Below are 72089 nucleotides of genomic sequence, written 5' to 3'. Positions count from 1 at the left end.
CTTTAACTACATGTCCTCATTTGACAGGCCCACTTGATCTATGTTGAGTGCTTATATTTTCATTTTCTAGAGCGATATCATTATTTTTCTGTAGGCACAGCTAGAGATGTACTATATTTCCTCTCCACACTCCCTCAAGGGTTCATGACAAGATTGTGCAATATGGTTTTTTTCCACTTCAATGTCTATCTCTAGATTTAAAATGAAGTGGAGATATCACATCTGCATTTGAAATGTGAGAAGAAAACTGCAGCCCATGAAATGTAGATATTTTGACTGGGATTGGGTTTCTGAGTAGCGGAATCCCCTGGGTTCACCTTAGGAGCAGTTAGAACCTCGAATTGAGTGGTACTGCCTGAGGGAGGCCGTCTCTCAACACAGGCAGCACACACTGGTATTCTGGGTATTTGGCTGCGACTGAGAGGAGAGGCAGATATATAGGAGTAGTGCGGATAGACAGAGAGAATGGAAGAGGGAAGGAATGAGGGGTATCTTTAGGTCTTGTTAGGGGGTGGAAACAGCAGAGTAGACAGTCTGCGTTGGTCATTATAGGGCTTTAGAGCAGGGTTTCCCTAACTCTATCCTGGGGCCTGTCATGCCAAATAGTGTTCCCCTGCAAAAATTGCCCTCCCAATGGGATTCTATTCCGTTGGTATATCAATGGCGTGATGACCTAATGCGTCAAATTTTGGAGATCATTACAGCAAAAATGACCTTAATATCAAACAATTTCGCTGTTTAAACAAGTTTTTTTTTTTGGCTAATAAGATGAAAACATTATTTCGAACTACTTTTGGGTACCTTGTTAATATTTTAACAACATGAAATCCATGTCTTAAACGTTGCTACGTTTCGGAAATAGCAAAGAACGTGTGTAATCTGCTTGACACATTAATGTTACTTACCTTACAGATCACAAAGTCAGCTAATTTCCACTCCATTCATATGCAAATCCATTTGATTCATACACTGGCTTGTCTGGCAATCCACTGCCTCATCAGCCCAGCCAAGCAATTTATAAACCTAATCTCCACTATAAAAAGCATCTAGATATTATCTCACATTTCTTTAAGACTAACATTTAGTTTTCAATCGCAGAGATTTGTATAAACCTTGCTGTCTGTCTCTCCGACATTTGCAACATTGTTTCATTATTCAAATTCGATCTCCAGCTGTCCAATAGTAACGAACGTGTCAGGATGAGACGGACAGACAGGCAGCGAAATGAAGTGCAGCTACTTTGTAGTCTTTCCAGCTTCAGTTTGAAGTGATTGTGTTAGCTGTGTTGTTGGCTAGCTCCTCTGACAACACACGGGTAAACCGTGCCAAAATATCCTCCAAACGCCGGCTTATCGGGCATTATCACTTAAATATATTTGTACCTGTTGTAGGTCCTAGGCTCCAACAATTAATAATGTTGAACTAACAAATAACATCAAGGGATACAGTTACAGTTTAAAGCAATTAACTCCTTGTGAAACAGCTGTGAAAACCAACCTGCCAATATTTAAGATTTAAATATATAAACTTTGATATTTTTGTGGTACAGGTGTGTCATTCATTTATTTTCACTGATTTTTTTATACACTCACATGGCAATTATAGACTGAAATACTGAATTCTGGTGTGTGGAATAGAGGAGGTGGTTACTGTGTAGGTCGGAGGTTCTGCCTGTCGCTTGTTCTCAACAGGCAGCCAGTCTCGGAACGGGGACTTGAAGAGGGAGACTGCGATATCCAGGTACTGCAGCTCTCTTTGTTCTGAGTGTTTGCAGTGCTAGTGTTTTTAGTTAATCTATGTATCTCACATATCCTGGAGAACAGGAGAAGAGTTAAAGGGAACAGGGGAGGAGACATAGACGTAAACAAGCAAACACACTGTCACGTTCGTTGAATGACGGGTCAGACCAAGGCGCAGCGTGATATGCGTACATGTTTATTGAACTTAACAAACAAACGACAAAACAACAAAGGAAACGAAACGTGAAGTCCTAAGGTAGAATACACAACTAACCTTACCAGGAACAAGATCCCACAACCCACTAGTGCCAATAGGATGCCTAAGTATGGTCCCCAATCAGAGACAACGAACGACAGCTGCCTCTGATTGGGAACCACACCGGCCAACATAGAACCATACATACTAGATCGACAAACAATGACCAAACACAACAAGGAATATACACACCCTGACTCAACATATAAGCGTCCCCTGAGTCAGGGCGTGACAGTACCTCCCCCGAAAGGTGCGGACTCCGACCGCACAACATAAACATAACAGGGTAGTGGCCGGGTGGGCAATCCGCCTCGGAGGCGGATCCGGCTCGGGGCGTGACGACCTCTCACTCTCCGCCTCCCTGTTGCGCCCCTGGTCTGGTCTGGAGCCGCTGCTTCCCCTCTCCTTCCTCCCACCATACGCCAGGCCCTGTCTGGACCCTGGTGTGGGAGCCCCCGAACCTGGAGAGGGGCTGACGTCATGGTCTGGACTGGAGCCGCTGACCGGAGCTGGATCAGGCACCGGTGGAGCGGACTGCTCTGGCTCCGGAGTGGAGCCGCTGACCGGAGCTGGATCAGGCACCGGTGGAGCGGACTGCTCTGGCTCCGGAGTGGAATGGCTGACCGGAACTGGATCAGGCACCGGTGGAGCGGACTGTTCTGGCTCCGGAGTGGAGCAGCTGACCGGAGCTGGATCAGGCACCGGTGGAGCGGACTGCTCTGGCTCCGGAGTGGAACGGCTGAACGGAACTGGATCAGGCACCGGTGGAGCGGACTGCTCTGGCTCCGGAGTGGAGCAGCTGACCGGTGCCGGACCAGGCACCGGTGGAACGGGCACGGGCCGTGCCGGACTGGACAAACGCACCACTGGTCTGGTGCGAGGAGCAGGCACGGGCCGGACCGGACTGGCGACGCGCACCACTGACTTGGTGCGAGGAGCAGGGACAGGCCGGGCTGGCGACGCACACCACTGGCTTGGTGCGAGGAGCAGGAACAGGCCGGGCCGTGCTGGCGACGTGCACCACTGGCTTGGTGCGAGGAGCAGGAACAGGCCGGGCCGGACTGGCGACGCGCACCACTGGCTTGGTGCGAGGAGCAGGAGCAGGAACAGGCCGGGCTGGCGACGCGCACCACTGGCTTGGTGCGAGGAGCAGGAACAGGCCGGGCCGGGCTGGCGACGCGCACCACTGGCTTGGTGCGAGGAGCAGGAACGGGTCGGGCCGTACTGGGAACACGCACCACTGGCTTAGTGCGGGGAGCAGGAACGGGCCGGACCGGACTGGCGACACGCACCACTTGCTTGGTGCGAGGAGCAGGACTGGGTTCCTTTATTAACCCCCGCTCTTTCTGCTGCCTAACCAGCTCCTCTCGCCGTGCCTCTACACTTTCCTTCTCCCTTTTAGCCTCCTGTAGCGCCTCCCTCTGACCGAATAACTCCTGCTCCCTCTGAACCAATAGCCCCCGTAACATGGTGGCCTCCTCTCCTAACCTGCAGACCCGCCCTTTAACGGCCTCCTGCTGCCTCGTCGTCCACACTGTGTGCCCCCCCAAAAATGTATCTTGGGGTTGCCTCTCGGGTCTCCGTCGTCGGCACTGTTGGCGCCGTTTCTCCTCTCTATACCGGGCCTCCACTGTCTCCTCCCAAGGACGGCGATCCATCCCAGCCTGAATCTCCTCCCAAGTCCAGGATCCCTTACCGTCCAGGATCTCCTCCCAGGTCCAGGCTGTCTGCTCCTGAACACGCTGCTTGGTCCTCGTTTGGTGGGATCTTCTGTCACGTTCGTTGAATGACGGGTCAGACCAAGGCGCAGCGTGATATGCGTACATGTTTATTGAATTTAACAAACACACGACAAAACAACAAAGGAAACGAAACGTGAAGTCCTAAGGTAGAATACACAACTAACCTTACCAGGAACAAGATCCCACAACCCACTAGTGCCAATAGGCTGCCTAAGTATGGTCCCCAATCAGAGACAACGAACGACAGCTGCCTCTGATTGTGAACCACACCGGCCAACATAGAACCATACATACTAGATCGACAAACAATGACCAAACACAACAAGGAATATACACACCCTGACTCAACATATAAGCGTCCCCTGAGTCAGGGTGTGACACACACAGGTTACAGGTAGATCAGGTATGTAGAAATACAGTTATTTATTGATTTAATTTAAATTAATTGTTTGATTAGACATGCAATAATGTTAATGGAAGACATAGAAAAGAAAAGAAAGGATAACTGTCTGTAATGTTTTACATCAGAGGGGTTGATGAGGGCGGTAAGGAATGGGAGGTGGTCTCCAGAGATGGAGATGAGATGAGTGGGCAGATTGTTGGGCAATCAGACGTCACCAGATGCAGAATTTCGTCTGGAGGGAGAGGAGAGAAAGAGTTAAAGGATGAAGAGAGAGAGAAGAGGCAGAAGCAAGAGACAGGCGGTGCTGCTGCTAGTTCTTCCTGTCACTTGTCCTCGACAGGCAGCCAGTTACGGAAGGGGGGCTTAAATTTAGCGCAAGCTGAAACACAAAGGTTACTTCCTTTTTAATGGCTAAGGAGGTTAGGGACCAGTAAGGAACTGGGCAACTGAACAGTCAAATTCAGTCAATTGAAAATGTAACTTGCAATGAATACGTTTAGTATGCAAATTTACAAATGTACAGCCAATTCGAGCAAGTTTCAAATATTTACCAGCAAGCAGACTCGTTCAACTCACAGACAAAATATACAAATGGAAAAATATAGAAATATTTACATGCTTGTAGACGTTATTTGCAATACAAGACAATTACATGTGCTATATACTTACCAACTTCACGGCCAATGTCTGCAAGAAAACACATCTTTATACAAATTAAAATCATTATTATTACAACATGATTAAGGTTATTTACAATAACATACAATTTACAACAAGATGCAATGTAATAAGATACCTACCGTCTTGAGATGGGGAGCCGGCCAAGCAGTGACAACAAGGGTGGAGAAAACAACATCAGACACAACAGATGACGGACGATGGACACGATGGACAGACAAATTCACGCATATTGATGACATGAGACAAAGAAAACACGTGAAAATGCTTGCCGCATCTCCTGCACCGGGCCACCTCCCTACCTTCTCTCACGTACTTCCAGCAGAAGCAATGGATGCCAACCTCTGTTGTATAGGGTGTGGACACCTTGGGAGGCCTGAACTTGGGACGCCTGAACCCAGGACTGAGTCCAGGTTATTTGAAGCAGCGTTGTAGTGCTAGGGCAAAAACCAAAATGTGTACCCTGGGGCCCAGGACCGAGTTTGGAAAACCCTACTTTAGAGGATGGAGAAAACAGACTGCGGATTTCAGCTGAAGATTCCCAGAGCTATGGGAGGGGGGGCTACAATACGGGGCTAGGGAGAACACTGTGTGTCTCACCCCCTCCCCATGCCCAAACAATCTCTCATCCCACATATGGGCTCCACTATTTGATTAAGGATGTTATCATCAATAATAACACTGTAATATACAATACATTGCTTACTGTGTGTAGTACTAGTGTGTCTGCTCTCCGGAGTTAACCACTCTCATCAGTCAAAATTTGTTTTCTAATGCTTACTCACTGAGGGGTTCTCCTTGATTACCATTGTTCTAGTTTTCATCTTCTTACCATATTTTGGAAGTGAATTGAATTATATAAACAGCTTCCCCATACTCTGTGTAATGACCTCTATATTTCACTATCACACCTGCTGTTTGCTGACCTGCCTCTGACTGCAGCGAGCAGGTAACTTGGTAACTTGGGACCATTTGGAATCAAATAGAGAGGGAAGTGCTAAAGAGCAGGTAAGGTTTTTAGTTTTACATTGACAGTGTTTATCCCGTTCTCTGAGATGGTTTATGTTTGGTTTCTCTTTTGGACGCCATGACAAACAGACAGGCCAATGTGCTCGAGCGCTGTTCTGGCTTAAGACGACACAGAATACTGTCTAAATCTTCTCGTTGTTACAGAAGGCCCTCCAACGTGAGAAGATGGCGAATCCATCAGCGAGAGCGGATGTCGAGGCGGGGCCTTGGTGTTCTCAGCAGTGTTTTCTGTACCCGCTGTAAATCCTGTTGATCAGGGCCTTGGCGGCTGTCTGGTCCAGAGTTCTCCTGCTAATTGGCCGTCGGTCCGTCCCCATCGCAGGGACACGCTGGTCTTAACGTAAGCACCCTGGTCCCCTGTACTCCATATTTCAGCAAGAAAATGGCGTCTATTCCTTCACACTGAGGACAGTGATTTAAGAAGGGTCTCAGTGAAAGGTGCATAGACTGGATGGTTTAGGGGCCACGGAGCTCAGAGTAAACTAGCTGTGGAAGGCCAGACAGACAGTCTTATGGTAGCAGTTCCTTTCTTGGTACTGGTGGATGTATATATATTTTTTATAACTACAAAGGTGTGCAGCGCTTGTTCCATTCCAACATAAATGCCACATTGTTGAAGTCATTTCCTCACATAAACTGTTACTCCGTACAGGCTGAGTGTTACTAATAGTATATACTCCAAATTCGACTCAGCAATCTTTGAAGCGAGGGTAGTGTTTTGAAGTGAGGAAATGGGACTGAGGTCAGGTGCTGTTTGTGGAAGTGGTGAGATCAGATGAGGTAATGTTGTGGCTAGCTTCTGGTGTCTGTCACCAGTCTGTCACTGTGTATAAGTGCCCTCGGATTCAATTTCAATGATATTCTTATTGAAGACTTTGTTGCTTCCAGTGAACCCCAAACCCATGACCAAAATAATAACTGCTGTTGACATGGCAGGACAGTGTAGAAACCATTAAGTTATATGGGCCATGAGAGAAATACAGCCTGATCCTCAGGACAGTAAAAGTCTTCACATAAGCCCAGGAAGAGAGGACTGTGAGCTCTGGAGAGGAAATGTATAATTCCTATTGGCGTTATTGTTTTATTTTCATGGACTTTTTTGGGAACAATACTCTGTTGTGCCTGAATGATTCATGCTTCTGACTGCTGGCGTTTAGCAACAACACAAATATGATATTCCTATGGAGGATGGACAAGGAGTTTTTGATATTACAGGTCGCTGGTAATGTGGGAAACATTCGTGAAATACCTGGGGCTGAGACTTTGATTGGATGGACAGATGGAGGGATGGACGAGAGAGAGTGAGTGCCGGTGGTGTAACTGCATGAACATGTGACCTGTACGTGGAAAAGCACTCTCTAACGGCAAAGCTGTCAGGAGTTGAGGAATGGGATCCGGCGAGAGTGTGCTCGGCTAGGGATATGGCAGGCTTCTGCTCCGTAATGTCACACTGCTGATGCTGACGACCACAGCTCCCAGACAGAATTATGGAATGTTTTTTGTGAGTAACAGGAGGGCGGCGAGGCAGGCCTGTGATATATCTCTGGGAGGAAAGGCATAGAAATCAACAGCTGTCTCTATGACAATAATAAGAATGTAATATTTAGTGAGAGGATTAGGGGAAGCACCATAGCGGTCTATGGGTGCCTCTTTGCTAATTTCCTGCCTAGTGAGTGAGATTATGATTAACTAATTAATCACAGTAATAATCAAGCCCCTCAGCAGTCAAGTGATTTATCAACTAATGGAAAAACAGCCCACTAAATACATACAACTGCTGTGCTACTGACTATAAAGATGTTTTTCTAAACTCCCTGCTGTCTTCTGAGTACATGCTACTAGTGATGCAACCATATTAGATTTATACTGGCTTCATCTGAAGGGGGATGGAAGGAGGTCCTTTTGATATATTTGCTTTTGATTTTATAGGGATTTTTTTGTGTAATGGATATAGAAGGCCTTATATATCTTTAAAACAATTACTGTTAAAGTACTCACCAAACACAAATCAAAGTCCCTTAACTTCATCTCCAGGTGCAGAATCTCTCAAGACAAATATGGTTATAATTGGAGAGGGTAAAATAAAACAGAAAAATAGATTTTTGTCAATTTCCAATCATCCAGCAGAAAGAAGAATGAGAGGGAAAGTAAGAGGTAATCTTAAAGTGCCAGAGCAGCTGCAACAATTATCTATGATTTGACCAGAGCCATCAGAAACAGAAAGATGAAAAGCTGAGGAGGTCATGAGAACCTTGAGACGGGGAGGTGGAGGTGTCCCTTCCCTGTGCCTGCAGACTGCAGTATGCTGGCAGGGCCAGGCCTCTCAGTGGAGCTAGCAGAGCTGCTGGACTCTGAAGGTCTCTGGCTGGAAAGACATTCAGCACCTCATCAATTGACTCCACAGAGACGTTCCAGCTTCGGCTCTCTCAGAAGAATGTCAGATCAAGGTAAAGATTCTCTGGGACAATGCGCACACTTCTCAACCACCCTAGCCCCGTGAGTTGACCTACACTGCTCAAAAAAATAAAGGGAACACTTAAACAACACAATGTAACTCCAAGTCAATCACACTTCTGTGAAATCAAACTGTCCACTTAGGAAGCAACACTGATTGACAATAAATGTCACATGCTGTTGTGCAAATGGAATAGACAACAGGTGGAAATTATAGGCAATTAGCAAGACACCCCCAATAAAGGACTGGTTTTGCAGGTGGTGACCACAGACCACTTCTCAGTTCCTATGCTTCCTGGCTGATGTTTTGGTCACTTTTGAATGCTGGCGGTGCTTTCACTCTAGTGGTAGCATGAGACGGAGTCTACAACCCACACAAGTGGCTCAAGTAGTGCAGCTCATCCAGGATGGCACATCAATGCGAGCTGTGGCAAGAAGGTTTGCTGTGTCTGTCAGCGTAGTGTCCAGAGCATGGAGGCGCTACCAGCAGACAGGCCAGTACATCAGGAGACGTGGAGGAGGCCGTAGAAGGGCAACAACCCAGCAGCAGGACTGCTACCTCCACCTTTGTGCAAGGAGGAGCAGGAGGAGCACTGCCAGAGCCCTGCAAAATGACCTCCAGCAGGCCACAAATGTGCATGTGTCTGCTCAAGCGGTCAGAAACAGACTCCATGAGGGTGGTATGAGGGACGACGTCCACATGTGGGGGTTGTGCTTACAGCCCAACACCGTGCAGGACGTTTGGCATTTGCCAGAGAACACCAAGATTGGCAAATTCGCCACTGGCGCCCTGTGCTCTTCACAGATGAAAGCAGGTTCACACTGAGCATGTGACAGACGTGACAGAGTCTGGAGACGCCATGGAGAACGTTCTGCTGCCTGCAACATCCTCCAGCATGACCGGTTTGGCGGTGGGTCAGTCATGGTGTGGGGTGGCATTTCTTTGGGGGGCCGCACAGCCCTCCATGTGCTCGCCAGAGGTAGCCTTACTGCCATTAGGTACCGAGATGAGATCCTCAGACCCCTTGTGAGACCATATGCTGGTGCGGTTGGCCCTGGGTTCCTCCTAATGCAAGACAATGCTAGACCTCATGTGGCTGGAGTGTGTCAGCAGTTCCTGCAAGAGGAAGGCATTGATGCTATGGACTGGCCCGCCCGTTCCCCAGACCTGAATCCAATTGAGCAGATCTGGGACATCATGTCTCGCTCCATCCACCAACGCCACGTTGCACCACAGACTGTCCAGGAGTTGGCGGATGCTTTAGTCCAGGTCTGGGAGGAGATCCCTCAGGAGACCATCCGCCACCTCATCAGGAGCATGCCCAGGCGTTGTAGGGAGGTCATACAGGCACGTGGAGGCCACACACACTACTGAGCCTCATTTTTACTTGTTTTAAGGACATTACATCAAAGTTGGATCAGCCTGTAGTGTGGTTTTCCACTTTAATTTTGAGGGTGACTCCAAATCCAGACCTCCATGGGTTGATAAATGTGATTTCCATTGATAATTTTTGTGTGATTTTGTTGTCAGCACATTCAACTATGTAAAGAAAAAAGTATTTAATAAGATTATTTCATTCATTCAGATCTAGGATGTGTTGTTTTAGTGTTCCCTTTACTTTTTTGAGCAGTGTATTTTCAACAGGTGCTAGCACTCTGTAATGGAGGTTTTGAAGTGCACATGCACCATAAATACCTGTGGCTGGCTGTGTTGTCAAGGCTTGGATAAGTGAAAGTACATGATTTTTTGGCAGTGACTTTGCTTCAAGAGGCAAAAATGTTGTTTTTTAACGAGGTGAGTTTATGTTTGCTGTGTGGTCCTGATGCACAGAAGCACTGTTATCATTCATATCCATAAGTCTTCTATATCTAACCAGGATACTGCTGACTTGTCGTTTGACACACTGATGGCCCTGTAGATCGTAATCTAGACATGCTCAAAACATTTCATCAGAATTTCATAGGGAGAGAGCAAAAATATTTTCAAATAATCTCGGCTCAAAAGCACAGACCGACTGGTCCATTAACATAAATTGACCATATTTCCAAAAGCGAAAAATATAGAGAACTGGCATCAGAGAGAAATATTATTGCTCTGATTAATGGTTGCACTCCCCCATGCCCTTTCTGGAGATGGCAGGCCACATGCTGCATTTCATTTTCTATTTAATTTCTCTGCTTCATTCTCTGTTGCCGTTTGGTCATAAGTAATGCTCACTTACCCAGATGGAGGGATCCCCTGCAACCATAACCCCCATTACGTGTCTACCACACATACACATTCATTCCCATACGCCTATCTGAGACAGCGCCATGATACGGTTGTATGAGGGGAAATGTATGAATAGAGAAATAAGGCTGCTCCCACCAAGGATCTTTATGGGTGATATGTATAGTCTCCTGGACCTTGACGGAGCTCTGTTCCTCACCATGTTTCCCCCTGGTGAGAACTGGAGAGTATGTGAGACTAGTGAGACTAGTCGATGTTGTAATGTAATTCAGTCTGAGCGTATTGTTCTTGCTAGTCTCCTGGGCTGGCCATGATGAGGTATGATGGCACGCAGCCTTAAAATTAACGGGGGGAAAAAACCTTCTCATGTAAGCTTGCCTCTGAAAATTTATGGAGTCTTCACATGTGTCCATATTCCCGAAGACAGACTTGTTTTGACTTGTGGCTCAAGTGGGTAAGAAATGGACCTAGTGGAGCCCGTCCGATTCAAATGAAGACATAAGTAAACATTGGGGGTTTTAATGCACTCCAATTGAAATTGAATGGAAACCACATCATGTCATCTTAGTTTAATGCATTATCCCCACAGACAGACAGCCTGCTGTTCATTTGGGTTGACTTTGTGCTTGAGCCAGACTGGGTCCTCGGCAGCTGCAGCTGACCCTAAGCGCAGGCAGCAGACTGGAACAGTCTTAACACTCCTCCACGGGCCACTTTGCTATCCACTGCTTCCCATTTTATACAGGGCTTTGTGCAATGGCCACCTTACTGCCAAGTCTCTCCAACCGCTGCCTTCGAATTCCTCAAAAGAAGATGGATGACACGGTACTATTCTGTCTCGTTTTAAGGACTACCAGACACATTTAGCTTTGCAAGGAAAGTTTCACAAATGTCATGTTTTTGTGAGTAAAAAAGAACAAACAAATGTAGACATGTCTACCAAATCTGTTTTGAGGAATGAGAACATGTGCTTGCTTGAACACACTTTAAACATGAAACGAGGGACACTTTTAACATTTTGTTGTGAAAAATGATACATGTATTCAGTGGCCTCATCCTGGTGTGAGTGATCACCCAGGCGAGTGCTACACTTTGGTAGGGGATGTGAATTTATCCCATACAATGTAGGCGCTTTAAGCACCTGGAAAACTGCTAGACAGTATATATACTGTAAAATCAACCCATTATAATGATCAAATCATCAGGAACACAGGCATTAACACTATACTTTTTCCTCATAGAGATCCTATATGCAAGGCCAGAATGGCATTAACAGGCCAATGATCAATCAATCATTCTAAGAACTCATACAACGCATACTTTATGTAGCCTATTACTCTCCATCACTAATAATGGACCAACCTAACCTATATGCCACACCATGAAAGCATCAACACAGACCAACATGGGGATTTCTCCCCTCCTCTTCCTTCACTCCTCACTTCCCTCCCTTCTGTTTTACTGGGCCCTGCCAACAGCAGCTTGGAGAACAAGGCGCATTGTGTCTGGATATGATCATGAGTGAGGAGATGTAGAGACAGGAATGCAGTGGAGTCTGATCGCTCCTGCAGACCTTCAGCAGAGACGGAGAGAGGTGAAGACAGGGCTCAGACATAACCTTAGGAATGATGCAGTCTTTACACCCACAACAATACCTTCACTCTGATCTGTTCTGATCCCCCATGAGTTGGAGTTTTTCCTGACCATAATACTTGACTGGAAAACAGCACAATCATCTGGAACACTCTGATTTATAGCCCACCTCCAAAATGTGATGTCGGCATTCAACTTGTCCTTTTTTTTTTTTATCCCAGAACCTAATGGATATGTGTACATGCCACTACACATTCTTTCACACTCCATCTCAGCTGTTGGCAGGCGAGCAATGACAGCTGTGTAACATCAAGTTCACTTGTTTTCTGTGTCAAATTATATCTCCACCTTTCAGCACTATCATTTGTACATAGAGAGCCATAGTCAATATAGAACATGTAGATTGCAACGAAAAGTAAATGTGAGTTTGGAGAGAGCAATGTTGACAGGTCATGTAGTTAGATGGAGGAGATGGAAGAATGTGTTCAGTGTTGTATTTCAGCACCTTCTATAGCAGTGATATGGCCTATTGCTATGCACTCACATAGCTCTGTCATCCAGCGTATATATGAGGAGCAAGGCCAAACAAAAGTCGTTTTTAAGCTCTTAAAATATTTTTTTCTAATTTATGAATGCCGATGAACCTGCGATTACCTTGTGGAGGAGTGTATCCTTTTGATTATAGTTTTGGATATTGAATACAGAAGGTACGGTGTCAGGTTGACACTCTATTTTCTGATATACAGTTCGACCTGTCCTGAACCCAAACAAGCACAAGTGGACCGTAAGTGAACCCTAATCAATGTGCTCTCTCAGGACACACTATTGTTTCCAGAGGAGCGGTGACCAACTAGCCACAGGAGAGTTCACCGCAGGGTTTAGTTTCGTGTTGAATTCCCACTATGTCAGGGTCATGTCTGGCGGAACATAGGAGCGACAAAGGAGGATGGATATATACCTCCAGAACTCTGGTGATCAGGCCATAAGGAAAGTGGACATACCTTACCCAAACAAGTTTATTACTTGTACCTCATGAGTGACTGCCTCAAATTCACCTCACCTGTTGAAAACTGAAAAATAGCTAGCTAATTGTAAATGATGAGAATGAGGCATACTGGTAGAGCAAGTACTGTTGCTAGCCTTTAGCTGGTGCTCTGAAGTAATGAAAATCATATTAGCTGGAAAACCGTCCAAGGTTGGCCAATGAGTTAGGAGACTTTTGAGGGCGGTTGCTGGGATGAGGACAGTGTTTTGGGGAACAGTAGGAGGCTAATGATTTATGAGTTTGGGCCTCGCTAGCTGCCAAATATCTTGTCTGAGCAGGGCTCTATTTGGGCCAAATTTAGCCCTGTGAAAACAAAGTTACACTGACCAGTGGCAGTGACAGTTGTTTGCATGTAGAAACTAAGTTAATTTATAGACAACTTGTTATGCTCTTGTGATCAATTTGGACCTCGATGGCTGTTCCTTACTTGCACCTATATTTACTTTTATTGTTGCGTTCTGGACTGCTTTCTCCATTATCCAAAAAGCATTTTTTTTTTACTTCATCTTTTTTTCTGAATAGAACATTTGGAGCCTGAGTAGTTCTTACGCAGCTACAGTTTGGACCATTTTTCCACGTTATACACGGCGGACACTTTGCCAAGTCAGTGCTTTGGACCGGAGCCTGTCATGATGTCAAAGACACCTCACCCACTTCACAACATTGTATTGTGGGTGAATGGGAACCAGAGGAATGTATTTGAAGAATGCTCTGTGACTGATGAATTCAGAACCCCACCTTGTTACGCAGAGTGCTTAGCTAGAACAGTGGGTAAGGTTGATAAAAACAAATGAGACATCTTTGGTGCAAAGTTGTAAGATTCCAGTGTGCAGCCCAAGAGTCTGGCTGCATTGCGTCACAGCTAATATAAATCCCTTTGGCACATGCACTTATACAAGTAGACCAAATTTGATCGTTGTGTCTTCCAAATTAGTCTCCAAGACAATCATTTATTCTCCATAACAGATATTTCATTATAAACCTAATCCTCGACAATGGGATTTTTATGACTGTTTTATGAGTATTATGAGTTATTATGAGTGTATTCTGACACCATTTACTTTAATAGTAATTTGTCTTAACAAGGAGAAAAGTGGACATTTACTTTCCTTCTATGGATTGAGTCAATATCCAGTGCTGGCATAAAGTTTCTACTGACATCCCCAGATTCAGCCTTCTCAGACAGCTAGGGCCTGAATGCTGTATGATGGGCAAATAAAAATCCCTACTGTCTAATGCTCTTCCGTACTTTGTTTATACTCCATAAATCTGACCAGCACGTTTTAGCATCGTGAACACCTGAAGTGGGGAAATGACTGTCATTATGGGCGCCAGCGGTACAGGTTATTACTGCACAGCATGTTCTGGGATATGGTGACTGATTTATTATTTCCATGCATATTTTTCTCCACACAGCATATAGAATTACTACTAAAAGCATGTGCTTTCACTGAGGTCAAACCGGCCTGCCTGTGGAAGTAGTTAAGAGGTCAGAACAAGGGGCCTCTGTTTTGGGTTGTGCTACTAGACAGTTACCTACTAATATCACTTAGCTACTGCCAGCATACAGTAGGGCTATTACCATTATAGAGATGGAAACAGAGTGAATAAAAGCTGAAGAAACACAGATCATAAGAAGTAGCCAATATGTAAATTTTAGACAACACACATAAAATTGTGATTAGCATAAGAAGATGTTAAAATGTCTCTTGGTACCAAAGGAAAACCATAACATCTGTTTTATGTATTCATGATTCATTGGTTTTGGGTCTTTGGATTTTTTGATGATGAATGACTTTCTCCATACTGGACACTTTATATAAACTTTAATCCGGAGTAGACCTATTTAGGCTATAATAGAACATATAATAACTGTGGCCTTTATGAAGTGACATCCTCCGAACGTTTCAATCACATCATAATCATATTTCCGTCCAGTACATAAAGCTACATCAAAGTTAACCATCTAGCAGACTCGTTTTTTTTTTAATACCATAATTCAATTACATGGATGATATCTTACATTGGGCCATGCAGGAAATTATACATTATCTAATGACATCATAGTTATAGTCTCTTCATAACTAATATGTCATAGGGTAGAAACAAAGCATTTGGAATATTAAGACATTTCAGTAATGGCACATTAATAAATGTTAACAGTCCACAGTGTGGGAAAGTCAACCTGAGGATGTCCCCTTGCCAAATACCGGACAGAGCCAGTCTGGCTTCTACCAAATTATGGAAAGTCTGAAATCCAAAGGGAATAATAAGCACTATAATTGATAATTGAGAAAATTGTTTTGAACTATTTGCTCACTATATAAAATTTGCCACACAGTACAAAAGGACTTCCAATGTGCTGTTTCTACCCCTGAAATAGTGTTGTCCTCAGCTGTATTGTATTCAGTGGGCAGATATATTACTGTATGACAACTATATGGGGTGTTCTAATCTGAGACATAAAATGAGCAAATATGTTACATATTACATGTAGGCCTAAACTATTTTTAACTGAGCTATAAACAGGAAAGGCAGTAGTGGGTTCTGTCACTGATCCCAGGCATAATGAATGAGATTATAATCAGGGCCAGACTACTGCATTTGGGGCCCCGGGGCACTGATCTCTGTTTTATAATGCTATTCTAAATTAAATCAAATGTTATTGGTCACATACACATATTTAGCAGATGTTATCGTGGGTGTAGCGAAATGCTTGTGTTCCTAGCTCCAACAGTGCAGTAGTATCTAACAATTCACAGCAATACACACAAATCTCAAAGTAAAATAATGGAATTAAGAAATATATAAACATTAGGACGAGCAATGTCGGAGTGGCATTGACTAGAATACAGTAGAATACAGTATATAAATATTAAATGAGTAAAACAGTATGCAAACATTATTAAAGTGACCAGTGTTCCATTATTAAAGTAACTAGTGATTCCATCTCTATGTACAGTGCATTCAGAAAGTATTCAGACCCCTTGACTTTTTCCACATTTTGTTACGTTACAGCCTTGTTCTAAAATGGATTAAATTACAATTTTTCCTCATCAATCTACACACAATACCCCATAATGACAAGGCGAAAACAGGTTTTTAGAAATGTTTGCAAATTTCTTAAAAAAAAAAAACAGAAATACCTTATTTACATAAATATTCAGACCCTTTGCTATGAGTCTTGAATTTGAGCTCAGGCGCATCCTGTTTCCATTGATCATCATTGAGATGTTTCTACAACTTGATTTGGAGTCCACCTGTGGTAAATTAAATTGATTGGATATGATTTTGAAAGGCACACACCTGTCTATATGAGGTCCCACAGTTGACAGTGCATGTCAGAGCAAAAACCAAGCCATGAGGTCGAAGGAATTGCCCATAGAACTCCGAGACAGGATTGTGTCGAGGCACAGATATGGGGAATGGTACAGAAAAATATCTGCAGCATTGAAGGTCCCCAAGATACAGTGGCCTCCATCATTCTTAAATGGAAGAAGTTTGGAACCACCAAGACTCTTCCTAGAGCTGGCTTCCCGGCCAAACTGAGCAATCGGGGGAGAAGGGCCTTGGTCAGGAAGGTGACCAAGAACCAGATGGTCATTCTGACAGAGCTCCAGAGTTCCTCTGTGGAGATGGGAGAACCTTCCAGAAGTACAACCATCTCTGAAGCACTCCACCAATCAGGCCTTTATGGTAGAGTGGCCAGATGGAAGCCACTTCTCAGTAAAACCACATGACATCCCACTTGGAGTTTGCCAAAAGGCACCTAAAGGACTCTCAGACCATGAGAAACAAGATTCTCTGGTCTGATGAAACCAAGATGAAACTCTTTGGCCTGAATGCCAAGCGTCTCATCTGGAGGAAACCTGGTACCATCCCTACGGTGAAGCATCATGCTGTGGGGATTTCTTCAGCGGCAAGGACTGGGAGACTAGTCAGGATCAAGGGAAAGATGAACGGAGCAAAGTACAGAGAGATCCTTGATGAAAACCTGCTCCAGAGCGCTCAGGACCTCAGACTGGGGCGAAGGTTCACCTTCCAACAGGACAACGACCCTAACCACACAGCCAAGACAACACAGGAGTGGCCTCGGGACAAGTCTCTGAATGTCCTTGAGTGGCCCAGCCAGAGCCCCGACTTGAACACGATCGAACATCTCTGGAGAGACCTGAAAATAGCTGTGCAGTGACGCTCCCCATCCAACCTGACAGAGCTTGAGAGGATCTGCAGAGAAGAATGGGAGAAACTCCCCAAATACAGGTGTGCCAAGCTTGTAGCATCATACCCAAGAAGACTCGAGGCTGTAATCGCTGCAAAGGTGCTTCAACAAATTACTGAGCAAAGGGTCTGAATATTTATGTAAATGTGATATTTCTGTTTAAAAAATCTGTTTTTGCTTTGTCATAATGGGGTATTGTGTTTTGATTGATAAGGGGGGAAAAAACAATTTAATCAATTTCTTAATAAGGCTGTAACGTAACAAAATGTGGAAAAAGTCAATGGGTCTGAATACTTTCCGAATGCACTGTACGCATCACCGGGGACAGCAGCCTCTAAGGTGCAGGGTTGAATAACTGGGTGGTAGCCGGCTAGTGACAGTGACTAAGTTCAGGGCAGGGAACTGGGTGGAGGCCGGCTAGTGATGGGTATTTAACAGTCTGATGGCCTTGAGATAGAAGTTGTTTTTCAGTCTTTCGGTCCCACCTTTGATGCACCTGTAAAGACCTCGCCTTCTGGATGATCGCCGGGTGAACAGGCCGTGACTCGGGTGGTTGATGTCCTTGATGATCTTTTTGGCCTTCCTGTGACATCGGGTGCTGTAGGTGTCCTGGAGGGCAGGCAGTGTGTCCCCGGTGATGCGTTCGGCAGACCGCACCACCCTCTGGAGAGCCCTGCGGTTGCGGGCGGTGCAGTTGCCATACCAGGCAGTGATACAGCCCGACAAGATGCTCTCAATGGTGCATCTGTAAAGGTTTGTGAGGAGCCAAGCCGAATTTCTTCAGTCTCCTGAGGTTGAAGAGGCGTTGTTCACCACACTGTCTGTGTGGGTGGACCATTTCAAATTGTCAATGATGTGTACGCCGGAGAACTTGAAGCTTTTTTTTACCTTCTCCACTGTGGTCCCGTCGATGTGGATGGGGGCGTGCTCCCTCTGCTGTCTCCTGAAGTCCACGATCAGCTCCTTCGTTTTGTTGACGTTGAGGGAGAGGTTATTTTCCTGGCACCACTCCACCAGAGCCCTCACCTCCTCCCTGTAGGCTGTCTCGTCATTGTTGGTAATCAGGCCTACCACTGTTGTGTCGTCTGCAAACTTGATGATTGAGTTGGAGGCGTGCGTGGCCACGCAGTCATGGGTGAACAGGGAGTACAGGAGGGGGCTGAGCACACACCCTTGTGTGGCCCCTGAGTTGAGGATCAGCGTAGTGGAGGTGTTGTTTCTACCTTCACCAACTGGTAGCAGCCCGTCAGGAAGTCCAGGATCCAGTTGCACAGGGTGGGGTTCAGACCCAGGGCCCTGAGCTTAATGTTGAACTTGCATCTTCTACACATTTTGTCATGAGGCTATGAGAAAATATTGTAGTAATAAAGCAAATTTCTTGCAATTCTACACTTTTAGCAATGGGTCAGAGATAAAAATGTGCAGTTTTATAGCTCATCTCATGCTATTGTTCACATTTTGCCATGAGGCTGAGAGAGAAATTTGGCGTTTTAAAGCAAATTTCCTGCTATTCTACACATTTTGCTATCATACGCTATCTGGGGGGGCCCCCGACCCCCGCAACCCCCCAAAAATAAAACATTTAAATAATAATAACCTTTGGTTGGGGGTCTCCTGGAGGTGGGGCCTCGAGACACATGCCCTATGTGCCCATTCCGTTATCTGGCCCTGATTTCGAATGTATGATATTCCCACATTTGAAGAGCCAGTGTTATTGGGTTTCAAATTAGAGTTACATTTAGGCTATAGCACCGGTTCCATATTGTTTTGTTTGAGTGGTCTAAGGCACTGCATCGCAGTGCTAGCTGTGCCACTAGAGATCCTGGTTCGAATCCAGGCTCTGCCGCAGCCGGCCGCGACCAGGAGACCCATGGGCGGCGCACAATTGGTCCAGCGTCGTCCAAGGTAGGGGAGGGTTTGGCCGGCAGGGATGTGGGTTCGTTTCCCACCGGGGTCCAGTATGAAAACCCCCCACAAAACAAACAAAAAAACATGAATTCACTAACTAAGTCGCTCTGGATAAGCGCGTCTGCTAAATGACTAAAATGTAACCTATGGCAGTATGATTAAAATCAAATGCCTTTTCCTGAAATGTATTAGGCTTACTGAACAGTGTGCAAAAAATAAATGACCTGACATTTAACGGTGGCCATACATTCAGTTCACCCTATTAAAAATAATCTGTCATCTCTGGTGAGTCGCTTGACCTGTGTCTTGAAATCTTCTAATGTTCTGATGAACGCAGATGACATGACGAGACTACCGGATCCCGAGGCCAGTTTGTTTTATGTTATGGAATATTCTCACATAAAACAGTCAATTCTAAAATGCGCAGTCAGTGGAGGCGGTAAAGGGAGTTTATAACAAGTAGCGCAAATAACGGATATTCCCAATTTCTTTAAATGGCGTCTGGGAATGAAGAGGAAAGTGTGGGTAGCGTTTCATGGAGGCTAATAGGCCCAGCCTCCGAGCTTTCCAAGAAGCAGTGCCGTTTGATGCACTCCTCCCTCGGCTACGGCTCCGATGTTTGCCTGTTCTATGTGAAAGGGGAATTCTTCGCCATGGATGCTCGCTGCGCTCACTCCGGTAACCACATATGCCTCACTTTACATTCCACTCGCTATATCTCAGGGCTATAGGCTAGACACAATACGCTGAAATTCTATAGAAATCGATAGCCATATGCATATCATGCTTTTTTTGAAGCTATGAATAACAAAAACACGAATAAACTGTTTTCGTAGGAAATAGATTAAAACTGGAACATTCATTTTGGGTATAAAATGGTAAGATACTGAAAGAGTCGAAAAATGCATGGAAGGCAAGTGCTCACTCATAAGCATGATTTATGTTATGAAATAAGTTAAAGGAGTGTATCAAAAGGCCAGACAAAACAAGTAAAATGCATGTAGGTGTTACAGTGTACTGCATTTCAACTTGCCTTCTTTCCAGTAATGTCAACATCTCTGGAGTTAAATTCTCTTTGATGATATTGCTCTTCAACAAAATGAAATATGACATCAGATCACATTATTAGATTTCCAGAGGAAACTGTTATTCATGTAGTGTGCTGTCTTTGACAGGTGGTCCGCTGTGTGATGGAGACATCGAGGATGCAGATGGTATTCTGCAGGTCTTCTGCCCCTGGCATGACTATGACTTTAACCTCAGGACAGGACAATCAGGGACTGGTTTACAGGTGAGTCTACCAACCAATGTAGACCAACCAATAAACCAACCTACACTTTCACAAACCCAGAATGATATGCAATTAAACTAAACATGAAACAAACTTCACCACAGTTGCAATGCACACTTCTCTAAGCCTTGACCAAGATCTGCAGCCTTAGCCTATTATATTTACATTTTAGTCATTTAGCAGACGCTCTTATCCAGAGCGACTTACAGTTAGTGAGTGCATACATTATTTTTTTCATACTGGCCCCCCGTGGGAATCGAACCCACAACCCTGGCGTTGCAAATGCCATGCTCTACCAACTGAGCTACGATCCGTGACAACAATAGGCTCCTTTCCCTCCCTCACCCTTCCTCCTTGAAATTCAGTTGGCATGAATGGATATGAGAAAGCGATGACGGAGAGCTTTTCGTGGTCACTATCCTGGTCAATGATTATTTGAAGGAGGGAGGGAAGATTCTGCGTTTCCTATAATGTTCCAAGAGGGTGCATGACCTCCTTATACACGTCACTTTTTCAATACATTTCTCACCACCCATTCATGTCAATGAATTACTGGAAATACAAGCAATTTGTTTCTCTTTATAATTCTATGTAGGAGCAAAAACAAGGATTAAATTCCCTGTGATTGTTATAAATTATTTTGTTAAAATCACCATGGGGTCCAATGTCCAAAGTTAACATAACTGTCAGATGAGGTGTTTGGGGGGTTTCTTGGATGTTGGAACCACTCACTGTTGCCTTTAAAAAGTGCCAGTAGCTCCGTGTTGGTATGTCCTTGTGTTGACTTGCTCAACATGCTTGCTTGGTATGGCAACTGCTTGGCCTCTGACCGCAAGGCACTACAGAGGGTAGTGCGTACGGCCCAGTACATCACTGGGGCAAAGCTCCCTGCCATCCAGGACCTCTATACCAGGCGGTGTCAGAGGAAGGCCCTCAAAATTGTCAAAGACTCCAGTCACCCTAGTCATAGACTGTTCTCTCTGCTACCGCACGGCAAGCGGTACCGGAGTGCCAAGTCTAGGTCCAAAAGACTTCTCAACAGCTTCTACCCCCAAGCCATAAGACTCCTGAACAGCTAATCATGGCTACCCGGACTATTTGCACTGCCCCCCCACCCCATCCTTTTTACGCTGCTGCTACTCTGTTAAGTATTTATGCATAGTCACTTTAACTCTACCCACATGTACATATTGCCTCAACTGCCTCAACTGGCCGGTGCCCCCGCACATTGACTATGCAACGGTACCCCCCTGTACAGTGGGGAAAAAAAGTATTTAGTCAGCCACCAATTGTGCAAGTTCTCTCACTTAAAAAGATGAGAGAGGCCTGTAATTTTCATCATAGGTACACGTCAACTATGACAGACAAAATGAGAAAAAAAAATCCAGAAAAACACATTGTAGGATTTTTTATGAATTTATTTGCAAATTATGGTGGAAAATAAGTATTTGGTCAGTAACAAAAGTTTCTCAATACTTTGTTATATACCCTTTGTTGGCAATGACACAGGTCCAACGTTTTCTGTAAGTCTTCACAAGGTTTTCACACACTGTTGCTGGTATTTTGGCCCATTCCTCCATGCAGATCTCCTCTAGAGCAGTGATGTTTTGGGGCTGTCGCTGGGCAACACGGACTTTCAACTCCCTCCAAAGATTTTCTATGGGGTTGAGATCTGGAGACTGGCTAGGCCACTCCAGGACCTTGAAATGCTTCTTACGAAGCCACTCCTTCGTTGCCAGGGCGGTGTGTTTGGGATCATTGTCATGCTGAAAGACCCAGCCACGTTTCATCTTCAATGCCCTTGCTGATGGAAGGAGATTTTCACTCAAAATCTCACAATACATGGCCCCATTCATTCTTTCCTTTACACGGATCAGTCGTCCTGGTCCCTTTGCAGAAAAACAGCCCCAAAGCATGATGTTTCCACCCCCATGCTTCACAGTAGGTATGGTGTTCTTTGGATGCAACTCAGCATTCTTTGTCCTCCAAACACGACGAGTTGAGTTTTTACCAAAAAGTTCTATTTTGGTTTCATCTGACCATATGACATTCTCCCAATCCTCTTCTGGATCATCCAAATGCACTCTAGCAAACTTCAGACGGGCCTGGACATGTACTGGCTTAAGCAGGGGGACACGTCTGGCACTGCATGATTTGAGTCCCTGGCGGCGTAGTGTGTTACTGATGGTAGGCTTTGTTACTTTGGTCCCAGCTCTCTGCAGGTCATTCACTAGGTCCCCCCGTGTGGTTCTGGGATTTTTGCTCACCGTTCTTGTGATCATTTTGACCCCACGGGGTGAGATCTTGCGTGGAGCCTCAGATCGAGGGAGATTGTCAGTGGTCTTGTATGTCTTCCATTTCCTAATAATTGCTCCCACAGTTGATTTCTTCAAACCAAGCTGCTTACCTATTGCAGATTCAGTCTTCCCAGCCTGGTGCAGGTCTACAGTTTTGTTTCTGGTGTGCTTTGACAGCTCTTTGGTCTTGGCCATAGTGGAGATTGGAGTGTGACTGTTTGAGGTTGTGGACAGGTGTCTTTTATACTGATAACAAGTTCAAACAGGTGCCATTAATACAGGTAACGAGTGGAGGACAGAGGAGCCTCTTAAAGAAGAAGTTACAGGTCTGTGAGAGCCAGAAATCTTGCTTGTTTGTAGGTGACCAAATACTTATTTTCCACCATAATTTGCAAATAAATTCATTAAAATTCCTACAATGTAATTTTCTGGATTTTTTTTTCTCAATTTGTCTGCCATAGTTGACGTGTACCTATGATGAAAATTACAGGCCTCTCTCATCTTTTTAAGTGGGAGAACTTGCACAATTGGTGGCTGACTAAATACTTTTTTTCCCCACTGTATATATAGCCTCCCTACTGTCACTTTATTCTATTGTATATATAGCCTCCCTACTGTCACTTTATTTTTTACTTCTGCTCTTTTTTTTTTCTCAACACTTTTTTGTTGTTGTTTTATTCTTACTTTTTTGTTTAAAATAAATGCACTGTTGGTTAAGGGCTGTAAGTAAGCATTTCACTGTAATGTCTGCACCTGTTGTATTCGGCGCATGTGACCAATAAAATTTGATTTGATTTGAACATTTCAAAATGTGTATTCCTAATCAGTGCAATGTGTGAAAAACTAAATTGGCCCAGTGTGACAGCAATATTGAGTGTTCTGACACGTTCTGCCCCGAGTGTGCTCTCTGCTCATGGCAAAGCTCACAATCAAGGTGTTGTGTTTCTTTTCAATTTTTCCAGCTGTCACATATCCTTTGTTTTATGTGTTTGTCTGTTTTAGCAACAAGTGTACAAAGTCAAATTGGAGGATGGCAGTGTGTTTGTGAAGCACACAAGCCCTCTCTCATTACAGCCCTTCCCATCGAGCAAGAAGAGCTGAACTGCTGCCTAAAACCTGTTGCAAGCCTGGGCAATCCATATGGAACTGCCTGTAGCAATCCTGGCTATTTTTAAGATTTATTCTACAAACCCAAGCCATCTGAGACATTCCTTGCCTTATATGATCATCACAGACCTTTTTCCACTCGGATCTGGCAATGTTGTACTCAGGGTCATTATCAAGAGGATCGTCTGAAGGGAAGAGATATGACATCATCTTTTTGTTTGAGTTTCTTTTTGTCTGAGACACTGGGATGGTAGCCATCCGCTGGCAGTGAAATAGAGAAGAGGTTGCTGATCTTGATAACCGATCAGACGTTCAACAGACATTATGTATTAGCCTCTGTTCAAGTTAAGTACATTTCTATTCTCCCCTCCCTCAATATATCACAAATCCTCAGTGTAACTGGCTCTTAGGGAATCTGTGGAGGTTTATACATATTGTATTTTCTAAATTATAATTCCAATATGTACATCTGACTGGCGCTTTAAGGACTACTGGGAATATGGAACATTTTAGTAGGGAAGTGTCAACAGCTCATCTTCACACCTTTAAAATGCATTACTGTAAGGTGGAAGAGTATTATCACTGAAACTAATGTGAGGTAACTGAGGTCCAAAACAGGGTCCCACATTTTGAATGCCCTTATATGCAAAGATTTTCATTATTTTACCTCAACCGTTTAACAGCGGACGTACAATAACAGCCTAAACAATGCCCAGTATTTGACCTCACATACGTTCCATCAATGCATTTGGTTCACCTCAGGTGAACTTTTCTTCCTCAGAGAAAAGATAACTGAAGCTATTAATAGCTACTGTAAAGTTACAGCTACAGTAAAACATGTATTCATTTTGCTGAGTGGTGAGGTTTTGAATGGAATGAAGTGATCCCTGCAGTAGCCCAGAGAGAGAATGGAAACCTCAGCTCAGCTATATGACCCCCACCTAAACTGGTGCCGGCCATTTGTAGTACCTAGCTGAGATCCAAGGGAACAAACATGAATGGTCCTGTAATTATTACTGGTTATGGTCCAGTAATAAGTATTTATTAAAGCCCTGTCAGCATTTCCCCTTTGGCCAATGCACAGACATGTTCTTCCCTACTGACGCAATGGCAAAGGGAAGACTGGTCAACAGGTGTCAGAGGAGACTCAGGACCTGAAATGCACTATTCAGTCAAGAGAAATGTGTTATTGTTGCTACTTGGGTTTTTTATGCCTCCTCTTCGTCTTCACTGGCAACAACATTCACTACATCTTCTATCCACTACATTTTCTCACTCTGACATTACAGAGTTTGCCAAAAAGGTGTCAGTAAAAGTGTGGCTTGCCATTCTAGTTTTCCCTCCTCATAGCCTCCCCTGTTGTGCGACTTTATTACAATAATATTTCCATTAGCGTCGAGTGCTGTGTGGATAGGACCTGTGCCTCGTGTTTAATTATTCATCACCTGAGGGGTAATATTCACTGACCATTGAGATGCAGCCATTGTGTGTTTGGTAGAGCAATCACCTTTTACTGGGGCTGGCGTGTACAGTCCAAGAGTGGTTTTCACATTTTGTGGATCCAGACGTTTCCGAATAATCTGTTGTTTATTGTATTGGATTACATTCACAGGTTGTCCTTAGACATTAGGGGACCCATCGTTGATGTCAGAACTTTGCAATGTAGGCTATTACCTAACGTTTGTCTCTCATATGCAAAGCTCTATTTTTGTCATGTGTTTTTTGGCTACTGTTTAAAATGTATATGTCTCTCATTAAGCTGCTTATATGGTTGTTCATACCATTTTATATTCATTGTTATGACAGTCTTGTTATTGATGTGGATGTTATGAATTATGCAACCCAGTTATCCCTTCATTTGATGTTTTATTTCAATTTAATCTCACGGTATGTCACGTTTTAGTACTACAGTACAATGGAATATGTCCTTTTACTGATGGCTTTTTTGAAAATAAAATAATGATATCATATGTTTCCAGCGCAATCATTAATACATATCAAATGTATCAAATCAGGACATAATATCACCAGAACAGTTTACAGCAAAGGTTTATTTACAATTCCTCATACATTTAGTACATTTCATACAATACACAATTTACACATAAAAAACATATGCAAAACAAAAACAAATGGGCAACGCCATGCAATACATGTTACATAATGATTTACAGAGAATTCTCAGCAATTGATTTATATAATGCGTTTATGGGGCCCAAGACATCTCCCAGAGCACAGTGGCAACTATACAAGTCTCTCTTTATAGGCTAGGCAATGGTGGAAATATCCATCGCTCGCTTCGCCAGAGGATATTCCTAAATAAGTTACAGTCTCCCTCAGAGCAGCCAGACAGTACAGGAGAGGACAGATGCGTGCACTCATGCTGATGGCACAGGCACACTCGGAAAACAACCTGAGGCCAAGGCAGGGCTGTATAGTGTCAGTCAGTCTACAAGCCTAGTATTCGACAGAACGAGTAGTAATACGAGACTGATGAATTACCATGGAGAATTGGTGAAAACCGAGAAAATTTTGAATTGTGAAGTTTTTGAATTGTTATTTAATCACTTACGTGAATTGTGAAGCATGGACCTGTCTTGGAATTGTTAGAACCTGAAACAGTGTCTGGAATCATAGGGGATCATGTCATTTGGCTATTACTTCTGTATTAAAAATGATTTTTTTCACGATTTCTTCCACGAATTGTCAAGTTTCTACATTTGAATGGGAAAACATTCTCTATATGAGTTAGGAAACTCCCAACATTATTTTCAACTCATTAAAAAAATATTACAGCTCTTACAGATCTTCTTTGAAATCCTCTGAAAGACAGAGACTGTTTGGATATTCCTTACTATTTCTCTCATGTGATGTGTTACGTAACATTGGCAGTTAGACTTGCTCTGTATCTCAACCTCCCCCCATAGCCTCTCTATGAAACATCTACCATTCAACTTGTCAGTGCACTTTTCCTTTAAATGGTCTACTTCAATATGAGACCGCTTCAGCTTCAGATAAGTGATGGACAGCAAGGTCAAAGACCACTTATTTTTTCATTTTTTTCTCTCCAACAGCTCCCTCTAATTATTAAAATCTATGACAAGATAATCTCCTCCTTCTCTCACAAATTACTCCTCTGGATGTCTTTGGTACTACATGTCTTCCAGTCCAATAGCTCTCACGCCATTCTGTGGTGAATAAGAGTTGGGAGTTATCTTCTCACATGCGGACCCAGCTTTGCTGCAACAGTCTGCTCCAAAAAAGCTGTTTGGTTTATTTTCATGGACTGCTGCACTGTCCATAATAAGATGGCTTAACAGGCCCATGATGGTAGAGGTCATTGATAATCACTAGAGGACCATAAACCATCATTTCCACATGTTGCTTTTCAGAGGCAATTTACAATAGATTTGTATAATCTATTTGATCTCAAAGTACATGTGTTACATCTATTTAATGTTTCTATTTTTGGCTGATGCTACAGTCGCTTCAGGTCTGTTGCAAATCGGAACTCATTTTCTTATGTACAATAAAATGTGCAGAGGTTTTGCTTACTAAAATGTATGAAAACACCTTGAAATTTAATCTAATTTAACAGTAGGGTCATTTTAATGCTGAACGTACTCGACAATAGACCTTTTGGGCCTAAATTATATCCAACTGCAGTCTGGAAATCAACTTGTTTGGCTGTTTATGAAAGACTTGGTCAAACTCTTCCAAGTGCCCTCAAGAATATAGGTCATTTATTTCCTAATTAATGATGGGGCTGATAATTACATGCCAGACCTGTTTGCCTCCTCTGTGGTCCACAGGCACTCATTTGGTTTTGGATTAGTTCAGCCTAGGAGCTCTCCAGTGGTCTGAAGGGACCCATAGCCACCCACTACATAGATAAACAAGTTTGGACCTATTATCAATGGGGAACTTTCCTCCAATTACAGAATCCAATTAAATAGGCCTCTTTGAACGTCTTCCCACTTGCCACTGTAATGCCAAAGCACCGGAGAGCCTCTAAAACTGATACTCAGTGAGGGGTAGAAAGATGGCATGCTCATAATTGGTTATTCTGAGGGATTGTTTGAATAAAGATTCATTCGGCCAGAATGTATTTTCCCATTGGGAAACACATGGAATTGGTCCTGTAATAGTCTACGGTGTGTCTGCAACTTAACTCTAGTAATAAGTTGTTGTTTAGTTGCTATTGGAAAATAGTACAGTTTAGATGTATTTCTCCCTCTGGAAAGATACTGTGTTCTCTGTAGCTGAAAATATGATTGTACACTTATTGCTAAAAGTTTGATTCATACAGCAAGATATTAAAAAGTTATTATCGGAGCAGATTGCAGAAATATACACTACCGGTTGTACATTGTAGAATTCTACATTGTAGAATAATAGTGAAGACATCAAAACTATGAAATAACACATATGGAATCATGTAGTAACCAAAAAAGTGTTAAACAAATCAAATATATTTTATATTTGAGATTCTTCAAATAGCCACCCTTTGCCTTGATGACAGTTTTGCACACTCTTGGCATTCTCTCAACCATCTTCACCTGGAATGCTTTTCCAACAGTCTTGAAGGAGTTCCCACATATGCTGAGCACTTGTTGGCTGCTTTTCCTTCACTCTGCGGTCTGACTCATCCCAAACCATCTCAATTTGGTTGAGGTCAGGGGATTGTGGAGGCCAGGTCATCTGATGCAGCACTCCATCACTCTCCTTCTTGGTCAAATAGCCCTTACACAGCCTGGAGGTGTGTTGGGTCATTGTCCTTTTGAAAAACGAATGATAGTCCCACTAAGCCCAAACCAGATGGGATGGCGTATCGCTGCAGAATGCTGTGGTAGCCATGCTGGTTAAGTGTGCCTTGAATTCTAAATAAATCACAGACAGTGTCACCAGCAAAGCACCCCCACACCATAACCCCTACTCCTCCATGCTTTACGGTGGGAAATACACATGCGGAGATAATTTGTTCACCCACACCGCGTCTCACAAAGACACGGCAGTTGGAACCAAAAATCTCCCTTTTGGACTCCAGACCAAAGGACATATTTCCACCGGTCTAATGTCCATTGCTCGTGTTTCTTGACCCAAGCAAGTATCTTCTTCTTATTGGTGTTCTTTAGTAGTGGTTTCTTTGCAGAAATTTGACCATGAAGGCCTGATTCTCACAGTCCCCTCTGAACAGTTGATGTTGAGATGTGCCTGTTACTTGAACTCTGTGAAGCATTTATTTGGGCTGCAATTTATGAGGCTGTTAACTCTAATGAACTTATCCTCTGTAGCAGAGGTAACTCTGGGTCTTTCATTCCTGTGTTGGTCCTCATGAGAGCCAGTTTCATCATAGCGCTTGATGGTTTTTGCGACTGCACTTGAAGAAACTTTCAAACTTCTTGAAATGTTCTGTATTGACTGACCTTCATGTCTTAAAATAATGATGGACTGTCGTTTCTCTTTGCTTATTTGAGCTGTTCTTGCCATAATATGGACTTGGTATTTTACCAAATAGGGCTATCTTCTGTATACCACCCCTACCTTGTCACAACACAACTGATTGGCTCAAATGCATTAAGAAGGAAAGAAATTCCACAAATGAACTTTTAAGATGGCACACCTGTTAATTGAAATGCATTCCAGGTGACTACCTCTTGAAGCTGGTTGAGAGAATGCCAAGAGTGTGCAAAGCTTTCATCAAGGCAAAGGGTGGCTATTTGAAGAATCTCAAATATAAAATATATTTTGATTTGTTTAACACTTCTTTGGTTACTACATGATTCCATATGTGTTATTTCCTAGTTTTGATGTCTTCACTATTATTCTATAATGTAAAAAATAGTAAAAATAAAGAAAAATCCTTGAATGAGTAGGTGTTCTAAAACTTTTGACCGGTAGTGTACATGACACTGACTATGTAAAACGATGACCTAACATTTGAATTATGGTTATTCACTGTAATTCAAAATGCAATGGAATCCTCTACGAGCTCCCTTACAAATATCCTTATTATAAACTGGGTGGTTCAAGCCCTGATTTCTGATTGGCTGAAAGCCGTGGTATATCAGACATTATACCACAGGTATGACAAAACATGTATTTTTACTGCTCTAATTACAGTACCTTGGTAACCAGTTTATAATAGCAATAAGGCACCTCAGGGATTTGTGGTATATTGCCAATATACCATGGCTAAGGGCTGTATCCAGGCACTCTGCGTTGCATCGTGTATAAGAACAGCACTAGCCGTGGTATATTGGCGATATAACACACCTCCTCTGGCCTTATTGCTTAAGTATACCACAGCCAAACTTACTGAAGGATTTACCCTATTTACCAGCAGTACCAAGTGCAGAATATTGACTTGTCACGTCATGATTTGCAAGGGCTCTCAAGTCAAAATAGAATATAGCGATTGTACATGAGACAAAGACAGACACCCCCACACCAAACAACAACACAGTCAATTTAGTCTCAGAATTCTCTGCTATGTATAAATAGGGTTTTCATGTCTGTTGTTGATTTGTTTTGTTTTTTACATTCCTGACAGTAACGTTGAAGGGATGTTGAAGAACAGACAGAGAGGTGTGTTGGATGAGTACTTGGGGACTTTGTGGGAAGTAAGGACTGAAGGTAATTGTGTCATTCCTCACAATCTCTTCTCCCAGGTCCGATACCACAGGCTCTGTTTAGTCTACTGCTGAGATCCGTTTTGTTAAGGGATGCTTGTCTTGGCTAGCGTCCTGATGCATGTTGTAGTTAGGTTTGTCTGGATCGCAGTTGGCAATGTGACATGCTAATTAAAAATACATTTAAAAAAGCTAGAAACAAGGGTACTAAAAATCGTTCTCTGTTCCACAGATGCGATAATTCCTTGCACCCCAATGCATCCTCTTAAATAGGCCTCTTCTTGGCAGAGAATACTTCCCAGTTTCTAGAAAAGGGGCCCACTGTCTGTTACAAACAGACTGGATCACTAGGTCCTGATGTTCCTCTGATCTTGAGGGACTAATGAGTGCAATGGAAAGCGTTGGCCAATTACGAAGTGTTTAGCATTTAGACTGGCTTTTACAGTTGCAGTTGGTTATAACTCAAGCAATCATAGACATCAGAAAAGACGGCCACAATGGTTCATGTGAAACGCTACAAATCCAAATATAAAACTTGATTTCTCAGAAATTGATTTTGTCGTTTCATTCATTAAAGGCTATTAACACCTATTAAATTAACGTCCTTTGCTGGACTGATGAAAGCTAAAGAAATTTACTTCTTCTCAAGGAATAAAATGAATACTGATATTTATTGCCAAACCCTTCAAGTAAGTTTCAGAGAAAATAAATGTCTTAATTTCTCTCCTCCGTGATGTTTTACTGGAGTGGTGACTGTTTCAATAGAGTACCGTGCTGTTCAGAGAAAGTTCACATCCAACATCACCAAGCTGACCCAACTTGACATTTCCTTCTTTGATTGTGAGGACGCCATCTTCTTAATTTCCAACCCAAAGATCTAAGAGTAGATTGAAAGGTGTTAGGAAAACTTTGCACGCACTAACATTTTTCAATCTGTGGCTCAACAAAAAATGGGAACTCACCTAACGGCAGATCTACTGCCTGTCCTGTTGTGCCCGCATCATGGATCTCCTCCTGGTAGAGGAGCTGGATCTGCGGCTGGTGGACCCAGAGGGGTAGGTCACCACCCGGGAGGACCTTCCTCGGACCTGTAGCCCCTGTGTCTCCCGCATGTCCCGGGCCATCTGAGACAGGGTCTGGCTGGGGTTCGTCTGGAGGCGTTGGAAGAGACTCTCCCTGGTCACAGTCCTTTCTGGGCAGCTGAAGGTCAGAGCAACCCCAGTGTCTGACTTCATTTCTCTGGAGAAGCCGTCAGAGGTACCGTCAAAGCAGCGTCCAATGGCGATCTCTTTTGCCACCCTAGGGTTCTGGTCTGTGACCGTGTAGATGCCATAGTTGTGCCCCAAGGGGTCAACAGGGCCCAGCATGTTGAAGGCATGGGACTCGTTGTTCAGTGAGGTAGGGGGGTGCTTGGTCAGGTACTCCTTTAGCAGGCTGTTGATGCCCACTCTCCGACAGTTGCCCTGTGGGAGGACTGATATGAGGGACCTGTCGACTGCGGCTTGGTCGAAGAGCATGCCACTGCACTTGAACTCGATGCAAGCTGCGGAAGTGTTGGCCACATGCATGTCACGGGTGCTGCGGATGTCTCTGATACCGTACAGCTGACCTGCGGTCTCAGGGTGGGTGCCTCCATGGTTCTGTGACCTTATCATGACCTCCTTTTGCCCCTGGATCTTGACCTTGATGTAGCAAGCCCTGAACTCCTGAGGGTTGGGCCACCAGGAGAGGTAGTCACCTGTCCACGATGTTAAGTCGTTCTCTTGGAAGGGCACAACATTGTATTCGTATTTATCCTTTTCCACTCTGAAGAATCGGAAGTGGTTGGCATCGACTCCGGCATTTTCACAGGCTATTAAACTCTGATAGGGGTATATTGGCCCATTGGTCTCTTCCACATTGTTGGGGTTGGGTTTTGCCAAGTTGATTCTGAAGGCTGTTTTTTTGAGAGCTGGATCATCGTGGTCTGAACGCTGGTAGCCTATCTTGTCTAAGTATGGCTGAGACACTCCAATGATGTTTGGGTTCATCTTGGGGGTTGAGGGAGCTGCCTCCAGCTCTTCACCACCCATAATGCCTGTGACATAAGCAGTGTAAGCATCAGGCACCTTGGCGTCACAGAAGGCTGGCAGACAGGCTCCATTGGGTCCAGTTATCACACTGTCAAAGCGACCCCATGCTCTGGGGTTAGAGGAGAAGCCAGGCTTGGGCTCCAAGTTTATCAGGCTGATGACCACACCTTCCAGCTGCTCAGTGTTCAGGAACTTGTCATTCATGTATGCCCGCACTTTGACGTAGCAGCGGCGGTTCTCAGGCACGTCCAGGTTGAAAAGTCGACGCTCCCTGATTTCCATGTTACCTATGAGGAAAGTGCGCTCCTCTCGCTTGCTCCTCCCATTACCACCAGATGTGGCCTGAGTGTAGTGAAAGTCACTCTCCTCCTCCCAGACGCCTGTGTCTGGGTTGAGGGACCACAGTTTCATTTTGGGAATGTGCTCTTGCATTTTGACGTGCTGCGTGTCTAAGAGTACTTGGACCGCTCCAGCCCCCAGGACTTCCTGGTTCGCCTCATCTCTGAAGTCAACGGAAAACATCCCATATGTCCTCAGGGGAAGCATGTCACCCTCATCGTCCACAAAGTTGAGGTCACCAGGCGCTGCAGCAGCTGTGGTGATGTTCCTGGGGTCAATGAAGGTGACACTGGCTTTCACTGTACCTTCGTACACCTCCCCATTATTCTTGTGGAAAGAATTTGGAGGTATAATGATCTGTCCAATGGGGTCCTCCCCTTTGATTTCTCCTAAGTAAATGGTATTTGTCTCTCCAGCGTTGATATCAATGGGTTCCTGCTTTCTCATCACCTTCACGTCATGGTAAACAGAGCCCCCTCTCTTGTCGAAGATAAACACCTTAGGAGTGTCAATGAATTTCTGTGTGGGATCCACAAAGTTGACTACCAGCCTCTCTGTGTCTGGGGTTATATTGAGTGTGAAGCCTCCTTTGTACCCTGTGGTGCCCACTCTCTCCTTGCCAATGTACATGTGCCCGAAACGCAGTGGTTCGTTGTTGTCTGCTGTGACCACCCTGCCACGTACAAGCACCTTGGGCACTACACACTTCTGGCAGCCACACTCAGTTACAGCCTTGATGGGCAGGCTGTAACTCCCACAGTCTATTACCCGGCTCTCCATCTTCTGGACCCCACAGCAGTAGCCACCTCCATCCCTGCAGCGCAGGTCGAAGTCCAGGGAGCCTGCACACTTGTTGTGGGGGCAGCGGCCGGCGTTGTATAACTTAGAGTCCGTCCCAGGCTGAACACAGTCCATGGGCAGTCTGATGAGGTGGTTCTCAGGAGTGGGGTTGCATGCCGGTGTGCCTTTAGCTGTGGAACACACAGCACATAGAGTTAGCAATGAGAGTACACTTATGTTTTATGGATGTAAACATACATGCATATGCACATATAGAAGTACATTTACTCATTCACTTATAAATTCATACAAAAAACAGATGCAAATTACCCACTCTGTCACACTTCACATTAATCAACCAAATTGACATGTAATTATCTAGAATTTCATTTTTATAGGGAGCATTAGTGTAATTGTGTGTAATTAGTATGCAATAACAATGAACTACATTTAGAAGTTTCCTTTATTATCGGTGGAAAAAGAGTAGTGTTGTTTTTATAGGTATCTGGTGGTTATGTAATGCTGGTTAATTGCATTGTGGTTACATTTACATTTTTACATTTTAGTCATTTAGCAGACGCTCTTATCCAGAGCGACTTACAGTTAGTGCATACATTATTCTTTTTTTCATACTGGCCCCCCGTGGGAATCGAACCCACAACCCTGGCGTTGCAAACACCATGCTCTACCAACTGAGCTACATCCCTGCCGGCCATTCCCTCCCCTACCCTGGACGACGCTGGGCCAATTGTGCGCCGCCCCATGGGTCTCCCGGTCGCGGCCGGCTACGACAGAGCCTGGATTCGAACCAGGATCTCTAGTGGCACAGCCTTAGACCACTGCGCCACTCGGGAGGTTACCAAGGTATAATGCAGGTAACTACATGGTAAAGGAGATAGCACGCAATGTAAAGTGTTCACTTAAACACAGATGTTCTCTCTGTCCACATGGCTGAGCGACAACCATGATTAGCCAAGTTGCACTACAAAGCATTCATAATGGGGTAATTAGATGTGAACTTCGGGAGAACATTTGTTCACCAACCATCCAGATGGGAATTGGAAAGAAAGGATTATTGTTCACCCAAATGTTGGCAAAATGATTAATGTGCATGAAATCATGGCTGAGTATACGCTCCAGTGTTCCTGTTAAACTCCTCATCCTACAAATAAGAAGATTATTGCAGACAGATGGAACAGTCTGATTAGCCCAATGTGTAATTTCCGTCCCTGGTCCCTTTGCGTTCTTTCAAAAACGAATTACATTTACAACAACTAAAAGAAACGATAAGAAAATGGTACAGATGTAAGATCTTAAATTGAGCCAGTTTGCCACAGCAGGAAAATTATCCTGCAGCAATAAGAAATTTGAATTATTATGTGGATTATAATTAATGGACATTTTTGTAAGGGTTGATACATTTTTCGTAACGGAAAATCAAGTCTGAAATGTCAAAGTGGAAATAAAAAACTTCAGAAGCCTTTTTAAACCTCAAATACACTACAAGTTTGACATTTCCTGCATTGCAGGAAAGTTCTCCTGCAACAGGGGGATCAAATGAAGATCCTACATATGTAGTCCTGTCTTTTAATATTAATGAATGTAATTGTTTTATTAATTAACTGGAGTGTAGCCTAATGTTCCCTAGTGAAGGGAACCACACTGGGCTGGTAGTGTGAAGCAGGTTCATCATTATCCACTAAGAGCCTTGGTGTTCCAGGTGTTGTTGTTCTATTCACAGGGGCAAATCTCTCAGGCTGTTTCCCAAGGCTGATTGCTTTAGCACACTCCCCCACAAACCCTATTTGTCAATCTATATCGTGGCTAACAAGCAACTGGGGAATACGCACAATGTGTATCTATCCCGCACGGATGTGGAAACGCATACTTGTCTGACTTGACAAAAAAAGGAACAGGATTTATTGTCAATCTTGGATTTCACTTCAATACGTGGCGCTCTGAAGAACTGGGATTTGGGTTTTTACCGTGTCCAGGGTGATCTCTCTGTAAATAATATTTGTTTAGAAAAGGCTGCTTTCGACCAATGTAAACATAATAAAACCTTACTGCTCACGTGCTGCCAGTTTCTGTGGCCCTTGATATTTTATGATCTTATTTTCCTTGGGTGTATTTCTTTAGTTGTAACAGATACAGTATACGTTTTTTTTATCTTTCTCATTCAGTTTACTCCAGCATCCTTCCCATACTGTCCATTTCTACAAGGACAGTATAGGTACAGTTAGTATAGGATTTGATGGATAAGGTCTATACATACCGATAACAGTGAGGAATGCCTGTGAAGACTTGATGCTGCCTGTTTGGCTGCTGACTTTACAGTAGTAATGTCCTGTCTGCTCTGGCTTCAGGCCTCTCAGCACCAGATCCTCTTCGTATTTAAACACATTCCTATCCAGTAGGGTCCCGTTGTGGTACCTGGAAAGGAGAACATGCCATTAAAAAGTTATACAGAACATTCTAATAAGCTATTTAAACTTTAATATAATGGCATCTAGCCATGATTAAAATAAAACTTGGAGGATTTTTCCGGCACTTAAAAGTAAATGCATTATCTTACCAGTAGTATTTGTCAGGCATGGGCGACCCTGTTGCCTTGCAGCACAACATCACACGCTGTCCCTCGTAACGCACTTTGTCCTCCGGGTGCTTTACAACATATGGCTTCTCTGCAAAGCAGTAGGAAACAAATCCTTAAAAACCTGGCTCCGGAACTGTTGTGAATGGTACCACTGAGGCATCATGATTCCATAAAACTTAATCAGGCCTACAGTTTAAACTACTGTTGGTCTCCGTACTTATGAAAAATGATTGGTGTGTGATTATGGTTAAAATACTGCCCTATGACTGCACCTGTGTTTATTTAGTTTCCACATACAGTTGGGTCTGGAATTATTGGATCCCTTGATAAAGATGAGCAATAAATACTGTATAAAATAAATAATACAAATACTGAGCTAAATTGTATGCTCAAAAACATTGATTTAAAAAAAAGTAATACAAAAAAATCATAATCTTCGTTTTCAATAGTCCAGCACTCTCCCACTGCTAGGATAACAAAACTGAGCCTTTTCAATCAAATTTAAATCAATCAAATGTATTTTATAAAGCCCTTTTTACATCAGCAGTTGTCACAAAATGCTTATCTCTAAAATGTTTAATGAGATTGGAGAACATATTGAGAGGGATCTTAGAGCATTTCTCCATACAGAATCTTTCCAGATTCTTGATATCCTTCGTCTGCGCATATGGACTGCCCTCTTCAATTCAAACCACCAAGTCCGGAGACTGAGATGGCCATTGCAAAATGTTGATTTTGTGGTCAATTAACCATTTATTTGTGGATGTTGATGTGAGCTTGGGGTTATTGTCTTGCTGGAAGATCCACTTGCGGCCAACTGTCAGCCTCCTGGCAGAGGCAACCAGGTTTTTGGCTCAAATGTCCTGGTACTTGGTAAAGTTCATGATGCCATTGACCTTAACAAGGGGAGGTTGAAACGTGGCCGCAAGTTAATCTTCCAACAAGACAATAACCACAAGCACACCTCAAAATCCACAAAGAAATTGTTAATTGACCCTCAAAATCTAAATTTTGCAATGGCAATTTCAGTTTCCGGACTTGAACCCCATTGAAAACTTGTGGTTTGAATTGAAGAGGGCCTTCCCATAAGTGCAGATGAAGAATATCAAGGATCTGGAATGATTCTGTATGAAGGAATGGTTTAAGATCCCTCCCAATGTGTTCTCTAATCTCATAAAACATTTTTGAAAAAGGCTCAGTGTCGTTATCCTCGCAAGAGAGGGGTGCTGGAGTACTGAAAACAGGAGATCCAATAATTTTGACCCCTATCATGCACAAGGACTACCTTTAACAGTTTCCACATACATTTTATACAAAAACACATTTACTTGAACAACAGTGCAGATGCAAATTTTGGTAACAGAATGACGGTTTGTGCTGTTGGTACAGTCATAATGTTACCAAACTTTGCATCTGCACTGTTTTTCAAGTAAATGTGTTTTTGTTAAATTTTCTATGTAAATTGTTAGAAGTCGTCTTTGTGCATAGAGTTGTATGGTTTGTTTAACTTTGTAATCATTGTTTTTTGTTTGGCATACATTTGCATTATTTATTTTATACAGTGTGTTTTGCTCATCTTTATCAATGGATCCAATAATTACGGACCTCACTGTATATACACTACTTGACCAAAAGTATGTGGATACCTGCTCGTCGAACATCTCATTCCAAAATCATGGGCATTAATATGGAGTTGGTCCCCCCTTTGCTGCTATAACAGCCTCCACTCTTCTGGAAAGGCTTTCCACTAGATGTTGGAACATTGCTGCGGGAACTTGCTTCCATTCAGCCACAAGATCATTAGTGAGGTCGGGCACTGATGTTGGGCGATGAGGCCTGGCTCGCAGTCGGCGTTCCAATTCATCCCAAAGGTGTTCAATGGGGTTGAGGTCAGGGCTCTGTGCAGGCCAGTCAAGTTCTTCCACACCGATCTTGACAAACCATTTCTGTATGGACCTCACTTTGTGCACAGGGGCATTGTCATGCTGAAACAGGAAAGGGCCTTGATTCATCACTCCAGAGAACGTATTTCCACTGCTCCGGAGACCAATGGCGGCGAGCTTTACACCCCTCCAGCCGACGCTTGGCATTGCGCATGGTGATCTTAGACTTGTGTGCGGCTGCTCGGCCATGAAAACCCATTTCATGAAGCTCCTGACAAACAGTTATTGTGCTGACGTTGCCTCCAGAGGCAGTTTGGAACTCGGTAGGGAGTGTTGCAACCGAGGACAGATGATTTTTACACGCTATGCACTTCAGTACTCGGCGATCTCGTTCTGTGAGCTTATGTGGCCTACCACTTTGCGGCTGAGTCGTTGTTGCTTCTAGACGTTTCCACTTCACAATAACAGCAATTACAGTTGGCCAGGTCAGCGCTAGCAGGGCAGAAATTTGATGAACTGACTTGTTGGAAAGGATGCCACGTTGAAAGTCACTGATCTCTTCAGTAAGTCCATTCTACTGCCAATGTTTGTCTATGGAGATTGCATGGCTGTATGCTCGATTTTATACACCTGTCAGCAATGGGTGTGGCTAAAATAGCCAAATCCACTAATTTGAAGAGTTGGCCACATACCTTTGTATATATAGTGTATATTTGCGTGTAATGGTCTCAACTACTTCAGACTGTCCTGTTGATTTATACAGTGGGGAGAACAAGTATTTGATACACTGCCGATTTTGCAGGTTTTCCTACTTACAAAGCATGTAGAGGTCTGTCATTTTTATCATAGGTACACTTCAACTATGAGAGATGGAATCTAAATCAAAAATCCAGAAAATCACATTGTATGATCTTTAAGTATTTCATTTGCATTTTATTGCATGACATAAGTATTTGATACATCAGAAAAGCAGAACTTGGTACAGAAACCTTTGTTTGCAATTACAGAGATCATACGTTTCCTGTAGGTCTTGACCAGGTTTGCACACACTGCAGCAGGGATTTTGGCCCACTCCTCCATACAGACCTTCTCCAGATCCTTCAGGTTTCGGGGCTGTCGCTGGGCAATACGGACTTTCAGCTCCCTCCAAAGATTTTCTATTGGGTTCAGGTCTGGAGACTGGCTAGGCCACTCCAGGACCTTGAGATGCTTCTTACGGAGCCATTCCTTAGTTGCCCTGGCTGTGTGTTTCGGGTCGTTGTCATGCTGGAAGACCCAGCCACGACCCATCTTCAATGCTCTTACTGAGGGAAGGAGGTTGTTGGCCAAGATCTCGCGATACATGGCCCCATCCATCCTCCCCTCAATACGGTGCAGTCGTCCTGTCCCCTTTGCAGAAAAGCATCCCCAAAGAATGATGTTTCCACCTCCATGCTTCACGGTTGGGATGGAGTTCTTGGGGTTGTACTCATCCTTCTTCTTCCTCCAAACACGGCGAGTGGAGTTTAGACCAAAAAGCTCTATTTTTGTCTCATCAGACCACATGACCTTCTCCCATTCCTCCTCTGGATCATCCAGATGGTCATTGGCAAACTTCAGACGGGCCTGGACATGCGCTGGCTTGAGCAGGGGGACCTTGCGTGCGCTGCAGGATTTTAATCCATGACGGCGTAGTGTGTTACTAATGGTTTTCTTTGAGACTGTGGCCCCAGCTCTCTTCAGGTCATTGACCAGGTCCTGCCGTGTAGTTCTGGGCTGATCCCTCACCTTCCTCATGATCATTGATGCCACACGAGGTGAGATCTTGCATGGAGCCCCAGACCGAGGTTGATTGACCGTCATCTTGAAGTTCTTCCATTTTCTAATAATTGCGCCAACAGTTGTTGCCTTCTCACCAAGCTGCTTGCCTATTGTCCTGTAGCCCATCCCAGCCTTGTGCAGGTCTACAATTGTATCCCTGATGTCCTTACACAGCTCTCTGGTCTTGGCCATTGTGTAGAGGTTGGAGTCTGTTTGTTTGAGTGTGTGGACAGGTGTCTTTTATACAGGTAACGAGTTCAAACAGGTGCAGTTAATACAGGTAATGAGTGGAGAACAGGAGGGCTTCTTAAAGAAAAACTAACAGGTCTGTGAGAGACGGAATTCTTACTGGTTGGTAGGTGATCAAATACTTATGTCATGCAATAAAATGAAAATTAATTACTTAAAAATCATACAATGTGATTTTCTGGATTTTTATTTTAGATTCCGTCTCTCACAGTTGAAGTGTACCTACGATAAAAATTACAGACCTCTACATGCTATGTAAGTAGGAAAACCTGCAAAATCGGCAATGTATCAAATACTTGTTCTCCCCACTGTATGTCCTTCCCCTAGTTTGACTCTAGTGGTTGGATGGTTATACAGACAGACTGACTGGCTCAACCCAGTATAAAGTACATAGAGAACATACTTTATCATTGGGCTTTTGTTTGTTAATGTTATTAAGCGTGACTCGCCTGCGGACTTTAGGACCACCCTTAACCAGGATGACCCGGTGCTGTTGCTGGAGGTGGAGGCGGTAATGGGGGCAAACTTCTCCTTGCGAATGTAGAGCTGGGTGGGGGAGCTGGAGCAGACCCCTGGGAGTCTGAAGAGGCCCTTGGCATCAGTGCGGGCGTGGATGATCTTGGGCCGGCTGGCCAGCGCTATCCTGGCCCCCGCTACAGGAACACCGGTCATACTGAGGACCTCTCCCTGGAGCACGTGGCCCTCACACACACAGCGACTGCAGTCCACATTGGGCCGACCCTTGGGACACTCACGCTTACAATTGGCTGCAGATACACATAAACACACAATACATTCAGTATACTTTTACACATGATTATTATGATTATTTCAATTTTTTCTGTCTCTTTAGATTTACAACTTACGTGGGCATGGATTTTTCCCACATTTCTGGATTTCAGCCGCTCGTCCCACACACTGCACTGTTAAAGAGGTTCTCACACAGGTCCTCCTCCTGATCCTGCGACCCTTGCCACAGGTCACCGAGCATGCTCCCCATGGACTCCACTGAGTCCACTTGGCTAGTCAAATAACACAAAGTAAACATAAATGATCCAGATAATACACAACTGTAACTGAACTGTAAGTGTAGCTTCAAGGAAAGATGCATTGTAAAAGTATTATCACAGGACTTTTGCCAGGCTACTGGTCAACTGATGAAAGTGTTACGTGTCAGGTAGTTTCCTCCTTTCTGTGGGATATAGCAGAGACAGTGCTGCCACTGATTCCCCTTAGAGAGGAAAGTGCACAGTGACAGCCTCCTCCTGATCAAAGCCATTGGAGCTTTATGAACATCAAAGGTGTGTTGACGACAGTGACAGATAATTGGAAGAAGCACATGTTCGGGAGAATTTAGGAAAAATGTGACACCTAGAGAGAAGAGGCTTTTATGTGTAGGAAACTATACTGCTGCCAAAGGCTCTACTGTGGGGGTAGTCTCTGTACTTATTAACAATCTAATCGCTAATGTACCTACTGCTACATCTCAGATCTGTTGGCTGCAGATAAATTACACTGATTGTCTTCATGTCAGTGATGACTCTGATCAGCTGAATGTCTCTTGGCAGAGGATGAAGTAGGTAAAAATGTCCACGATAATTATCATGATTGGCTTGATGTTAAAGATTGGCATGGTATACTGTACGTCACGTGTCAAACTCATTCCACGAAGGGCCGAGTGTCTGCAGGTTCATTCCTCCCTTGTACTTGATTGATGAATTAAGGTCACTGATTAGTTAGGAACTCCTCTCACCTGGTTGTCTAGGTCTTAACTGGACACAAATTGAAAGGAGAAACCAAAAATCAGCAGACACTGCCCTCCATGGAATGAGTTTGACACCCCTGCTGTAGGTCTATGTATAGGTCGTGTTGGGAGGGTACCTTCACATGGTGGGGTGGCACACTCCCTCCTCTCCGTGTGGTGCCCCTGGCATGGGGGCACCAGCAGCAGGGGCAGGGGCTGGATACTCATACACTTCCTCTTGCGGACCTGGATGCCCACGTCATTACAGGCTGTAGCAGAGCAAGTTCCCCAGGCGGCCCAGTCTGTCCAGTAGGCCTGAACTGGACACACAGAAACAAGACAGAGTGACAAGGGTGAGTGAGTTCTCCACATAGAGATATAATGGGTAGAATGGACTCAGACCCAGAAGCTAGGCCTGGACTGAGAAGCAAGTAAGAAAGCTGGCCTGAAGTTTGCAAAAATAACTTTTACTGAACTATGTACAAGCACAGTTCTTTCACAGTTTGGGAAAAGACAAAACAGATCATTAGTGTCCATAACACAGTAGCAGATGCAAGGCTTAAGTGGCCTTTGTTCCACTGATGTTCTGTTTTGAATCAGTATACAGCACAGTAAGTAAGGGTGAAAGGGATAATTGGCCATCTCCTCACAACATTATACTGTCCCATAAATACAGCATGGGTTCAGAATCCTGTACACAAAGCTATTATAACACATCTACTTTATAACACATGTGAATGGGGTATGGTGGTCTGTTGGTACCTGGTGGGCACTGGAAGCGGACATGGTAGTTGGAGCAAATGCGTCCGTAGGGCTGCTCCTTGTTGATGCACCAGAACCCCTTCTCTAGGCTGGAGTGGGTTACCTCTCCGGTCTCTGCTGCTGCTACCCAATCTGTGGTGCGGGCCTCCATGGCCACAGGCCGGACACACACCCTCTCCCTGTAGTAGAACCGGATGGCCTCTAACCGCTCATAGTCTCCATTCCCCCCTGGATGGTCGATGTTGAACCAGGACGTCCATTCAGTCACACCTGCCATACATGCAGAGGGAGACAAAGACAGGGAGATACGGGTCACAACCAGGAGGAAGGTTGCAACGTTTAAGAGAAGAGTCTGCTACTGCAATTTTCTGCTGAGTTGAGACACACAGGGGAGCCTGCGTTGACCAAACTCTTTCCAAGCCCTGCGGCCTCAACTCAGGCAGTCAGATGAGGAGGAGGGAGGGAAAGAGACACACTGTCTAGCTTTTGTCTGCCACATGTTCAGCTCTGAGGATTTCCAAAGATGTGAAGAAACAACCTCACTGCATTTCATTAGCAACATACCATGGGATCTTTCTTTCTCTGAATAATAGATTGCTTCATTGGAACGAGACCCTTGCAAGGCATCAAGAGCGAAGTGAGGTGATCTATTGGGAGACATTATCAGGATGTGTTCTCTGTGTTGTTGTAGGTAGACAATCTCAACACAGACCCAGTGACCTCTCTCTAGTTATCAAAATCCAGTGCTTTTCGCCCCTGTGGTGACATTAGGTACTTCGTTTTAATTTCCTGAACTTGGATATTATGTGTTGGCTTAGATATGACTTTGTAATGAATAGTTCAACTGCACTCATGTGAATATAAAGTAGACTCTTATTTCCATGCTATTTTCTTGCTCTGCTATGATCCTGGCAAGTTAACACCATTGTCCCTTTTCACCAGACTGCTCAATCAAAGAAACAAGACTGAATCTAAGCATAATGGAATGTGAATGTCTAGTTGGAACTAAACATGAATTACACAATACAGGCATGTCATTCCATTTCTGGAAATCAATTCAAACTCAGTTGATGAATCGGGGAAAAACCTCATGGTGTCTCACCCTTGGCCTTTGCTTAAAATTGGACTTGACCCCTAACTCTGATAAGTTGTATGGATTAATGTTACTAGTATGTGATAAAACTGTACATATTAACAGTCAATGTTCTGCTGTTACCATGGGTGTGTAAAGTCTAGGAGTTTCAGTACATCAAAGGGGGAAAATCCCTCTGTCTGGCGCAGAAGACTGTGTTGTGTGAGTTTTCCTCCCTCCCAGGTTCTATTGGTAAACCAGGTGGCATTAGGAGTGAGCTCACTCACCTGTGGTCTGCTGTAGCTCGGTCAGCGTGTTGTAGGCCAGCTTCCTGCTCCTGTCTGTCTGGCTCCACTTCTTGAGCAGAGAGCTGTTCCAGATGGGTCCTGGATGGGGAAAACCACACCATGAATACACCATTACACCATGACCACCAACCTGTACCACTACCATACTGTGACACTGTAACAGTGACCTCAGGAGCTCTGCTCAATGGATCCACCACGTTTTACAACAGGGAGAACTAGATTTATGGGGGCGAAAGCATGACAGTTTTCTAGTCTGCGGAGCTACGTGTCTGAGTAGTGGGTCCTCGGCATGCTCTCATCAGGTTGCCTGAGTGTCTGTGAATGTGAGAGGAATGTATACGTCTCACTCCGTGGGCCGTGGTTGAAGGCCACAGGGAAGTCTTGGGGTGGGTTACCCGATCTCGGTGCACTGCCCCTGGCGTGTCTGTGTTTCCAGAATACAAAGACAAGCCTGGTTCTGTTTTACCGCCCCCGCAAGCTAGCTAAATGTCAGCAATCAGTCTGGAAAAGCTCCATCTAGATTCACATTTGCATTTCCATGAGAGTTATTTAAGATATTCTTCAAATAGGTAGGGTTTCAGACGTTTTCGAAAGATGGGCTCCACTATCCTCACTTTAGGGGGAAGCTTGTTCCACTATTGGGATGCCAGGACAGAGAAGAGCTTTGACTGGGCTGAGTGGGAGCTGCCCTCGTGTAGGGGTGGGATGGTCAAGATGTCACATCTGTTCCTGCATCGCCCTCTACTGCTCATCCTGTGTCTCCTTGACCTGCCGCCACTCCCCCAATACTCTCTCCCTCTACCTCTCTCTCTCTCTGTGTGTGTGTGACTGTGTGGGCGGAGACAGGTGTGCTGGAGTCAGAGCAGATCCCCACCAGCTGCAACCTGTTCCATAATCAAGACCTCTACAAATACTCAGTCCTGCCACTTCCACACTGCCAGATCATAATCTCTGCTCAGTCAGTCTACGGTTCTAGCTGTTAGTTACTATTCAGATCCTGTTATCCTGTTGTGCATGTTTTCCTTTGCCTGACGCTGGTTTCCTCTCCGCTACAGTTCTGCCCGCTCCGACTCTGATCCTTGTCTCCAGTCCTACGTCTCGTCATCCTGCTACCCTGTCCTGGATTCCCCACTCTACTATTCCCTTGGATTCCCCTCCGGACCTGTTCACCCTGTCTCAACCCCCCTCGCTCCAGCCTCAGCCTCTCTCGCTCCAGCCTTAGCCTCCCTCGCTCCAGCCTTAGCCTCCGCACCTGGTTTCCAGCAGTTTCCCCTGACCTGCACTCCATCCTCCCCTTGTGTTTCAATAAATATCTTGGTTACTTCATCCCAGTCTCCTCGTCTGAGTCTGCTCTTGGGTTCCCCTGTTCCACTCTGCGTAACACAAGAGAACAGAGGTGGTGGAACGGAGTGCTCGGATTGGGATGTAGGGTTTGAGCAAATTTGAAGTTTTATTAGTCGTATGTACGGGATACACATGGTATACACCATCCAACGTAATGCTTACTTGCAGGTTCCTTCTCGACAATGCAACAATAATACGAAATAATAAAAGATAAGAACATAAAGTAAATGGCTCAGTAGAATAGAATAAACATTTTACCATACAGTGGTTTGCGAAAGTATTCACCCACCTTGGCATTTTTCCTATTTTGTTGCCTTACAACCTGGAATTAAAATATATTTTTTGGGGGGGTTGTATCATTGGATTTACACAACATGCCTACCACTTTGAAGATGCAAAATATTTTTTATTGTGAAACAAACAAGAAATAAGACAAAAAAACTGAAAACTTAAGCGTGCATAACTATTCACCCCGAAAAGTCAATACTTTGTAGAGCCACCTTTTGCAGGAATTACAGCTGCAAGTCTCTTGGGGTATGTCTCTATAAGCTTGGCACATCTAACCAATGGGATTTTTGCCCATTATTCAAGGCAAAACTGCTCCAGCTCCTTCAAGTTGGATGGGTTCTGCTGGTGTACAGCAATCTTTAAGTCATACCAATCGGATTGAGGTCTGGGCTTTGACTAGGCCATTCCAAGACATTTAAATGTTTCCCTTTAAACCACACAAGTGTTGCTTAGGGTCATTGTCCTGCTGGAAGGTGAACCTCCGTCCCAGTCTAAAATCTGGAAGACTGAAACAGGTTTCCCTCAAGAATTTCCCTGTATTTAGCGCCATCCATCATTCCTTCAATTCTGACCAGTTTCTCAGTCCCTGTCGATGAAAAACATCCCCACAGCATGATGCTGCCACCACCATGCTTCACTCTGGGGATGGTGTTCTCGGGGTGATGAGAGGTGTTGGGTTTGCGCCAGACATATTGTTTTCCTTGATGGCCAAAAAGCTCAATTTTAGTCTCATCTGACCAGAGTACCTTCTTACATATGTTTGGGGAGTCTCCCACATGCCTTTTGGCGAACACCAAACGTGTTTGCTTATTTCTTTCTTTAAGCAATGGCTTTTTTCTGGCCACTCTTCCATAATGCCCAGCTCTGTGGAGTGTACGGCTTAAAGTGGTCCTATGGACAGATACTTCAATCTCCACTGTGGAGTATTTTTGGTCTCTTTGTTCCCTCTCTGATTAATGCCCTCCTTGCCTGGTCCGTGTGCTTTGGTGGGCGGCCCTCTCTTGGCAGGTTTGTTGTGGTGTCATATTCTTTCCATTTTTTAATAAGCAATTTAATGGTGCTCCATGGGATGTTCCAAGTTTCGGATATTTTTTTATAACCTAACCCTGATCTGTACTTCTCCACAACTTTGTCCCTGACCTGTTTGGAGAGGTCCTTGGTCTTCATGGTGCCGCTTGTTTGGTGGTGCCCCTTGCTTAGTGGTGTTGCAGACTCTGGGGCCTTTCAGAACAGGTGTATATATACTGAGATCATGTGACAGATCATGTGACACTTAGATTGCACACAGATGGACTTTATTTAACTAATTATGTGACTTCTGAAGGTAATTGTTTGCACCAGATCTTATTTAGGGGCTTCATAGCAAAGGGGGTGAATACATATGCACGCACCACTTTCCCGTTATTTATTTTTTAGAACTAGATCACCTGGCGCACGCTGCACAACAGGGAGTGACTCACAAGGCTCCAGTCTCTTGTCATTGCGCTTGTAAACAAACACCATGTGACTGGGGACTACCAGTGAGCTTCATAATGACAAATTATGTGACAGGTGAAATGAAGAACACAATCTTCTTTATCTCCTAACAAATTGCACAAGTTGACTGCAGGTATTTACTTAAAAGTATATACAATTATTCAATATGATAAAAACAAAAAAACGTTAAAGAAATACTGTAGTTTAGGTATTGACGGTATTGAAAAACCATCCTGTGGCTTTTCCAAATACCCCGGTATAGGTATATATATATATATATATATATATATATATATATATATATATATATATATATATATATATATATATATATATATATACAGTGCATTCGGAAAGCATTCAGACCCCCTTGACTTTTTTCACATTTTGATACGGTACAGCCTTATTCGAAAATTGATAAAAAAATGTAACATCTCATCAATCTACACACAATACCCCATAATGACAAAGCGAAAATAGGTTTTTATAAATTTTTCAAAAAACAGAAATACCTTATTTACATAAGTATTCAGACCCAGCTATGAGACTCGAAATTGAGCTCCGGGGCATCCTGTTTCCATTGATCATCCTTGAGATGTTTATACAACTTGATTGGAGTCCACCTGTGGTAAATTCAATTAATTGGACATGATTTGGAAAGGCACACACCTGTCTATATAAGTTCCTACAGTTGACAGTGCATGTCAGAGCAGAAACCAAGCCATGAGGTCGAAGGAATTGTTCGTAGACCTCCGAGAGAGGATTGTGTCGTGGCACAGTTCAGGGAAGGGTACCAAAAAATGTCTGCAGCATTGAAAGTCCCCAAGAACACAATGGCCTACATCATTCTTAAATGGAAGAAGTTTGGAACCACCAAGACTCTTCCTAGAGCTGGCCACCTGGCCAGACTGAGCAATCAGGGGAGAAGGGCCTTGGTCAGGGAGGTGAAAAAGACCCCAATGGAGCTCCAGAGTTTCTCTGTGGAGATGGGAGAACCTTCCAGAAGGACAACCATCTCTGCAGCACTCCACCAATCAGGCCTTTATGGTAGAGTGGCCAGACGGAAGCCACTCCTCTGTAAAAGGCACATGACAGCCAGCTTGGAGTTTGCCAAAAGGCACCTAAAGGACTCTCAGACCGTGAGAAACAAGATTCCCTGGTCTGATGAAATCAAGATTGAACTCTTTGGCCCGAATGCCAAGCGTCACGTCTGGAGGAAACCTGGCACCATCTCTACGGTGAAGCATGGTGGTGGCAGCATCATGATGAGGGGATGTTTTTCAGCAGCAGGGACTGGGAGACTAGTCAGGATCGAGGGAAAGATGAACGGAGCAAAGTACAGAGAGATCCTTGATGAAAACCTGTTCCAGAGTTCTCAGGACCTCAGACTGGGGCGAAGGTTCACCTTCCAACAGGACAATGACCCTAAGCACACAGCCAAGACAATGCAGGAGTTGCTTCGGGACAAGTCTTTGAATGTCCTTGAGTGGCCCAGCCAGAGCCCGGACTTGAACCCGATCAAACATCTCTGGAGAGACCTGAAAATAGCTGTGCAGCGACTCTCCCCATCCAACCTGACAGAGCTTGAGAGGATCTTCAGAGAAGAATGGGAGAAACTCCCCAAATACAGGTGTGCCAAGCTTGTAGCATCATACCCAAGAAGACTTGAGGCTGTAATCGTTGGCAAAGGTGCTTCAATAAAGTACTGAATAATTATGTAAATATGGTATTTCAGTTTTTTATTTGTAAAAAATGTTGCTTTGTCATTATAGGGTATTGTGTGTAGACTGATGAGGGGGGAAAAACTATTTAATCAATTTTAGAATAAGGCTGTAACGTAACAAAATGTGGAAAAAGTCAAGGGTCTGAATACTTTCCGAATGCAATTGCCAGTAGAACCAGGAGCCAATGAACCAGGTCCAGTTGACCACAGCAGATCCATCAGTCCCTCTGTCATCTCTACATCTGTGTTCTTCCCTTCTCTGACTTCCCTCTGTATCTGCATCTGATCTTGTCATTATGCTGATTGAATTTTACAGACAGCAGTGCAGCAGTCATCCCATTTGATATTACACACACAAGCACACTTACATTCACTCCCCACATATGTGGCAGCGTTAGGCATCAAAGGACTAACAGCGTCCTTTCTTTCGGTTCCCAACCAACTGCCTGAAGCCATCGCGGCCTGAGAAAGCCATTCACACCATGGACTGTCTCACAGCCTGCCTGACTGACTGGCTGTCTGTGAGAGCGCTTACCACTTTAGGAGGAACACTGCTGGGTTTTTGGACACAGTCACAAAGTCACCCAATGCAGGGGCAAGCGTCAGTCCAGTCCCTCTGGTTGTTATTACTGACTGTGGCTCTTTTTTGTTACGCCAACACGATTCTCTTCCAATTTTATGACTTTGGAGCATTTTTTCACAGTATGGTGGTCACCCCAGTGAATGGATTCTCTTACAAGTTGTATTACGTACAGTAAGTTCCAGGTCAGTCTTAGCAGCCTGGTTAAACCAGACTGACCGCTGCGCTCATAGGCCTACATACTGAAGGTGTATCTGTAATAGTAAAGCAATGTGCTATCAGTCAATGCAAGGTGGGCTTTTCATATCTAGCTTGATATTGTATATCATAGACAGGGGTTTTCATATTTTATATCAGTTTTCCTTAATTGACATGATGGAATGACTGGATAAATAGAAACAAATGTCTCTCCACACAACCTCTGCAGCGCAGATGTGAATACCTATGCAGCAAACTACCTCTAACAGTTTCTCTCTCTCTGTAGCTTTCCTAATCATTACTAGATGAACTGCGGAGGAAAACAACACCAACATTAATGAGCGGATGCATGTTGGGTTTGGTCACACATCCAAGTGACCTTGTCGCATTAAATTAACGTTGATTTGATTAGAGTTTAAAGACGTGTGGGTTGCAGTCACTGCTGTGGCTGTGGCTTGATGGAGCAGTTTGTTACAGGGAGTGTACGTAAGTACCAATGCCATCGTTAGTTAATTGTGTGGGGTTGTGCCTATTCTACTTCCTGCTTTTGGGAATTAGAAACAGAGATATTGTTTGGCATAATGGCATTTTATGTAGGTATTCATAGTTGATCAAAGGGCCACGTTATGTTATCCCATATTTAACTCTGTGTTGTTGTTGTTTTTATTGCACTGCTTTGCTTTATCTTGGCCAGGTTGCAGTTGTAAATGAGAACTTGTTCTCAACTGGCCTACCTGGTTAAAGGTAAAATAAACAAATGTTCTGTATTCAGCTATGGCAGGTGTCTAAGTGCACTGGCCTCGGTTCCAGTGGTTGACTTTGACTTTTTAACGTTCCTTTGAGTGCCTTGTTAACACTTTATATGTGAATTTTAAAAGCCAATGATTTTATATGCACTGTTTCATGCTAATGGTACGTGAGTGGCTTTACTTAATCTAAAATGTGTTAAAACACACTATTATGTGTGAGGAAACACACTTAAACTTAACCAGATTTTCTCCTCTGAGGTCTCTACTCCTGGTTAACCTTCCCTAATAGAGGCCTCTCTCCTACCTCGACATGACCCTCATGAAACACCAACCCGGTAACAAGACACTGGAAGAGGTCAAAGTACAGTCCCATGTAATGGAAACAATACATTAACAACGGCTCCAAGTATGTTTCTGTACCTATTAACATACCCTCTTTCTCCCCTTAATATAGACACACAGGCTAGCTTCTCTTAATAAAGCTGAATACCAGGCAATGTTCTATTAGTCATGGAGGGGGAACTCTCAACTGGGTGTTTGGAATTTCTACCCCAGCCACAGCATTGTCTCTGTAATGTTAGCAACCCTCTGTACCTAAACTGCCTTGGCTTGGCCATTCTGGTGCCAATGTCTGGTATGCCTGGCGTTGTTGTGCCTACTGGCCTCTGCTCATTATTCTGGGAACGTCGCTATTTGAGGTGTGTGTTCACCTCTCTCCCATTCATGTCATAAAGCTGCTTTTAATGTGGTGCTTTAGATAAAGGGTACACAAGGACAAAACCATCTATTAATACTGCAGGCCCTTCTAAAGGGCATTCTCAGCAGCTCTGTCTGGTGTTTTCTGAGACAGAGCAGCATGCACACTTGGCCATTCCCTCATGCTAATAAAAAGTGGCAAGACAATAAAAGTATATGTTTAGGAAGTTTAATACCCAGAGAAAGACTTCAGTCAGATTAGACAGGCAGCCCAGACAGATTAGTTGGCAGAGACAGGCTTTTCAGCAGGTCTGGAGGTTGTTTAAAATATTCCAGAGCCTTTACAAGAAGAAAATGTAAAAACACTTTTCTGTGTTATGAAATGTCTTGGATGGAGTGGCGGCTGAGCACTGGGCTGAGCACTGGCCTGAACGCTGAGCCTCTCTCCACACAGTGTTGATGCAGCTTTGCCATGCCACAGCCCCACACTTAAGTGCAATAACAGGTGTGTGCAGTGAAGTGTTAGGCCTTATTTGGATTTAGGTAATAAGGAGGTATTTGTCCAAAATCAGAAGGATTTTATTTAGAAAAGGGTTTGTGGCAAACCATTGGGCTGAAAAGTTAATTCTGCCTTCCAGTATGGATTAATGGACATAAATGATTGCCCAGAACAGAAAGTAAGGGTGTGTGTGTGTGTGTGTGTGTTTATGCCATGGCCTTGCAGACATGTGGAAGCTGTTTTGTTTCTTTGGCCCATACTCTAGCTGAGGTGTACTGTAGTGGAAGAATTAGACGGTCTGCTCTTTCGCTCTGTCTCTCTGCTTTTCTCTCTCTTTCGCTCTCAGTCGGTCTGTCTCTCTCTCTCACTCCCTCCCTCCCTCCCTCTCTCCCTCTCTCCCTCCTTCCCTCCCTCTCTTCCTCTCTCTTGGCTGTAGGCTGGTTGGGGAGCCGCTGACTGATTATTGGTCAGCAGCATCTGTGCTCCATTATCCTAAATACAGTTTTGCCCCTGACATTAACTAATGATGCAAATCAACCACACGATTTGGGGGGATTTAAAAAAGGATAACAGAGGCTTTGTGTTCTTCACGTCAACTTATTCTACCACACTAAATGTCCTAATTCAAGCTACAAAAAAAACCACAAATGGCCTCAATGGTATTTCCCCATGAATACAGTATTTCTGCAAGTGCTTGCCTGTGCTTCTACAATGGCTATAGAGGAGCTCAAGAAATAACTGCTTTTTGGACATTAGCCTATTCCTATGTCTCAGAAAGTAATGCTAGTGTACATTGCTCCTCAAACGCAGACATCAGCATGATCAAACGGTAGCCGGAGAGAAACCGGAGTCATTTAATTTGAAGGGCCTTGATGTGGCGATTGTTCTCCCTCCCTTTCTCATTAACCTCTTAAGGATCGGACCCTTTTTTTCCATTTTCACCTAGAATGACATACCAAAACTGCCTGTAGCTCAGGACCTGAAGCAGGGATATGCATATTCTTGATACCATTTGAAAGGAAACACTTTAAAGTTTGTGGAAATGGGAAATTAATGTAGGAGAATATAACACATTAGATCTGGTAAAAGATAATACAAATAATACATTTGTTGTTGTTGTGCACTCTCCTCAAACAATAGCATGGTATTTTTTTCACTGTAAAAGCTACTGTAAATTGGACAGTGCAGTTAGATTAACAAGAATTTAAGCTTTCTGCCCATATAAGACATGTCTATGTCCTGGACAATTTGCTGTTAATTACAACAGTCATGCTAATCACATTAGCGCACGGTAGCTCAACCGTCCCGTATATGGGACACTGATCCCGTAGAGGTTAAAGTCAATGGGCTAGACACCCACCACTGCTCTCCATTCAGTCTGTGGCCAACATCTGGAGAATTAGCTAGTCCCTCTGAATGAGGCCGATTAGCACAGGACAACATTGATTTTGGAGCTCTGAGAAGGCTTCTTCATGGTCCCAGTTGGCCCACCTCCACCTCTATCTCGAGACTGGCACGGCCACAGAACATTACAGTTCATTACAGGCAGACTTCTTGGCATTTGGCTAATTAAAACACTCCACCAAGACCTAGGACTAAGTTTAGCCTGACTGACTGAGTAATGTCAGTCACAGTGTTCCGTCTCGGTACCTCAGTAGCGCTGAGCATCCAGGAGCAGAGCAGCTGTCTCCTTAAATAGAGAAACAGATCATAAATCTCTGAACGCTGAGCGTAATGGAGAGAATGATGGAGGGAAGGTGTGAGAGAGGCAACAGGAGGGGAAATTAATAGTAAAAGGAAGAGTGAGTTGTTACTTGTTTTCTTGGTGAGTGCAGATTGAGTCCCACGAGGAGTCTGCAGCCACTGATTAATGTATTGAGGTGAGATTGGGACAAATACTAACCACGTCTGCCACAATGTGTTGGCGAGTGAATTCATCACTGTCCATTCTATCAAACATCTAGTTAGTGTGAGATTTCTTCTGTACAAGCAAAACTGTACATGCACTAAATTAAAAAAAATCCCAGGGCTATCCATCCATTATAACAGACTAGATTCAATCCGATCACGGAGAATGCATTCACGGTAAACGCTGCATATGTAGGCTCAATTGGAAATTACCTTTAAATGTAAATTTAAAGGGCCCTGATCCCTAACAAGGACGTTGTACAATCAACCTCAGAGAAACATGTGTTGCAACTAGACCAGAGCAAGCCCCAAACATCCATCTGCTTCTCATTAACATGACAGCATGTTAGTAAAATTAGCGTGCTGATGACATAACACCACATGATTAACACCTCCAGTGGTGGGTCTGCAGAGACAGACAGCATCCCTATGGTGCTACAGTAGGATCAAACCACTAACACCTAAAGGACCACACACAGCACACTGAATGTTGATCTGCTGTTCGTTATTCGCGCTGTGTTTTAGGGACCACCCGCTGGTGGATGTCTGACCGCTGACATTTTCACAATTCTACATGTAAAATCAGTTTGCACTCGGTTCGCAAATTACGTCTGTCACTCTGTTCAGAGGTGCTAAGTACTCTCGGCCGGCAAACGCTATTGTGGTGCATTTCCATAAAGAGTTTACCCCAGTGTTTTACCAAAAAGGCTCAGACTTTTCTGTTTCCATCTACGCGGGCCGGCACCCGTGTTTCACTGGGTCATGGCTCCGGTGGACCTGCTATCACTTGGGGCCAAAGCCAGGCCACTGGTACTTTTCAGCTGGCATTTACATAACAATAGCTAACTGTTTCAAGTTTCACGAGAATGTAAGTAAGCTATATACAGGGCCAGTGCCAGGGTCAGTGCAAATATCATATTTACTGTGAACTTTAACACCTTCTCACAAAGCAACTGTTTTGATTATGCAGAGGTTGTTGATTCTGCTCTTCACAATTCCTCACCGTCAGCCCTAGTTATGGAAACAAAATTTCCCTAGTATAACATAAGGGCGTATTCACTAGTGTAACACCGGTGTTACAGTCGAAAAGCAGCATTGGTATGTCCGAGCCTTTAAAGGGCCACTGTTGGTCCAACACTGACATCCACTGGGACAGGCTACTTTCTCACCTTCTAAAGTTTAAGTTCAGGAGGACAGACATCTGTGCAAGTATGAAATTACCATAAACACAATTTGAATAACTTTTTCAAACGTTTAAATCAAAGTGTGAGAGCTGTCGCTATTTTCCTCATATACTGTAAAAACCAAGAGCGCGCTACTACAGACAAGCAGTGGATCATTGACATTGTGTGTCAGAATGAGGAAGTTGTTCAGGGTGCAGGGCTGAATTGGCACTTATGAACTTCTCTCATTTCTCATTTGAGTAATGACATTGCTTACCACAGTGACAGTTAAATGGCATCCCAAACAAAGGCAATGATACAAAACACAGTGTCATATATTATGAAAAATTAGTGGAAAATATTCTGCTGATAAATGCACAAATTCATTTAAGTTACTTTTTATGGGATAGATTAAACAACATCTTAAAACACAGTTCACACTTCAAAAATTATATGTTTGAAAACTCTGATTTATGTTGGCTAATTTATAGCATATCAATCATTAATACAAATAAACATGCCATTGTGAGGACATTAACTTGACGTACCTTGAGCCACGGCCACTGCCACTAGCAAAGACAGGAGTAGTGTCATCTTTGTAAAGTCCCACATGGTGTCCCTCTCACAATCACAAACTTGGATGCCTTCTTTCTCTCTGTATTATAGTGTCAAGTCAAGAGGAAAATGTGTTTATTTTCAAAATGGGACAGCTACAGAGTCTTTGAGTGTTCTCAGGTGTGGATGATGCTGGTTGGAAGCCTGCTCCTGTCTCTATACCCAGTCATACGAGGATTGTGAGTTAGACAGAGCACAGGAGTTTTAAAAGAAGGGACACCCAGAGAGCAGTCCAATCCACCCCCCCTTTGCTCACCATTGGCCAGTGCTCTCTCACATCTGTCCCCCATACCACTCCCCAAAAAAGGAGAGAGGAGGGGGGGCATTACCTCAAATCAAAGGGTGTTTTTCACTTTCCATAGATTAAGATTGAACCTGTTCTGACTGCTTCACTGTCTTCATTTTTTCCCTGCTTTGTAATGCGCTTTTGGCCTGGTACCGAAGGTTGTATCCTCTCAGAACAGGTGTGTATATACCTCCAGAATACAGAGAAAACATCACACTCAGATATTGTGTAAAAGTGTAAATGTGTTTGGGTCCAGAACTGACAGCTATTGTACAATAAGTACATGTTCAACCTCAGGGTAGTGTGATTGATGATACTATAACTAACAAGAGACAGGCCTATCAACCTTCCAACAATGGCAATCAAATTGGCCATAACCAAAAATAAACACTTTGGCTTGGTTTTTGTCATGCCATTTATCAAAACAACTAAAAAGGTTAGTGCTGTCCGGAATCCTTGTGACATACCTACCCTAAACCCTTACCCATAACCCTTACCTAACCCTATGTCACGATCGTCGTAAAGGAGAGTAGACCAAGGCGCAGCGTGTGAAACGAACATGACTTTATTATATTAAAGTATCTAAATTACAAACAAAACACGACTCGTGAAGTCCACGGTTACACTGACCGCATAAGGAACAAAAACCCACAAACACAAGGTGAACACAGACAGTTTAAATATGGCTCCCAATCAGAGACAACGAGCCAACAGCTGACACTCGTTACCTCTGATTGGGAGTCACTCAACCAAAGAAATACAACAACCTAGAAATAGACACAACAGAACTACCAACATAGAAATAAACACATAGAATGAACACACCCTGGCTCAACATAATGAGTCCCAGAGCCAGGGTGTGACAGTACCCCCCCCTAAAGGCGCGGACTGCGACCGCGCCTCAATAAGGGCTAAACAAGGGAGGGCTGGGTGGGCATACCTCCTCGGCGGTGGTTCTGGCTCCGGCCTTGATCCCCACTTCCTCTCCAACCCCCCAAAGTACCCCTGGTCCTGTCTAGCCCCGCTGGCCGGAGCCGGACTGACGACACTCGCCCCTGGCTTGGTGCGTGGAACAGGAATGGACCGGAATGGGCTGGCGACGCGCACCACAGACCTGGTGCGGAGAGCAGGAACGAGCCGGACAGGGCTGACGACGCACCCCGTAGGCTTGGTGCGTGGAGGAGGAACGGGCCTTACCAGGCTGACGACTCGCACCCCTGGCTTTGTGCGTGGAGGAGGAACGGGCCTTACCAGGCTGACTTCTCGCACCCCTGGCTTAGTGCGAGTGGCAGGAACAGGCCGGACCGGGCTGGCGACGCGCACCGTAGGTTTGGTGCGAGTGGCAGGAACAGGCCGGGTCGGGCTGGCGACGCGCACCGTAGACTTTGTGCGGGTGGCAGGAACAGGCCGGACCGGGCTGGCGACGCGCACCGTAGGTTTGGTGCGAGTGGCAGGAACAGGCCGGGTCGGGCTGGCGACGCGCACCGTAGACTTGGTGCGGGTGGCAGGAACAGGCCGGACCGGGCTGGCGATGCGCACCGTAGGTTTGGTGCGAGTGGCAGGAACAGGCCGGGTCGGGCTGGCGACGCGCACCGTAGACTTGGTGCGGGTGGCAGGAACAGGCCGGACCGGGCTGGCGACGCGCACCGTAGGTTTGGTGCGAGTGGCAGGAACAGGCCGGGTCGGGCTGGCGACGCGCACCGTAGACTTGGTGCGGGTGGCAGGAACAGGCCGGACCGGGCTGGCGACGCGCACCGTAGGTTTGGTGCGAGTGGCAGGAACAGGCCGGGTCGGGCTGGCGACGCGCACCGTAGACTTGGTGCGGGTGGCAGGAACAGGCCGGGTCGGGCTGGCGACGCGCACCGTAGACTTGGTGCGGGTGGCAGGAACAGGCCGGACCGGGCTGTGGAGACGGATAGGAGGCCTGGAGTGAACAGCGGCCACCACCCGTCCTGGCTGAATGCCTACCCTCACACACTCTGTGTGAGGCATCCGCACAGGACGTACAGGGCGGTGTACCCCTGGCCTGGTGGCCTCCTGGATTCGCCCCATCTTTGCCTCCGTCAGCCCCGTCGTCCATGCCGTGTGCCCCCCCCTAAAAATTTCTTGGGGTTGCCTCTCGACCCTCCGACGCTGCTCCCACGTCCAGGTTGCCTGTTCCTGGACACGCTGCTTGGTCCTGGTATGGTGGGTTTTTCTGTCACGATCGTCGTAAAGGAGAGTAGACCAAGGCGCAGCGTGTGAAACGAACATGACTTTATTATATTAAAGTATCTAAATTACAAACAAAACACGACTCGTGAAGTCCACGGTTACACTGACCGCATAAGGAACAAAAACCCACAAACACAAGGTGAACACAGACAGTTTAAATATGGCTCCCAATCAGAGACAACGAGCCAACAGCTGACACTCGTTACCTCTGATTGGGAGTCACTCAACCAAAGAAATACAACAACCTAGAAATAGACACAACAGAACTACCAACATAGAAATAAACACATAGAATGAACACACCCTGGCTCAACATAATGAGTCCCAGAGCCAGGGTGTGACACCCTAACCATTTTAAATGTCAACTTCAATGAGAAAACGTCAGAGTTGGGACGTCCCAAGGATCCCGGATAGCAAGGACTCAACTAAAAAGGTATGTTAACTACACTGAACAAAAATATAATCGCAACATGTAAAGTGTTGGTACCATGTTTCATGAGCTGGAATAAAAGATCCCAGAAATGTTCCATATGCACAAAAAAGCTAATTTCTCTCATAATTTTGTGCACAAATTTGTTTACTTCTCTGTTAGTGAGCATTTCTCCTTTGCCAAGACAGGTGTGGCATATCAAGAAGCTGATTAAACAGCATGATCATTACACAGGTGCACCTTGTGCTGGGGGACAATAAAAGGCCACTCTAAAATGTGCAGTTTTGTCACACAACACAATGCCACAGATGTCTCAAGTTTTGAGGGAGGGTGCAATTGGCATGCTGACTGCAGAAATGTCCAACAGAGCTGTTGCCAGAGAATTGAATGTTAATTTCTCTACCATAAGCCTCCAACTTTGTTTTAGAGAATTTGGCAGTACTTCCAACCGGCCTCACAACCGCAGACCACGTGTAACCACGCCAGAACAGGACCTCTGAGACCAGCGACGCTGACAGCTGATGAAACTGTGGGTTTGAACAACTAGGGCTGTGGCGGTCACGAAATTTCATCAGCTGGTGATTGTCAAGCAAATAACTGGCGGTCTCAGGGTAATTTACCGTTCATTAACATAAACACATTTAGCATCTCCTGGCTTCCACACATAGCCTACAAGCCACTGATGCAGACCTTTGGAACATCTACATTTTACAAACTCGAATAAATCCATGTAATACAGCCTACACCTTCACAATAAAGACCTTTCTAAAAGGTGGACATGGATTTATTAGACTTTTTAAAATGTAGATGTTCCAAAAGTCTGCATTAGTGGCTTGTAGGCTATGTGTGGAAGCCAGGAGATGTGTGGAAGCCACATCAGGGACGCAACTGCGCAAGTCCTTATCTAATTCCAAGGTGCATATTGAAGATATTGGAAGAACTGTCCACATTTACTTTTCGTCAGCCAACAAGATGAGTAGGCCTAACGAACAGCAAAAGCACTAGCCTATGTCAATCTACTATTCCCCATAGTACAAAAGTCGACCTATTCTATTCTGTGTGAGAAATAAATATTCCAAACAAAGTCTGGGACAGTCTTGGGATGCTATAGATCCCAAATTAATACAACCACTAGCATAAAAAAAAAAACATTTTTACGCAATGTGGCTAACGCAACAGATCAGAACGTGTAGCTTAATAAACTATTAGGCTATTTCTTCACATTATAAGCGCAGCAATGCGCACACGGCAGTATGCTATATAGCGCGACTGTTCCATAAGTGGAAAACACCATTATCAAAAGTGACCGCAAATGCAATTATGCATGTAATGCTTTTATTATGCATTTTTATGGTGAAAATTATCTTCCCGAAACTTGAAACTCATGTGCTGCTTATGTATGCCGGTTAGGCTCTACAGTACCGGATTAATGTGCTTAATTTAAAGAAATGATTTGGCCCCTTTAGTTGTGATACAAACCTAATCAAAACATATAGGCCTATGGGCTAGGCTACATGAGGTGTGTGACTATGATTAGAAAAAGTCGCAAAAAAAGGCATTGTTTCTTATGCTGAGCATCATTCACAAGTGATAATATATCATTCACAAGTGATAGGCTAATATTGTCAAACATCAGACTATTCTTGATTTAATCTAGTCTTTACATATACTAAATAATATACAGTACCAGTCAAAAGTTTGTACACACCTACTCATTCAAGGGTTTTTCTTTATTTTTCATTGTAGAATAATAGTGAAGACACCCTTTGCCTTGATGACAGCTTTGCACACTCTTGGCATTCTCTCAAACAGCTCCATGAGTTGGTCACCTGGAATGCATTTCAATTAACAGGTGTGCCTTCTTAATAATAATAATAATAATAATAATAATAATATGCCATTTAGCAGACGCTTTTATCCAAAGCGACTTACAGTCATGTGTGCATACATTTTTACATATGGGTGGTCCCGGGGATCGAACCCACTACCCTGGCGTTACAAGCGCCATGCTCTACCAATTGAGCTACAGAGGACCACCTCTTAAAAGTTCATTTGTGGAATTTCTTTCCTTCTTAATGCATTTGAGCCAATCAGTTGTGTTGTGACAAGGTAGGGGGGGTATACAGAAGATAGCCCTATTTGGTAAAATACCAAGTCCATATTATGGCAAGAACAGCTCAAATAAGCAAAGAGAAACTTCAGTCCATCATTACTTTAAGACATGAAGGTCAGTCAATAAGGAACATTTCAAGAACTTTGAAAGTTTCTTCAAGTGCAGTCGCAAAAACCATCAAGCGCTATGATGAAACTGGCTCTCATGAGGACCGCCACAGGAATGGAAGACCCAGAGTTACCTCTGCTGCAGAGGATAAGTTCATTAGAGTCACCAGCCTTAGAATTGCAGCCCAAATAAATGCTTCACAGAGTTCAAGTCACAGACACATCTCAACATCAACTATACAGAGGGGACTGTGTGAATCAGTCCTTCATGGTCGATTTGCTGCAAAGAAACCACTATTAAAGGAAACCAATTTTAAAAAAGAGACCTGCTTGGGCCAAGAAACACAAGCAATGGACATTAGACCGGTGGAAACTTGTCCTTTGGTCTGGAGTCCAAATTGGAGATTTTTGGTTCCAACCGCTGTGTCTTTGTGAGACGCGTGTGGGTGAATGGATGATCTCCACATGTGTAGTTCCACCGTAAAGCATGGAGGAGGAGGGGTTATGGTGTGGGGGTGCTTTGCTGGTGACACTGTCTGTGATTTATTTAGAATTCAAGGCACACTTAACCAGCATGGCTACCACAGCATTCTGCAGCGATAGGCCATCCCATCTGGTTTGGGCTTAGTGGGACTATCATTTGTTTTTCAACAGGACAATGACCCAACACACCTCCGGGCTGTGTAAGGGCTATTTTACCAAGAAGGAGAGTGATGGAGTGCTGCATCAGATGACCTGGCCTCCACAATCCCCTGACCTCAACCCAATTGAGATGGTTTGGGATGAGTCGGACGGCAGAGTGAAGGAAAAGCAGCCAACAAGTGCTCAGCATATGTGGGAACACATTCAAGACTGTTGGAAAAGCATTCCAGATGAAGCTGGTTGAGAGAATGCCAAGAGTGTGAAAATAATTCATCAAGGCAAAGGGTGGCTATTTGAAGATTGTCAAATATAAAATATATTTTGATTTGTTTAACACTTTTTTGGTTACTACATGATTCCATATGTGTTATTTCTTCACTATTGTTCTACAATGTAGAAAATAGTACAAATAAGAAAAACCCTTGAATGAGTAGGTGTGTCCAAACTGTTGACTGGTATTGTATGTGTGAAATTTGTTTTGATTTAGAATGGACCATTATCATGCACCTGTATCGAAACAGGGGCAGCGGGGAAAAACGACATGTCGTTTATGCACTTAAATAGCAAATGGAGGATGCTTTTCCAGTGGTTCATTTTCATGCCAGCCAGATAGACTATACTCCTGTTGTAAATATAAGCAATGCGATTAATATTAGGAAAGTTGAGAAATAAATATAGTAGGCCTAGCCTATAGAAAGCTGATAGGATCCTCTTTTTAGTAGAGGCCATCACTCTGTTTTCTTGCGCAATTGCATAGCCTATAGAAATGTTGCGCAACATGAGCTCATGGGCTCTCATGAAGTGTTTGATTAGATTTTTTATTAGATTTGCATTGATGTCAGAGTGATTAGAGGGACAATAGAGTGCTGAGTACCAGGCAGTTAGTACGTTTGGTAAGCTACTAATGACCATCAGCAGCATCAAAGCTTGGAGAAGCCTAACTACCGTGACTAAACGGTCACGTGGAATTTGACTACCTTCACGACTCATGACCGCCAGTGTGGCGGTAATAGGTCACCACAACAGCCTTATGCACAACCAAATAATTTATGTACAAACTGTCAGAAACCGTCACAGGGACGCTCATCGTCCTCAGCAGGGTCTTGATCTGACTGCAGTTTGGTGTCGTAACCGACTTCAATGGGCAAATACTCACCTTCGATGGCCACTAGCACGCTGGAGAAGTGTGCTCCTCACGGATTAATCCCGGTTTCAACTGTACCGGGCAGATGGCAGACAGCGTGTATGGCGTCGTGTGGGCGATGGGTTTGCTGAAGTCAACGTTGTGAACAGAGTGCCCCATGGTGGAGGTGGGGTTATGGTATGGGCACGCATAAGCTATGGACAACAACACAATAGCATTGTATCGATAGCAATTTAAATGCACAGAGATACCGTGACAAGATCCTGAGGTCCATAGTCATGCCATTCATCCGCCGCCATCACCTCATGTTTCAGCATGATGCACGGCCCCATGTCGCAAGGATCTGTACACAATTCCTGGAAGCTGAAAGTTCTTCCATGGCCTGCATAATCACCAGACACCCATTGAGCATGTTTGGATGCTCTGGATCGACGTGTACGACAGCGTGTTCCAGTTCCTGCCAATATCCATTAAAGGAGATGTCGCACTGCATGAGGCAAAAGGTGGTCACATCAGATATTGACTGGCTTTCTGATCCACACCCCTACTTTTTTAAAAGGTATCTGTGAAATCCATAGATTAGGGCCTAATGAATTTCTTTCAAATGACTGATTTCCTTATACGAACTGTAAATCAGTAAGATCTTTTAAATTGTTGCATGTTGCGTTTATATTTTCATTCAGTGTTTTTTTCTTGTCTATATTGGCTGGACAGCTGTAATCATGCCCAGAGTTTTTGATCTCTCCCATAAACTGTCATGTCATCTCCCTGTCGGAGACCATGACTTACAGCAGATCTACACATCGTTTGTGTACTGGCAGACAGCATGACAATGCCAGATGGTCAACTTCTGGTTCAGCTTTGTAACTTTAACAACCGCTGATTGCACGATGTTGCGCTGCCAAAGAGGGAAGTGGTGTCATATGGCATGCTATTCAACAAACACTCACTTCAAAACACACAGAGACATGCTTGTGAAATGGAATGCACTGACTAGTTGCAAATGCATCATTAGCAATTGTAATGATGTTTAGGAATGATTCTGTAAAAGTTGTTTAAGTGATAATGCCAGAGAAGCCAGTGTTTGGAGGACATACAGTGCTTTCGGGAAAGTATTCAGACCCCTTTACTTTTTCCACATTTTGTTACGTTACAGCCTTATTCTAAAATTGATTAAATAAATAGAAATCCTCATCACTCTACACACAATACCCCATAATGACAAAACGAAAACAGGTTTTTAGAGATTTTTGCAAATGTATTCAGACCCTTGCTATGAGACTTGAAATTGAGCTCCGCTGCATCCTGTTTCCATTGATCATCCTTGAGATGCTTCTACAACTTGATTGGAGTCCACCTGTGGTAAATTCAACTGATTGGACATGATTTCGAAAGGCACACACATGTCTATATAAGGTCCCACAGTTGACAGTGCATGTCAGAGCAAAAACCAAGCCATGAGGTCGAAGGAATTGTCCGTAGAGCTCCGAGACAGGATTGTATCAAGGCACAGATCTAGGGAAGGGTACCAAAATATTTCTGCAACATTGAAGGTCCCCAAGAACACAGTGGCCTCCATCATTCTTAAATGGAAGAAGTTTGGAACCACCAAGATTCAACCTAGAGCTGGCCACCCTGCCAAACTGAGCAATCGGGGGAGAAGGGCCTTGGTCAGGGAGGTGACCAAAAATCCAATGGTCACTCTGACAGAGCTCCAGAGTTCCTCTGTGGAGATGGGAGAATCTTCCAGAAGGACAACCATCTCTGCAGCACTCCACCAATCAGGCCTTTATGGTAGAGTGGCCAGATGGAAGACACTCCTCAGTAAAAGGCACATGACAGCCCGCTTGGAGTTTGCCAAAAGGCACCTAAAGACTCTCAGAGCATGAGAAACAAGATTCTCTGGTCTGATGAAATCAAGATTGAACTCTTTGGCCTGAATGCCAAGCGTCACGTCTGGAGGAAACCTGGCACCATCCCTACGGTGAAGCATGGTGGTGGCAGCATCATGCTGTGGGGATGTTTTTCAGTGGCAGGGAGACTAGTCAGGATCGAGGGAAAGATGAACGGAGCAAAGTACAGAGAGATCCTTGATGAAAACCTGCTCCAGGGCTCTCAGGACCTTAGACTGGCGCAAATATTCGCCTTCCAACAGGACAACAACCCTAAGCACACAGCCAAGAAAAAACAGGAGTGGCTTCGCGACAAGTCTCTGAATGTCCTTGAGTGGCCCAGCCAGACCCCGAACTTGAACCCGATCAAACATCTCTGGAGAGACCTGAAAATAGCTGTGCAGCGACACTCCCCATCCAACCTGACAGAGCTTGAGAGGATCTTCAAATCAAATCAAATTTTATTTGCCACATGCGCCTAATACAACAGGTGTACACATTACAGTGAAATGCTTACTTACAGCCCTTAACCAACAGTGCATTTATTTTTAATAAAAAAGTAAAATAAAACAACAACAAAAAATTGTTGAGAAAAAAAGTAAAATAAAATAACAGCATGGAGGCTATATACAGGGGGGTACCGGTGCAGAGTCAATGTGCGGGGGCACCGGCTAGTTGAGGTAGTTGAGGTAATATGTACATGTGGGTAGAGTTAAAGTGACTATGCATAAATGATTAACAGAGTAGAGTAGCAGCAGCGTAAAAAGATGGGGTGGGGGTGCAAATAGTCCAGGTAGCCATGATTAGCTGTTCAGGAGTCTTATGGCTTGGGGGTAGAAGCTGTTGAGAAGCCTTTTGGACCTAGACTTGGCGCTCCGGTACTGCTTGCCGTGCGGTAGCAGAGAGAACAGTCTATGACTAGGGTGGCTGGAGTCTTTGACAATTTTGAGGGCCTTCCTCTGACACCGCCTGGTATAGAGGTCCTAGATGGCAGGAAGCTTGGCCCCAGTGATGTACTGGGCCATACGCACTACCCTCTGTAGTGCCTTGTGGTTGGAGGCTGAGCAGTTGCCATACCAGGCGGTGATGCAACCAGTCAGGATGCTCTCGATGGTGCAGCTGTAGAACTTTTTGAGGATCTAAGGACCCATGCCAAATCATTTCAGTCTCCTGAGGGGGAATAGGCTTTGTCGTCCCCTCTTCACGACTGTCTTGGTGTGTTTGGACCATGATAGTTTGTTGGTGATGTGGACACCAAGGAACTTGAAGCTCTCAACCTGTTCCACTACAGCCCCGTCGATGAGAATGGGGGCGTGCTCAGTCCTCTTTTTTTTCCTGTAGTCCACAATCATCTCCTTTGTCTTGGTCACGTTGAGGGAGAGGTTGTTATCCTGGCAGCACATGGCCAGGTCTCTGACCTCCTCCCTATAGGCTGTCTCATCGTTGTCGGTGATCAGGCCTACCACTGTTGTGTCGTCGGCAAACTTAATGATAGTGTTGGAGTCGTGCCTGGCCATGCAGTCATGGGTGAACAGGGAGTACAGGAGGGGACTGAGCACGCACCCCTGAGGGGCCCCCGTGTTGAGGATCAGCGTGGCAGATGTGTTGTTACCTACCCTTACCACCTGGGGGCGGCCCATCAGGAAGTCCAGGATCCAGTTGCAGAGGGAGGTGTTTAGTCCCAGGATCCTTATCTTAGTGATGAGCTTTGAGGGCACTATGGTGTTGAACGCTGAGCTGTAGTCAATGAATAGCATTCACACGTAGGTGTTCCTCTTGTCCAGGTGGGAAAGGGTAGTGTGGAGTGCAATAGAGATTGCATCATCTGTGGATCTGTTGGGGCGGTATGCAAATTGGAGTGGGTCTAGGGTTGCTGGGATAATGGTGTTGATGTGAGCCATGACCAGCCTTTCAAAGCACTTCATGGCTACAGACGGGTAGTCATTTAGGCAGGTTATCTTAGTGTCCTTGGGCACGGAGACTATGGCGGTCTGCTTGAAACATGTTGGTATTACAGACTCAGTCAGGGACATGTTGAAAATGTCGGTTGGTCAGCACATGCTCGGAGTACATGTCCTGGTAATCCGTCTGGCCCTGCGGCCTTGTGAATGTTGACCTACTTAAAAGTCTTACTCACATCGGCTACGGAGAGCGTGATCACATAGTAATCCGGAACAGCTGGTGCTCTAATGCATGCTTCAGTTTTGCTTGCCTCGAAGCGAGCATAGAAGTGCTTTAGCTCGTCTGGTAGGCTTGTGTCACTGGGCAGCTCGCGGCTGTGCTTCCCTTTGTAGTCTGTAATAGTTTTCAAGCCCTGCCACATCCGACGAGCGTCAGAGCCGGTGTAGTACGATTCAATCTTAGTCCTGTATTGACTCTTTGCCTGTTTGATGGTTCGTCGGAGGGCATAGCGGGATTTCTTATAAGCGTCCGGGTTAGAGTCCCGCTCCTTGAAAGCGGCAGCTCTACCCTTTAGCTCAGTGCGGATGTTGCCTGTAATCCATGGCTTCTGGTTGGGGTATGTACGTACGGTCACTGTGGGGACGACGTCATCGATGCACTTATTGATGAAGCCAGTGACTGATGTGGTGTACTCCTCAATGCTATCTGAAGAATCCTGGAACATGTTCCAGTCTGTGCTAGCAAAACAGTCCTGTAGCTTAGCATCTGCATCATCTGACCACTTTTTTATTAACCGAGTCACTGGTGCTTCCTGCTTTAGTTTTTGCTTATAAGCAGGATAGAGTTATGGTCAGATTTGCCAAATGGAGGGCGAGGGAGAGCTTTGTATGCGTCTCTGTGTGTGGAGTAAAGGTGGTCTAGAGTTTTTTTTCCCCTCTGGTTGCACATTTAACATGCTGGTAGAAATGAGGTAGAATGGATTTAAGTTTCCCTGCATTAAAGTCCCCGGCCACTAGGAGCGCTGCCTCTGGATGAGCGTTTTCCTGTTTAGTTATGGCCTTATACAGCTCATTGAGTGCAATCTTAATGCCAGCATTGGTTTGTGGTGGTAAATAGACAGCTATGAAAAATATAGATGAAAACTCTCTTGGTAAATAGTGTGGTCTACAGCTTATCATAAGGTACTCTACCTCAGGCGAGCAAAACCTTGAGACTTCCTTAGTATTTGATTTTGTGCACCAGCTGTTGTTTACAAATATACACAGACCGCCACCCCTTGTCTTACCGGAGTCAGCCGTTCTATCCTGCCGATGTAGCGTATAGCCCGCTAGCTGTATTTTGTCCATGTCGTTGTTCAGCCACGACTCGTGAAACATAAGATATTACAGTTTTTAATGTCCCGTTGGTAGGATAAGCGTAATCTTAGGTCATCTAATTTATTTTCCAATGATTGAAGATTGGCTAGTAGGATTGATGGAAGAGGCAGTTTATTCGCTCGCCGTCGGATCCTTACGAGGCACCCCGACCTACGTCCACGATATCTCCGTCTCTTTCTCCTGCGAATGACGGGGATTTGGGCCTTGTCGGGTGTCTGTAGGATATCCTTCGCGGCCGCCTCGTTGAAGAAAACATCTTCGTCCAATACGAGGTGAGTAATCGCTGTCCTGATATGCAGAAGCTCTTTTTGGTTATGAGACGATGGCAGAAACATTATGTACAGAATAAATTACAAATAACGCGAAAAAACACACATAATAGTACAATTGGTTAGAGGGCTGTAAAACGGTAGCCATCTTCTCCGGCGCCATCATTCAGAGAAGAAGAAGTATGGGAGAAACTCCCCAAATACAGGTGTGCCAAACTTGTAGCGTCATACCCAAGAAGACTCGAGGCTGAAATCGCTGCCAAAGGTGCTTCAACAAAGTACTGAGTAAAGGGTCTGAATACTTACGTAAATGTAATATTTAAGTTTTTTTTATTTTTTATAAATTTGCTAAAATGCCTAAAAAACTGTTTTTGCTTTGTCATTATGGGGTGTTGTGTGTAGATTGACGAGAGGGAAAAAACTATTGAATCCATTTTAGAATAAGGCTGTAACATAACAAAATGTGTTAAACATCAAGGGGTCTGAATACTTTCCGAATGCACTGCATTGGCACGGGTGTTGTTTGTGGAGGGCCGGCAAACTGTGCCAATATATCCTCCAAACACCAGCTTCGAGGGCATTATCACTTTTATACAACGGGTTATCAACATATTCAAATAATGGTTGACATATTTTCATTAAAACATTTATTTTGATGATTTTATTCATACTATTCCTTCCACGAGATATAGTCCCGACACAAAGCTGGGGTTGCTACCCAAGCCAGCTGGTCGTTCGTTCTATCGGTTCGGTTGCCAGAGACGCGACCCAGTTTTTTTGTTCTGTATCTATGGATGCGACCCAGTCATTCGTTCTAAATGTTCTATTGCCATACTGGCTGGCAACGTTCTTATCCCTTGCTTGCTACCTAGCCAACTACGGCTAACTTACAGCCCCGTCAAACAGTGCAGCCAGAATAACAGCAAAGTAGCTGCATTTCTTTAAGCTGTTTTCTAGTTACATTTATTTGGATACATAGATAACAATGAGTCAATGATGCGCAATTTCACCTGGCATAGAAAATGTGCTCTCTCGTCAGGACACTTTTGTTCAGAGGAGCTAGCCAACAACACAGCTAACACAATCACTTCAAACTGAAGCTGGAAAGACTGCAAACTAGCTGTATTTCGTTTCGTTTGATTTGTTTTCTATTGACATTTCTTTGTATATATCCATGGATTTGCATAGTCTACTGTGTGATCTCTATAGTTATGAAGCATACTGGCAGTTTCATCCACCAACACAGTGTAGATTCTACAAAGTTTTAACTCCTGTGGGAGATTTAGGGCTCTATTCAATCTGTAATGCTGAAGTGTTACAGATTCCACAACAGAAATTTAAAGGTAAGGGCCTCCCGAGTGGCACAGCGGTCTAAGGCACTGCATCGCAGTGCTTGAGGCGTCACTACAGATCCGGGTTCGATCCCAGGCTGTGTCACAGCCGGCAGTGACCAGGAGACCCATGAGGCGGTGCACAATTGGCCCAGCGTCGTCCGGGTAAGGGGAGGGTTTTTGCCGGCCGGGATTTCATTGTCCCATCGCGCTCTAGCGACTCCTTGTGGCGGGCCGGGCGCCTGCAAGCTGACTTCGGTCGCCAGCTGGACGGTGTTTCCTCCGACACATTGGTGCGGCTGGCTTCCGGGTTAAGCGAGCAGTGCGGCTTGACAGGGTCGTGTTTCGGAGGACGCATGGCTCTCGACCTTCGCCTCTCCCGAGTCCGTAGGGGAGTTGCAGCGATGGGACAAGACTGTAACTACCAATTTGGGAGAAAAAGGGTTACAAAAATTATTATCAAGAAATATAAAGGTAATTTACAATTGAGCCCACATATGCAGTGTTTACCGTGAATGTAGTCTCCGCTACAGCGGGAACATTACTTTCAAATTTCAATCACACTGAAAAAGCTGAACTTCCACGATGCAGATTGAATAGAGCCCTTACTGTCATGATTACCTTTAATCTTGTCAACTGTCACCTTTCCTACTTTTCTTACATCGAATTACATAGGAATCAAAACAACTAACGACTAAATTATATATTTTATTGGACAAAGAGTTAACTCTACAACTGCCAATCAATGAACAGGTGTTACTTGGACTAAGGAAATGCAGTAGTGTAGACTGAATAAAATAAAAAATAAAAACAACAGCTGATGGAAGGTACAGTTCTATAACCAAAAAACCAAGCATTCTTCAATAAGAAAAAAACCCTCAAAACATAACAATACATAACAAAAATAGCAGTTAAGTCTAGGGTACATAATACCTGTTGCATTCATCAGTTTTTACTGAGGGAGAAAGAACATCTTGGAACTTTGCTAAGAAGAAATCACAAAAAGGAGAATGTCACAACTCACATGGAAACTCACATGGAAACTCACATGGAAACTCCTCAAACCATTTCCAAAACAGACATACAACTCAGACCAACCACAGATTCATCTTTCTATTGTACTTGAGTGGATTCTGGCTAAGGCGCAACCTCCTTTAGTATACACCAATTGGAGAGATGGCACATGAACAATAAAGCACAGTAACAATCTATAAAATACAAAACATGTAAATATATTATCCATATTTATCCAAAATTAGGACAGGAGGGTGTACTGTAGATGTTACAGTTCTATAAGACAGTCTGTGCCTGGGTATTCTGGCAGGTTCAGATCGTATTTCTTCTGGATGTCATAAGGCAGGAAGCGTCCTGCTAAGAAGTGCTTCCCCGAGAAACTGGTGGCGCACTTCTTTGGTGCCGTGAGCGAGATGAGGACGTCAGGATTGATCCCATCTGAGGTCACCTGGTCCACATCCCAACCTTTGACAAACAGACAAACAATGATCACCATTTAAATTCCACCTCCATAGATTGAGCAACAAATCTGTTGACATCTACTGGCTATATGTCATGTGACATAAAAGCAAGGAGAGAGTGAGTATCTCACTTGATCTTCTCCTTTCAACTTTAACCGGCATGTTATATCTTACAGATGAGAAAGCTGCTGGGTTCCAAAACAAGAGAAATGGGGAGAGGGTATGATGTAGAGGGTATTGTGTGGTCCTCTGTAGCTCAGCTGGTAGAGCACGGCGCTTGTAACGCCAAGGTAGTGGGTTCGATCCCCGGGACCACCCATACACTAAAATGTATGCACGCATGACTGTAAGTCGCTTTGGATAAAAGCGTCTGCTAAATGGCATATTATTATTATTATTATTATGTAATGGACAGAGCCAGAAGCCAAATGGATGTACTACACTAAGCTATATGCTTTATTATCTCAGTCCATCCAGGTTGGCCTTCACCACTCCTACCTCGACAGTGTTGAGGTTGACTTGAGGTTGATCTGATGAAGCCTATTGTAGTTGCAAATGTGGTCATGTATTGTGGTACATGTACAGGCTTTTCTTTTCTATGACTATTTCATGTTTAGCTCAGAGGTAAACCCTGTTTTGGGCAGTTTTCTGTACATCTGTGCACCATTGGCAAATGTTGGATGTACAGCATACTGTACAGTGCCTTGCAAAAGTATTCAGACCCCTTGGATTTCTTCACATTTTAATGTGTTACAAAGAGGGATTAAAATGGATTTAATTGTCTGTTTTTATCAACAATATACGCAAAATACTCTTTCAAAGTAGAATATATACACAGTACCAGTCAAAAGTTTGGACACACCTACTCATTCAAGGGTTTCTCTTTATTTTTTACATTGTAGAATAATAGTGAAGACATCCAAACTATGAAACAACACATATGGAATCATGTGGTAACCAAAAAAGTGTTAAACAAATCTAAATATATTTTATATTTGAGATTCTTCAAATAGCCACCCTTTGCCTTGATGACAGCTTTGCACACTCTTGGCATTCTCTCAACCAGCTTCATGAGGTAGTCACCTGGAATGCATTTCAATTAACAGGTGTGCCTTCTTAAAAGTTCATTTGTGGAATTTCTTTCCTTCTTAATGCATTTGAGCCAATCAGTTGTGTTGTGACAAGATACAGAAGATAGCCCTATTTGGTAAAAGACCAAGTCCATATTATGGCAAGAACAGCTCAAATAAGCAAAGAGAAACTTCAGTCCATCATTACTTTAAGACATGAAGGTCAGTCAATACGGAAAATGTCAAGAACTTTGAAAGTTTCTTCAAGTGCAGTCGCAAAAATCATCAAGTGCTATGATGAAACTGGCTCTCATGAGGACCAACACAGGAATGGAAGACCCAGAGTTACCTCTGCTGCAGAGGATAAG

General features: G+C 44.3%; 3 protein-coding genes across 3 annotated transcripts in view; 1 reads left to right on the top strand and 2 right to left on the bottom strand.

The window, feature by feature from the left end:
- The first annotated feature begins 19672 nt into the window (after nt 1-19672).
- Nucleotides 19673-24086, top strand: LOC311130894 (Rieske domain-containing protein). Its single transcript, XM_084163706.1, has 3 exons — nt 19673-19977; nt 20475-20590; nt 23890-24086. The coding sequence occupies exons 1-3, from the start codon at nt 19794-19796 to the stop codon at nt 23986-23988; spliced, it is 399 nt and encodes a 132-aa protein (XP_084019832.1). The 5' UTR covers nt 19673-19793; the 3' UTR covers nt 23989-24086.
- Nucleotides 24087-31600: 7514 nt separating this feature from the next.
- LOC311130201 (cartilage intermediate layer protein 1-like) lies at nt 31601-55467 on the bottom strand (the record flags this gene model as incomplete). Its single annotated transcript, XM_084162898.1, has 9 exons — nt 31601-34008; nt 36093-36250; nt 36393-36501; nt 40795-41112; nt 41212-41367; nt 42227-42409; nt 42852-43121; nt 44211-44309; nt 55404-55467. The coding sequence occupies 9 exons, from the start codon at nt 55465-55467 to the stop codon at nt 31601-31603; spliced, it is 3765 nt and encodes a 1254-aa protein (XP_084019024.1).
- Nucleotides 55468-69868: 14401 nt separating this feature from the next.
- yjefn3 (YjeF N-terminal domain containing 3) overlaps nt 69869-72089 on the bottom strand; it is a 76690-nt gene continuing 74469 nt past the window's right edge. The window contains exon 6 of the mRNA XM_084162897.1: nt 69869-70655. Coding sequence (XP_084019023.1) covers nt 70459-70655 — 197 coding nt within the window. The 3' untranslated portion in view covers nt 69869-70458. The remainder of the gene's footprint in view (nt 70656-72089) is intronic.

The sequence above is a fragment of the Coregonus lavaretus genome, assembly GCF_964263955.1.
Source record: "Coregonus lavaretus genome assembly, chromosome: 6".
NCBI lineage: Eukaryota > Metazoa > Chordata > Actinopteri > Salmoniformes > Salmonidae > Coregonus > Coregonus lavaretus.
Note: the sequence above shows the minus strand (reverse complement) of the source record. Positions and strands in the feature narration are given on the sequence as shown.

Bases quoted from the DNA above. Each gene is read 5' to 3' on its own strand.
- LOC311130894 (XM_084163706.1), top strand. From the start codon at position 19,794: ATGGCGTCTGGGAATGAAGAGGAAAGTGTGGGTAGCGTTTCATGGAGG. The intron at 19,978-20,474 runs GTAACCACATAT...TGTCTTTGACAG, and splicing joins TGCTCGCTGCGCTCACTCCG to GTGGTCCGCTGTGTGATGGA. The intron at 20,591-23,889 runs GTGAGTCTACCA...TGTCTGTTTTAG, and splicing joins AATCAGGGACTGGTTTACAG to CAACAAGTGTACAAAGTCAA.